Below are 72,089 nucleotides of genomic sequence, written 5' to 3' on the forward strand. Positions count from 1 at the left end.
CTCCAGCACTGTTTTCTCATTGCTTCATTTTGATTGTGTTGTGTTAGGTTTCATTGGATTTTAATGACTTGTGAGTCACCTTTGAGCTTCCTTGGTGGCAAGAGTGGGATATAAATGTATTAAAATAAACTAAATGTAAATGGCTGCCATACATTCCCCTCCCTCTCCCCAAGCAGACTTTTTCATTCTCACAGGAGGTAAAAGGCCTGGGATGTTTTCTGCTGCCATTCAGGTGACAATGGTGAAGTTTGTTTCTAATTTGATTGCTACCCTGGAAATATATTTATATAATGCCCATCATTAGTGAATTAAATCAACAAGACTCCTTGGTGCTGGAAGGTTCCTTGGCTGTCCCATTCCTGCCCAATGCAAGGAGACATCTGGCTATATATCAGTGATACTGTATTTCTGAACCAGCGCAAATTTCGTTCAGGTTCTTGCTTTCTCTGCCTGTGGAACTTGCACAACTTCTGCCTGAATTTGCCATGAACCCAGAAGTACAGAAGATCTGGCAGCATTTTGCCTTTTCCATTGACCACAATTGGAATTAAATTTGGACAGAACGAAGCCTCTCCAGTTGCCAGCCAGAATAGCAGACACAAGACTTTGTGGGTAGCACGAATGATCCCCTCTCCTCAGCTACACTTATTGCTTGGGCTATGGAAAGGATTCTCTCCCCACCCCATCCCCACCCCTTGCCTCCTAGAGCTGAGCTGTGCCAGCAGCTCATGCCACACACAGTTATAACTTACAATATTTCAGCTCAGTACCATGCCTTGGCTGCTATTGGCGTTTCAAACTTGGAAGAGAAGGGAGGGGATAGATGTACTCTCCTAATAGAAAACATAGGACGACATAGGCCTGGAGGTCTGTACAGGAAAACTACAGAATGAAGAGATCAATTCAGAATATTAGCACACACTAGACATGTGGTTCTTCTCACTGTAGGTACAGAGACCCATTTACTTATATTGCCTGATGGATTTCAAGACGTGTTGGTTTTAGGAACCAATTGTGGCTGAAAAGTGGGGTATAAATAGAACAAAGAAATAAAGTGACATTTGTGTAAAAATACTCAAGCAGGCATTAGACTTTGTTCAGCTCAGAGAGTTGAACTAACAGGGTAGTTCCAGGCACTTTAAAGCAGCAGAGTTCTTATCCTATCGATCCATCCAGAGTACGAAAAATTAGCCTAATACATATCACTAAGCACTTCCTGGTACCAACAATGTCCTTAGAATCTTACTGACTCTGTTCTCACAAGCGCTGTCCCTATTGCCCTCAGTGTCACAAAGCACAAGTTGGCAGCATCCCCCAACTTGTTGGGAGGGGAGCATCTTAGAGAGAAAATGTCCCCTCCCAAAAGGACCTTTGAAGCTATCATAGAGGTGGGGAAAAAATAATTGATTTTGAAACATTAGGATTTCAGCTCTGCTACAGAAGTCCTTGCATCTGTTTCACTTGCTATAATGAAATGGAATCCTATTTACCAGATCCATTTCTTAGTCACTCCATTTCAAGTGTCCAATCACTCATTGTTTTCTTAGATACATTTTACTCAACATCCTGCTATGTTCAATGGGGTTTACTCCTAGAAAAGCAAGCAGAGGAACGCAACCTTAATTGCTAATATCATCCCAATCCCAGGTCTTCACAAACTAGTGTCACTCATTACTGACCCCTTCCTAGAATGGACAAAAACATAGCCCAAGTTCACACAGATGCATGGCTGTAGCTCAATCCTTAATGCACAGAATGATTTAAAACATTTTAAAAAGCAGCAAGTGGAACTTTATTCAAAAGAGACATCATCCCGAGAATGTCCTTTTTAACCCTCACATATGTGAATGAAGCATCATCAGAGAAATGGGATAAACAGGAATACCCACCTTAATTTGAAATAAATGTATACACCCTTACTTTCATTGCAGTTGTTCTTTATTAAAAGTGCAGTGGAGCATAAACTCTTTTTTTGCAACAATGCCACCATAGTACATCTGTGCATAAACAGTTCAGTCTAACTGTATCATTATCCAAAAAACAGACTGACTTGTGCATAGTTCCCACGGTTATTTGTGCAGTGCTTAACTAGAGTTACAAAGAGAATCTTCCAGAACTCACTTTAAATACAATCAGTTTCTTCGTCCCAAACTGGATCAATAATCCACCTTATCAAGCTCTTTAGCTCAGATCACCCACCTACAGCATTTAACGAGTTCTGTTTACGCCCCATAACAAAAAATCACAAATGTTCCAAAAGTGTCGGTCCCCCCCCCCCAAACTCACTATTGCTTTGGCTGAATGACAAAGAGCTCATTTTGAAACAGTTCCTGCTGTGACGCTTTCCACGTAACAGGCAGAAATCTGTCAAGTTCACTGGACCACAAGCCAGGTAAGGGCTCCCCCTTATTGCTCACAACTAATAAGGCATATTTTTCCAAAGGTGCCAATCTATTCTTGGGTAGTTCTAGGAGAAAGTCTCTTCCCTGGATAGCAGACTGTTTGATCTCTTGGCTCATAACACCAAAACATTCTTATTTGCACACAGAGGGGCAAGATATGCTATACTGTGCTGTTAACATGATGAGACCACGCAGTTCTCCACTTGTTTATTGTGGAAGACAACATTATTCAAAAATAATCAGTTTGTGAATGCAAGAATTCGATCCTGTTACAAAGTGAATATATATGTTTAAATTATGTGTGCGTGTTTTAAGTATAAAAACAGGAGAAAGGCCCCAGCCTTGAAGAGGTCACAACAGCACAATATTTTCACAGAATGGCTGCACTCTATTAAACTTTGTCCTCACCCTGCTGGGTACTCCATCTTATTTAACTGGATGTGTTCAAAGTCCTTAACAGTTGAAAAATCATCCATGCAATATCAGAATGATCAGCACTTTTGAAATTCAATTTTAAAGAGATCTTTAGAAAGCTCAATATACAAACATACAAAGCCCTATATACAAACATTAACATCCCAGCACAGACAGAACTCTGGTGGGGCACTTGCAGCTGCCCTTCCCCTTCTGCATGCGAGACAGAGGCGGGAAAATACAGGCAGGCAATTGGCTGCTTGCTGGAGTGAGGGGGCGTGGTGTGGCTGGTGCTGGGGCTCTCAGGCTGCCCAGCTTCAGTTTGCGCCGAGTTGGCAAGCAGGACAGTTGCTCTGCTTGCTTTCTCCTAGCCTAGTTGCCGGCCCTTTAAGGGCAGCTTGTCAGCTGTGAGTCGGGTTCTTTTAGTCATCTTTACATCTTTAGTCTCCTGCAAATGGAGCCTCAAACTGTCCAGAAAGTAGGGGACCCTCTTAAGGACCAAGAGACTGTCCGTAAACGGAAAGCAGACCGCAACTGGTCCAACTGGTTATGCGGCTATTGCATCTATATGGCAGTGGTCATGCAGATCCACCCTAAGAAATCAGAAGCTTTGGTCAAGTACCTTGACCTGATCCATAGGGCATCCAGGGACTACTCTGGTCACGCTTGGATGGCCTATGATGACCATTTCCACCTTAGGGCAGCCCACGACCCAGCGTTGGATCGGAGGATTCCTCAGTGGGAACTGTGGAATCAGATTGTGACTCATTCCAAGCCAGTGATGGGCCGCAAGGCCGACAGTGGGCATATCATTATTAGGAACCCACCTAGTCATGGTAAGGGGGGTGCAGGTGCGACTTGGGTTCAACCCCCCCGCATCTGCTATGAATTTAATGCTGCCGGAAGATGTAGCAGACAGGGCTGTACATACCCACATAGCTGTGCGCTCTACGGAGCACGGCATGCACTGTCTGCCTGTCCCCGAATGGTGGGGGGCAGACAGGGTGCCAGAGGGCAGTTCGGAGCTAGGAAGAAGGGTGGCTGGTCCCAGCCTCCAACTTCTTAAGGAAAGGGCTCCCACACTGATTAAACTCCCTCCCCTTTTGGATTTGTTGAAAGGATATCCTAATAGCAAGGCAGCAACTTACCTTGCTGAGGGTTTTAGAATTCCCTCGCCAGCTCCTCTGGGCCCTTCATGGGCGAATAATCTTCACTCAGTGAGGGGTATGGAGGAGGTGGTTCGACGAAAATTGGCTAAGGAAATTGGGGCAGGTAGGGTTGCTGGACCCTTCCCTTCCCTCCCTCTGCCCAATCTTTGCATTTCACCCCTTGGTATTGTGCCCAAGAAGGTGCCTGGTGAATTTCATTTGATTCACCATCTGTCCTTCCCCAAAGGGTCCTTGGTTAACGATGGCATCCCAGCACACTTGTGTTCCGTCCGTTACACCTCTCTTGATTTGGCTGTTGCCATTTTGCGCACCTGTGGGAAGGGAGCACTGTTGGCCAAGGCAGACATCGAATCAGCCTTCAGGCTCCTCCCAGTGCATCCGGATGATTTTTGTCTGCTGGGATTCCAGTTCGAGGGTTCCTTCTATTTTGACCGTGCTCTCCCAGTGAGGTGTTCGACTTCATGTTCTGCCTTTGAAGCATTCAGCACTTTTTTGGAATGGGCGGTCAGGGTGTGGTCTGGCTTGGCCACCACAGCCCATTACCTCGATGATTTTCTTTTTATGGGTAGAGCAGGTACAGGGGATTGCAGGTTTCTCCTCAAAGTGTTCACGGCCATCTGCAAGGAGTTGGGGGTTCCATTGGCTCATGCTAAGACAGAGGATCCCTCTTCGACCCTTACCTTTTTGGGCATAGAGCTTGACACAGTTGCAGCCTGTAGCAGACTGCCACAGGACAAGCTAGATATACTGGCCGGCCTGCTACAGGAGGCCAGTACAGCATCTAAGCTGACCCTGCGTGAGCTTCAGGTGATCACTGGTCCCCTGAACTTGCTTGCAGGGTCGTTGCCCCGGGTCATGCCTTTTTGAGGCCCTTGTGTGATGCCTTGAAAGGGCTGGAATGCCCTCATCACAGGGTTCGGGTTTCTGACGGCATGCGAGAGGATTTACGCATGTGGTCGGAATTCTTAATCAATTTTAATGGGGTTTCATTTTGGAGAGAGGAACTGCTACTCGAAGCGGAGCTCCAGGTGCACTCTCACGCAGCTGGTAGCTCAGGCTTTGGCGTCTACTTCAGTGGTGATGGCATGCCGCACGCTGGCCCGTTGAATGGATAGCAGCAGCTATTACAGTGGATTTGACGTTTTTGGGGCTCTTCCCACTCTTGGTGGCTGTGTACATTTGGGGTGAGAAGTTCTCCAATTCAATGGTCCTTTTTTGGTGTGACAAACAAGGAGTGGTCTTTGTTGTCAACCAGCAGATGTCCAAGAGGGTTATGCGCCTTGTGAGGGCCTTCGCCCTGAGGTGCTTGCAGATTAATGCCCTGTTTGTGGCCAGGCATGTCCCTGGCCTGCAGAACGGAATCGCCGACGCTCTTTCTCGTTTTCAGGAAGAGCGTTTTCGGGAGTTGGCACCTTTAGCTCACCTGGAGGAGGATCCTATGCCGATGTGGCTTTGGGTGCTCGGCTTGCCAGAGCTACGGATGCCATCTGGGCGTCACTAGCCCCCAGGACAAGGGCCAGCTTCAGTAAGGTTAGGGAATTTTGCCTGGTTTCGACAGGCTGGTGCCTTGCCAGAAATCTGGCCCATTCCTCCTGAGCACCTGATGTGCTTTTGATTGCACCTCAGGGACTCCAGTTATGCAGTTAGATCAATTAGCATTTACCTTGCTGCTTTGGTTTTCTGTTCCAAGGCAGCTGGGTTGTCTGATTTTACAGCAGATTTTCGGATTCGTAAAATGATGGAAGGTTTTCGGCAGGCTTCCCCAAGCCTGCCGGATTCCTGCCGCCCCATTTCCCCTGTTATCTTCTATGGTCTAGGTATTTCATTTGGCACTCTTTGCTCCTCAACTTTCAAGACCCTTCCGGGTTGGCCATGATAGGATAACTCAATCCTCGACTGAGTGATGCCTTGAGTCAGGATGTGACGCCCGACTGGGGTCAGGGGAAGGTAGATGGCCACCGCCATTTCCCCCAAGCAATTAGATGCTAGCACGCTGGGGGATTTTAGTTAAAATTTTCCCTGCTGCAGGTTTGTTGTTTACAATAAAATTTAATCATTCCAAGCCTAAGTCTCGCATGCTTCTTTTGGGGGTGCCAGTGTAAAAAAAGGGTCTTATAGATAAGTTAAGCTGATTACTTTTAAAGGCAACAATACTCAATATCACCTAGCCTTTTTGTTTTTAGAAGTAACATTTCAGTTTTTACCTAAACCACTCTAATACTCACCAGCATCACTAACTATGAGAAGGCTGAAAAAAATGGATTAAAATATATAAAATTCAACATCTGCAGTGCAATTAATGTTAGGAAAATTTGCTTGAGAACATATTTCTCCAAATGTACATTAGCTTTACTACACTACATCATGAATGTTACCACAAGGGTATGGTGAACTGATATGTGGCAGGTTCTGGATAAGCAAAGGAGAAACTGTTTGGAGTGGCGGTAGAAGGGTAGACGTGCAAGTGGTTTCATCATGATGCACGCATAGCCCAGCACAGGAGTCCTTACTGTCTTCTTTAGAGAGGCAGGTCTGTAATCCTTTAAAAATATATCTTGAATGATGAAAGATTATTTCTAGAAAAAAGGTGGCAGATTGGAAGGGTAAGACATACTCTAATGATATTGTGGCTTTCGACACCATTTAATTACCAACAAATACTGATTGTGCAGGTTATTTAGCTTTGCTAACACTCAACACCATTTTAGCTGAAAGTCTCGCTGCACAGTCAGATCCACCTTTTCATTATTTCATAGCAATTTTTCTCAATTTGCCATTTTCCAAGGACACTACTGAGTATCATTTCTTGCATTAAGCAACATGTGCCCCAATTCACCTAAGAAGCGGTCAGGCAGCTCCTAGTTGCAGCACTTTCAGCAGTGGTATTAAAACTGTTGCTCAGGATTCTTAAAACTGACACCCTCGGTTTGTCCCCAGCTGAATTCCGGGTTCTGGATCAGACTACTCTTAACCCCTAGATTGTAGGTGAAAATCTGCTGGTCAGCGGAGATTGATGGTGAAAGAGATCCACAGTTGAGTGCAGTGCGGACAGCAGTTGTGTACAGCCTTGCCCACAGAGTACTTAATGTGCTCAGCAAAGCAACCCTCCAGCAACACTCACAAGCTTTTAGACTCCTTAGCAAGGTGGGGCCTTGGGCCCATTGCTACATGAGTAAAAGGGAGCTAAATGAGAGGATCCAAAACAACATCATATAGGTTGGACAAGTCAGCTAAACAGCTGTCAATCTAATAAGAAGATGGTGGGCCAGTCAACCTATTCTTCACAGTTGTTGATGGCTGGAACCTTGAGGCCTAGTGCATGGTGGTGATTCCTTTGAAGCTGTCATGCAGAGGATGACATGTGGATGATTCCTTGGCTAAGAAACTTTAGATCCGTCCTGGTCTCGTTGATAGTCTCCTCTTTGTCCTCCTTTCTTGCTGAGCAGTTTCACTTCTCCAATGACCATGTCACGAGTGACTGCTTTGCACATGTCATACACTGTCAAGGCAGCTACACTTGCAGCTGTCAAGGCTTCCATCTCCACACCCGTTTTCCCATGGGTACAGCACAGAGCTTGGATGATCACTGCATGCGTCCTCTCATCCAAACTCAGCACAATCTCAACCAGACTCAGTGGGATATTATGGCACAGGGGGATCAGATAACTGGTCTGCTTGGCTCCCTGAATCCCTGCAATCTGGGCAACTGACAGCACGTCACCTTTTTTCATTTTGTTCTGCTGCACCAACTTAAATGCTTTCTCACCCAAATAGACTATGGCACTGGCTACAGCAGTTCTTTCTGAATCTGGCTTCCTACCCACATCCACCATGGAAGCATGGCCCTCTTGGTCAACATGGCTTAGACAATCTGGGACATGAAGTAATTTGGCAGTGGAGAAAAATCTCAGACCCTTCTTTTCCGGCTGGTTTGTCATCACCCTAAGGCACTGTGTGTCCAAACTGGAGCTCAAGTTTTTTTGGAGAATGCAATTGCTACTTAGTTGAACTTGCGGAATTCCTACTGCAGGCTGTCGTGCTGAGTGAGATCCTGGCAGGGCACGATGTCCTGTAAACACATTTTTCTTCAATGTTTTCCCCATCTGTTTGGATAAACTTGCTCTCAAAGTCAGCCAGTGGCCAAGCCTGTGGCCCCAATCTTTTAAACTCACTCGGTCCTGTAGTGCATCCTGAAGCAGTGGGAATGACCTCGATGTCGATTCTGAGGGGAAAAAACAAAATAGTTTTTAGGCTTACAGAAATGCAACATGCGAGTGGTTTTATGCAGAGTTCTAGGAAACCCTACAGAGCATGGAAAAAACCCAAAATAAACCCATAAGCCTCTCTGATAGTCAATGTCTCCAAATTTGCAGGCCGTTATCAGTTCTTGGGAAACAGCTGTGGAGGTCTATGGACCCGACAATCTAGAGAACGACACCATCACCACTACTGCCTGGCAGGACTTCAGATTTGTTTCTTGAGCAACGTGACAAACTGTGTGTACAAGATAGTGGGCACTTAGGAAGCAGCTTGTGACATGGTATGGGAATTGGCTGTTCGGTGGCTGGAGCAGAGGAGAGGAGACAAGATCAGCATTGGGTTCATGCAGGTGTAGTAGCATACCTGAAATAGCTGCTTGGTTCGTGGCCCAAATCACCAAACTCCAGCAATCCAGAAAACCACATTTTAGAACCGATCACGGAATACAGTAACACACGTTATGGCACCCATCAATTTAACCGTGTACACAAAAGTCCACTCTAAGGGTAGCGGTTCATTTGCCATTCCCAAACTAGCTCTGAGCTTAAGTTGCAGGAGGTGCTCATGATCAAACTCCTTTCTTTCTTTGGAAGCATGTCAATAAATTAAACCAGAAAGAAGTAAAACCACTTCACAGTGCCACACTCCTGACTTTTGCATACTGCTTTGGCTGCCACATCAGATGGGGGATGAATTTTCTCTGTGGCTCCTTTTTATGTTCAAGCTCCTGGAGGAGGAACGGGCAACGATAAGTATGAGAGGGGAACTCCTTGCTCTTGCGGTGTTAACAGGCACGTCAGGCTTGGAGCTTTTGTGGCTGCAAGCTCAGATTCCCTCATTGACATGCATTACCTTTGGCCTGGCAGGAAGCTGTGCCAGCTTCAGCTCCAAGTCTGCTGAGAACTGGCGCTCTCTGCCCTTGTCATTAATTCCCTTGGCTGTGGCAACTCTGCAAGCCAGTGCCAAGGACTGAGGAGCCCAACACAGCAGAGGCAATTCTCTTTATGAGCAAGGGAGGGAAATTGGAGGAAGACATAAACAGTAGCCAAATCACTCTTTAATGATGTGCACCTTTAAGCAGCTTTGGCCCAGGTCTGATAGAAATGTGCTCAGGAGGAAGCCACGGCTTCTTGCTATGAGAATGAGCCTTGGAGAATTATTTAGTTATTTGATTTTGTCTGTAAACTGCTTTGTGAACTGTTGTTAAAAAGTGGGATATGAATACTCTTAATAATAATAAAAAATAATGCTTTCCTCCTTCTCCTTTGCATGCAAGAGGGTAGAATGAATGCTTGTTAGTAGCTGGAGGGGGAAAATAAAATATTAGTACTTGCATGGCATTAAGGAACAGAGAACATCCATACTATTATGGGTGGGCAAAGTGCCCCAATGCTATTAGCTTGTTTGCTTGAATGGAGGCCAGAGAAAAAGCATAGCAGGCAGATTAGAGCAATATGAGGCTTTGGAATAAGAGCCAGAAGAAGGCCCCCATGTTTTGTAATCTAGCACGGCCGACACACAGCAAAGTTGGCATTGCCTTCTGTACACGGTGGCGGTGCCTCCTGTTGAATTCTTAACAGCACCCTGTTTTGGAACTTTCAAAAACTTCCCACAGTGGAAGCGAATGAATGTGAAAAGAACAGCAACTGAAAGATGCCTCTGAAGGGAAACTCTGAGACTGGACTCTATTTAAGAAAGACCTTGCTAAAGCAATAAAAGGAAGAGTGTTTAAATGTGGAGACAGCAGCAGCAGAGTAGGATCAATTCTTTTCATAGCCTTCAATTTGTATGCAGCCAGGCTACATTCCCCCAGGGTGTTCCCCACCCACTTCCCCCCCTCCCCCCACGCTCTAGCTGGCTTCATTGGAACTATGCAATAAGCTTCAAGTCCAATTAGGGAGCTCCTGTAGCTGCTCTCTGTACATTTGCACTAGCCTGTGTGTCAAGATAAAGCTGGCTCCTGGCTCAACTATGGTCAAAGATGCTGCAAGGAGGATGCCAGTGGGTAGTTTTCCCCAAGCTGTCAGACTCAATTCTGTTCTTCCCTATGTCACAGGATGTAGGCAGCTAGTCAGCCGATCCAAAATCGGTTGGATCTCATGTAACAATTCCCTCCACTCACAAAAGTGTCCTGCTTAATTAAAAGCAAACCCCCAAATGAGTTTCAACAGAGTGCCAGTGGGATGGGGAGTGTTTTAACAAATAGTTCTCGCATGCTGCAGAAGTGGTAGTAGTTAAATTGGTCCCATTTCCCAACTTATTCACAGCCCAACTATGCAGTTCTGGCAACACATTCAATTTTGAAGGGCTGACAAGAGTGGAGACAGGGGGGCTTGTTCATTTTAAGCTGCTCCCCTACAGATGATGACAGTGGAAGAAAACGAAACTCTCAGATTTACAAGACTCTGGAATGCAAGTTGTACATACAGCAGAAGGGTGATGTGAATGTCCTAAATTATGAGACTTGTCAAATTTATGTATACGTACTTTCATTTTTAAGATTTCAGAAATTCAAATACCCATACGCTGCAAATCTAACCAAGTCTGCTCAGAAGTCAGTTCCAGGAGACGTAATCCCAGGTAAGCATGTACAGGATTGCAGGCTCTTGTCAAAGGAATAAGACCAGTTATACCTGGCTTAGATTCAATGCTTTCCCAAGAGACAAATGTAATTATAGCATTATATGGCATGGCTTATTACGTACTGATGGGTCACCCACCGATGAGGATCATGGGTCTGTTCTTCATCTGGGAAATGTTGAACATGCCTGGAATAGAATGAAGAACAGTTACTAATTATGGGGCTTGCTGATTTTTAGACTTCAGCGTATTCTACTGTAAATGGAAACAACATTCCAGGCACTGTTATAGATACCAACATTAAAAATAGCTAGATAGTCAATCGTGAATCCAGCAACATACAGAAAGTCCTCATTGTGAGAAAGATATACTTTGAGTCACTCCAAATATAACGCAAAACAAAAATCAAGCTATGTTGACATTGCAAAAAGCACAGGAAATGCAAAAAACAACCTCCTGTATTATCTTGGTAAGGAATGGGGAAGATTAGCAATCTGCCTTTGGAGACCATCAAGAGCAACATTGGGAGTGGTCTTGGACCCCTACTCTAAATTCTTTTCCTATGGTGCTCTTGAGAGCCACTAAAAAGCCTGAGGGTTTATAAGGGTAGTTTTAACATTCTTGTTTCATTGCAATGATAAGGCACATTTTTGGCAAGTTATAAAGCTATATAAAAATATAGAAATGTTATGAACTAGGGCAGGGGTGCCCAAACCCCAGCCCTGGGGCCACTTGTGGCCCTCAAGGCCTCTCAATGCGGCCCTCAGGGAGCCCCCAGTCTCCAATGAGCCTCTGGCCCTCTGGAGATTTGTTGGAGCCCACACTGGCCCGACACAGCTGCTCTCAGCATGAGGACGACTGTTTGTCCTCTCACGTGAGCTGTGGGATGAGGGCTCCCTCCACTGCTTGTTGTTTCATGTCTGTGATGCACTAGCAGCAGCAAAGGAAAGGCCAGCCTTGCTTTGTGCAAGGCCTTTTATAGGCCTTGAGCTATTGCAAGACTTTCATTCATTCAAATAAGTTCATCTTTAATATATTCATTTATGTAAACTTATGTAAATTTATTCAATTTTTAAGTATAAATTAATTCTTTTTTCCCCGGCCCCTGACACAGTGTCAGAGAGATGATGTGGCCCTCCTGCCAAAAACTTTGGACACCCCTGAACTAGGGCATTACACTGCGCATGCTTAGACTTGCCTGCCATGATGCAAGTGCATCACTGGCTATACGCCATTTCCAAGGCAAAAGGCAGTATGCCCCTGAATACTGGTTGCAAGGGAACAACACTGGTAGGGCATTTATCTCTTGCATATGGGTTACCTAGAGACAACTGATACATCAAAGTGGAAGCAGGAAACTAAATGAGATGGGCCTTAGACCTGATCTAGCAAGGCTTCTCTTATGTTCTGCACAATGCCATCTGTGTTTCTTGGAAGAAAATAAACATACCAGCATGTTGCTTCTTTTTCCTGCCAACAGCAGCACCGATGACTTGAACGAGTTCTTCTTGCGTGGCATTAGATCGCAGGTGATCCCGCAAGGACACTTCAGAGTTTCCAAAAAGGCACACCTGAAAACAAAAGTGGATGTAGGAGAGAACCAAGTTTGCCTGGATGAAGAAGAAACTCAGGTACCACCAAAGAAAAGTGGATAAAAACAGCTTCAACATTTCTTCATTTCCAAGCATGATTTTGGAGCACATGTGCTGGAATCCAGACCCACAAGGACCTGATTCTCAACTACAGTGGCTAGCCACACCTCACATTTGCATGTAATACACTTCTCTTTGCCAGGACTCAGAAGCACCTTTTCCTCATTCTCGTAGCCGAAGACTAGTACCACAAAGAGGATGGTACTTCTTCCATATTGATCAAATATATCAATATTTAAAACCTCCTTGTAACAGGGAATAGTTGCCAGGATGTTGCCAGGAAAGGGGGGGGAGGCAGAGTGCAAGGCAGCCACTTTTTTCCCCTAGAGAAGCACTATCCAACAACTACTTTGATCTGCAGAGCTTGTACAATGGCTATGCTAGCCCAAGGTAGGCAGCCTACTGGGAGTTGCAGCTCATTTGCTTATACACAATTTGTCTTCATGCACTGAATGTCACTCCTATGTTGGCTGTACTTATTCTACAACAGTGTTTGCCGAATTTCTGGTGGTAAGCCTCAGGAGATTTGAAGGAGGGATGAGCACCAACCAAGATCTCTACGGCACTTCAGTTTTAAATATTTTCATAGAATAGTGTTTCTCAAATGCACACACAGTCATTACGAAAGTCTTTAAGTGCATGCCTTCTCACAATTCATGCAGTTTTAATCTGCACAAATGCCAACAGAACATACACACCTGAGGTTCAACTTTAAGAACTTTAATATTTGTAAGCGGGTCAGGCTATTCCACGCAATTTAGGCCCAAGTACGCTCATACAGTAAAACAAAAGAAACGGAAGCATCAGCAGCATGTTCCTAAGCTGAGTAAATCTGCTTACACATGATAGATAACATTGTGAATCTGTATCATGACGCCTTATTTGCAAGAAACAGCTCCTAGGAAGAGCAACAGGTTTCCTTGGCATGGCTAACAACTGGATTCAAATGAATTCTTAATTATTCACTCATACAGAAATCTCATTATCTGGGAGTTCTCTTCACACTGGGTGTTGCTGTTAAGGGATGAAAAGCACTCTTTTGGTGAGTCACCATGTAATGAAAGCTTCAAGCGATTCAGCTACCATATGATAACTACTAACTTCTGAATCCACTCCAAGTCGCGCAGTCATCCAGTGGGACACAAAGCATTGGCTTGAACATTCTAGGGATGCCAAGAGTCAGCTCTGTAAGTCACTTAGGCTGTGAAAACTCACTCTGGCTTGGTGTCAGCAGATGCTAGTGTGACAGCTGCTGTCACCACTGGGTCGCAAGTGCCAACATTTAACTAATTTTAAATACACAGCAGTTGAAACGTGGCAGGAAACACCGATTATCTTTCCTTGCTCCTCCCATCTTGTTCAGTCTGTGCAACACATGTCGAATTTGACAGATCACACAGCTCTGCAATGAGACTCTACTAATGGGAGGGGGGGAGAGAAGAAAGCCCAATCTTTCCACAGAACCCCCACCCCCTGCAGCTATGTTATTAGGAGTAGCTTGCCTGTTGTCAATTTAAGAGGATTTAACATAAAAAGTCAAACCATCTGTTTATCTTTGCAGCTTCTCACTAATTAGCTTCACAGTTCAAGCATGCTGCATTAGGAAACCAGAGGCTGAGAATGTTCCTGAAACAGCAAGAGCTGAGCAAAGAGGGACAGTCATTCCTTTAAGCAGTAAATCAAAAACCTTGAGAAGGACACAGCAGGTATGGGCACTTGGTTTACCCCTTGTCCCTAGGCAGCATCCAGACAATGAGTTCTGGATACATTTTGGACTGGATGTCAACTTCACCCTGCATACACTTAGTGGAACTTATATAATCAACTATCTGCAGGCATTCATAAAGCAGAATCGATTAAATGGGTGAACAATATGACACTACTACCTTCAAGTTTCCATCAGCTGTGATTCTTAATCGATTGCAGGATCCGCAGAAGTGCTCAGACATGGAGGTGATGAAGCTGACTTGTCCCTGAAAATGTGGCACCTTATATGCCTGCCATGACCCAAGGCATGGAGCCAGAAAGAGAAAGGAGAGGCAGAAGCTGAAGCACATCATGTTTAACCAAACTAACATAGCTGATCAGCAAGACAAGACTTTCTAGTAATCCAAGGAGTTGGCAGACTAGACTGCTATCAACTCCACACCTCTAAACCGAATCTTTACAACTAAGTATATAACAAGGAAACATCATCACGGCATGAAGACAAAAAAATACGAATGTATATTTATAATACGGTGAAACAAATACTGATAACTCTGTCCACTGTCCAAGGGCACGTTTTTATAAGAAGTGGTGCCCACAACTTCAGGGATTCTTCTTCTCATGCTCACCCTAAGAAGTATGCAACTGGAGGATCTCATGGTAGCTCTTCTGGTGGTAATTAAGTAGAAATGTGCTCCAAAGCAAGTCTCTGTCAAACTTCCTACGTGGAAAATGCTTCTGTGGAGAAAACAGCATGCACCCCATGTGTACATCATGGGTAGCAGCTGTACTTGTCTATATTTAGCCATTTGTACAAATTCCAGAAAAGCCACAATTGGACTTGGATGTATGGAGTCTGTAGAGCACATGTACAGGCAACAAAATGCATGCATGTAAACTCCTTATGCATAAGAGAAATCAGGACAGGTTATCATGTTACATGAACAGCATATACAGATGTCTGTGTAGAATCCCTTCATGGAAACCTTTTGAGGCCCACGACTTATGAATTGCAGGCTGTGAAGCACAATTGCTATTATCAGCCATACTAAGTTTTCTATTACCTTGGCCCCTTCTCTTAAAATATGTTTTACATACATACCACTGACATTTAATATTGATTTTGCTATGTTTAAGTAGTTGCTAAGTTTAAGCACTTATGTAAAGTAATGTAAAAGTACAGCATTAAAAACATAACATTAAAATATTTATCTCATGCACGTATAATTCCCATGCACAGTAATCTAAACATGGCTTGCAAGTTATTTCCAAAATGGAATTGTGCCTACGGAAAATTATAATCACACACAAAGCAACCTATGGGTTGTTTCACACATAACCTTTTCCAATCAAATGTCACATATGGCAAAACAGCTCATGTAATTTCCTGCTCACACCATGCACATTATGTGAACGTGGGTGTACACATAGGCATATGGTAGCTTGCATTTATTTCTCCAAATTTCATATAACAGCAGGAACAATACCATGTCTGAAGTAGCCCTAATCTTCATGGTTGGCGAGGACACAACAACAAGTGGTGCCGAAAGCCTTAAATATCTAAGGGAAAAAGGAACTACTCTCTTCATTCTACTGAAAGACTGGGAATTTGTTTCAGCTTTGCTGGTTTGCAAACAAAGTTTCCTTTGAACTTGCCACTATTTAAATTCATAACTTCAGGTGCAAACTTGCTCTTCTTTCACACCCTCCAATTCCAGTGTCATCTAGGCTAGTATGACTGACTCTTCCCTTTTAGCACAGTCTTTTAGTTCCAACCATCATAACTACCAGAAGCAAGCAGCCAGGGGTTTACCAGGATAGTTGCGACCATTTCACCTTTTTTGAGAGCCAATTTCACAGGCACCGTTTTATAAAGCATGTAGTCTCCTTATCATGCTACTCAGTACCTTGGCAGTGCTAGAGAATTCTTCACAGGGCAGCTTTTCCAGGTCTGGCCACCTCTGCTTGATTGTGTCCAGCATCTCTTTATAGCTTACCATTTTCTTGAAGTTCCACTTGTTGCCTAGAATGAGGGAGATCTTCAGGGAAGTTGTATAATGCATGTATTCTGTGATCAAGTTAGGTAAATAAAGCAACATTTATACTTTAGAAACCTGGTTAAATTTTTTAAGTAGGAACAATGAAGGGCAGAGAAGAACAGTTAGAAGCCAGTGTGAGCCAACATGTTAAAATGGTAGCATGGAATCTAATGCAAGACCCATGAAGGTGAATGGGAACCGTACAAGAAGAAAGCTTTCATGGTTCCTTTACTTTCAATACAGCTTATGCATTAGGGTAGTGTTTCTCAACCAGTGGTACAGATATCACCAGTGGTACTTGAGGTGGTTTTTGGTGGTACTCATGGGACCCCTCATGAAACCCACCATCCAGCAGTGAGGCCAGGAATGTGACGCAAAAGCAATAGGAAGTTCCAAAGCATGCTTTTCCATGCTCTTAAGCTTATGTGCCACTGCCACCTTCTAGGAAGAAAACAAGGGAAGTCTCCACTTCAGTAGTGACAAATGTTTAAAACAAAAAATTAGAGAAGCCCTGCTGGATCAGGCCATCAGCTACCTTTGGGTAGCCCACAAGGAGGAGAGGAAGACATACTTTTTTCCTGCCATTGCATAAGAACCCAGAAATAGAACATAGATGTTGGACTAGCAGCCCACAGTAGACCCGTGCTTCAGAAATTCATTTTCCCAAGCAAGCATAGCAGAACTAGGGCTGAAGCACTCACCATCAAAGGGCATGTACTCTATGAAGCGCACATCCAGGGGCTGCTTCTCCGTAAGAGCAACAAAATCCACCAGTTCATCTTCATTAAGACCTCTCATAACTACACAGTTCACCTGGGAGGTAGAAAAGGGCAACTGACTTAACCCATTTTTGCCTACAGGCCTACAGGTGTACACATTTGGTCCCTGTTATATATGCAACGTTGGGCAGAAATGGCTTTAAATCAACATGGATGACAGCATCACCTGCCACCCAAATACAGACTGAAGATCACTGCTGAAAAGGGCAGTTCTTGTCTTTTTGGAAGGCTAATCAAAACCCAGGTTATTGGGAATTTATTCCAGATCTTGATGGAGGCTCTACACTTTTGCGTTCCATTTTAGATTTAGGAATAGGGATCTAGGCCAAAAAATGGACACCAAGCATATTTTTTTTTAACATACTGTACATACCTAAGTATGAGACAGGAGAATGAAAATTCATAAGGTCTAACATAAGGATTCCAAATTTACTATGTCAGGAGGGGGAGCCGGGTTAGGGTCCAATCCTATCCAACTTCCCAGCACCGGTGCAGCCACAATGCAGCCCCGAGGTAAGGGAATGTTCCCATACCTTGAAAAGGCCTCTATGACTGCTTCCCCACCACAGGATGCAGTGCATGCCCCACTGGCATGCCCCATTGGTACTGGAAAACTGGATAGGATTGGGCCCTTAGTCTGTTGCAGCAAACACAAAGAGCCTTGTGGCACCTTAAAGACTGACCAATTTATTTCAATATGCACTTTCATGAACTGCTGTCCACTTCATCAGATGTAAATCTATAATGGTATCAAATCCAAATAAATTAAACATAAAAATTAAGAATGATATACATTTGGCTTATCAAAACAAATAATCACAACTGGAGTATATTTAAATGCTGCTTGACCCAACAGGAAGTGAATAGTAAATTAAGACAATGTTTGATCTGAGAGCAAAAGCATTCGGGTGCAACAGATAGTTGCACAGAGCTATATTATTCGCAAGCTACTGACAAGTCAAGAATGCTACCCTAAGACAGCCTCTCCAATGTAGACACTGACAAATTGGCAATGGAAAATAGAAGACAAAAAGCTCACTCCATATTCTAAAAGAAGTCAGCATACAAAAGGGAATCCGTGGTGTCTACCCAACCAGCAGTGGCTCTTCAAGACTTCAAGGAGAGGCAATTCCCAGTCATACTATTAGAGACCCTTTTAACTGGAGATACCAGGTAAACCTGCCCTCATCAGTTTCTAAAGCATGCAGCCCTTGCTGCTGAAAAGGAACAGACCACATTTGGCCTGTTGTATGGGCTAGTTCAGGATGTGACTCCAGGACCTCTCACACTCAAAGTTAGAATCGTGCCCAATTCACCCAGTATTGACTTCAAGATTCTAATCGCTGACAAGGAAAATGGATTTTGATCATACATTATTCCCATTCCAAAAACAATGCCTACTTCCAAACAAAACAGGGGGGGGGGGGGAATAAAATGCAATATGCAAACTCTCACCTTCACAGGATCATATCCAAGTTCAAGGGCTTTGTGGATCCCTTCCATTACCTTGTGGAAACCTAAAATATAATCAGGAATCAACTGTAAAAATAACCTCATGTAGAAGGGAAAGACTTCTAATAAGCTATTGACAAGAACTAAACATTGTAAAGCTCAAGTTTGTAGTCTTCAAAGATAAATTCATGACTGCCTGTCAAATATTTTGTGCTAAAGTTTGCTTTTTTATGTAAAATAAAAAGAACTATGGGTGAATGTGGGACTTCTGATGTCACACGCAACTGCCTTCTCCCCAATTTGTCTCTAGATAGCCTTTCAAATTATCTCTAAAGCCCTAAATCAGTGGTTCTCTAACTGGGGCATCTGTCCCCTTAAGGGGAAGGGGGAGGCAGGATTGCGATGCTTTGGAGGGGCACAGGGGCTTGGCTGCACTTACCACAGCCTGCTGCAGCCTCCCGGGGGTGTGGGGAGCCCACGCTAGCCACTGCAGGGCCCCCCAACATGCAGAGACAGTAAAAATAACAATAATAATGATCGCGATCCACTTCCGGTTTGTGATCATGAAACCGGAAGTGGGTCACGATAGTTATTTTGCCTATCTCCACAAGTTGGGGAGCACTGAGGAGGCTGGCATGGGGCTCCCTGCATCTCCAGGAGGCTGCTGAAGGCTGTGATGAGTCCAGCCAAGCCCCTACACCCCTCCAAAGCGACCCAATCCTGGTGATCGTGTCACTGCCTCCCCACTCCCCTGCAAGGACTTACAGTGGGACTCAAGCTCCCTGGGAGCTGGAGAACCACTGCCCTAAATAATTTAGAACTCTGAAAAATCACCTCCCCCAAATACACAACAGCTTATTCCTCAAGATCATTTGGCCTTCTTGCATGTCCTGCCATTGGAGGTTCAGATAGTGAGGATGGGAGAGGGCCTTTTCTGTGGTGGCACCTATAATGTGGAATTCCCTGCCCCGGGATATTAGGGTAGCTCCTTCTTGTTTTTGCTCTGGTACATATTGACTGCTTTTCTTTTCTGGCAAGCTTTTGAAGTATAGTTTTTCACTGTTGATTTGGTCCATGTTAACATGGACCATGTGAAATTTTAACAGATGAGTGAGGAGAATAAAAAGCAGAGACTCCCAAGATTCTTGCCAACAAGTTGTTTTCATCCAGTGCCAATTCAGTGACAGTGTCACTGCTGTTCCTAAAGAGAAGAGTAACAGCAGGGCGAAGATAGAAAAGGGCCAGACAAAAGGTTCAAGGTTCAAATAATGTGTAATGCCACAGCCCGACTTGAAGTCAAAACTTATTTGTCAGTCTTCTATGCTTCAGAGAAACCTACTATAACAATTGCCAGGTTTACTCTGGTAAAATAAGCTTCCAGACTAAACATGACTGCTGGAGGAAGCACACTGTGATAAACAACCCAGAATTACAATCAGGAATAAGACGCTCAGAAAAAGACTTGAAAGCAGGTCAGAAAGAAGAGGTGCTTGTACTGCTTCAGGCAAGTTCAGGTGCAAAAACAGTCAGCAAAAGAGAAGCATCAGCTTAGAACACAGAAGTGTCCAGGCACAGTGTTTATCAACTGAATGGGAGCATTTTCTTAAGAGTAGATGAAGTAAGCAGCAAAAAGATCTTTCTTTTTGGGCATCAGCTTTGCATATCAGTCACTTCAGGCAAAAGGCAGTTGAGACCATTCAAGTCAATAGCCACAGCTCACCATTTCTTACTCCAGGTGAAACTCATGCGAGATGCCCAGTTTGGATTATTTCCTTCATTCCCCACTGCATCCATCCCATCACGGTGATGCTGCTGCTGCAGGCCTGTCTTACTACAAGAGTCAATGGGGTTCTTGCCTCCCTAACTTAAGAACACTAATGCACATGGTGCTTTACTATGTGCATGGTAAAAATGGCATAAACAGGCCCCTGCCCCAAAGAACTTAAACACTAAAATTTAAGGGGGTGGGGATGCCAGAGAAATTGAGGAGGATGACACCAGAGTTACAGGGAATGAGTAAGTGCAAATACATATATCGAGGCTTAGCTTCAGTAGGGGAGGAGGACTATTGGCAAGTTTAGAAAAGGCTTCACAGCAGAAGCAAGTGTTGTGGAGAGACCCGAGGAGAGATACCATGCTCTGCTCCATGCACACACGACTGCAAAAAACAAGGGAAGAGGAAAGCTTTGGATAGTCGAGGGTGATATAAATAGAGAAGCAAAGGTCAAAGTCAGAGATATGCAAGAAAACAAGAAATGGGCGGCAAGGAACAAGACCATGGAGGGCTTTGCAGGAAAGGACACAAGGAAAACTGAGTAGTCAGAAGTTAGTGCTGGGATTAAGAAAGAGCATGACATGCTACACAAGAGAGCAAGAGAGCTACGCAGTCTTGCCAGCAGAATTCTGGCTGCACACAAAGGTACTGAGATGCTACAACAAAAGACCAACCATGGTTGCAACAGTTGAGGCCAGAGAGGTTGAACAATGCATCAAGAATCCTATCAGCCAGCTGACAGCTTCCCACAGCTCAGCACTTGCTGAAGGAGTCGCTTAACATTGCTTTATTAATTTAAAAAACCAACCAACCCAAGATTAGAGCCCTGCCTATTTAATGCCACAGAGTGTTCACAGACTGGTCCAATCTAGTCACTTGAGCAAACTAGTATCAAATGTCCAAGATGCTGAGATGCCATTAGCTTTCCTGAGCATTACACAGAATTGGTCGTATTGCAGCAGGGTTGTAGAACATAATGTTCATTTATCCAACCTATATCTGAAAGCAATGTGTTTTCTGAAATGCAATACTCGATCAAATGAAGGCACTGATCAAGAGGACAGGTCTGCTTGGCTCACTCCCTTTCTCAAGATTTCCCAACAAAGCACAACTCCTATTTAGAAACAACTAAATATAACACAGCGGAAATGTGGAAACATCTTGAACTCATTAAGTGACTTATTGGCCATTTTAAAAACCTGTGTTTAACTGGGACTGCACCACCATCTAGTGGTTACAGACAGGAATTACCCCTAGAACAGCAAGTTACAGACATTCAACACCGAGACTCATTTGCTCAATAGTTTCATTTCTAGCAGTAGTGTTTATTCGACCAATTTTTTGGAATTGATGATCATCTGTTAGCATGCTGTCCATCACCATCCTAATGCTGCACGATCATCACTTGCCTTTAGGTAACAAATAGCAATGTATGGAGTCATGCCTTCTCTACTCATATCAGTTAAACATGGTTTAAAACATGTTTGTTTGCAGGCAGCCAATCTACAGAGTTTTTCCAGGTGGTTGGGGCCTGCAGCATTTGGACCCACGGAAAGAGGATGTGGGTGCTACAGTGTCCCATTGTGACTAGTCTGCAAGGCTTTCCACAGTTAAATCACTTGCTTCTACCACAACTTAGGCATAACAAGTTTCTTATTCCTAGTGGTACCAACAATACCAGTGCTTCTGGTCAACCCTGGCATCCTTCTGGATCTCCTGGTCAAATCAGGGCTGAAGGCACAGTTTTGTGGCGATTCCAATCCTTTGGCAGATTGGCCATCCAACCTGGATGGCAGATTCCAGAAGATGATGCTGGGAGGCTCTTTGCATTATGGCTTGGCACTATCGCTGTTGCTCTGTGGTGTCCCTCAGGGTTCTATCTTGTCCCCCATTCAATTTATCATCTACAGAAAAACCTTTGGGGAAGGTCATCTGGGGATTTGGATCTGGATATCATCCAATATGCAGGCAATACCCAGCATTCTCTCTCATTTCTTTCATTGGTCAATGAGACTGGAAGTTCCAAATTGAAGTTAGTGAGGGACTAGATGGAGGCAAACAAACTGAAATTAAATCTGGATAAAATTTGACTTTTCTCTGTGAACTGCTTTGTGAACTTTTAGTTGAAAAGCGGTATATAAATACTGTTAATAATAATAATACAGTACAATTCTTAGGTTGACAGTAAACTTGTTCTGAAGGGGACTGCAGGTTTGGGGTGATCTTGGACCTGGTCTTGAACCTAAACATATAGGCTATACCCATGGTCAGGAGTGCTTTTAACCAGTATGCCCATTCTTGGATTGGACTGACCAGGCTTTGGTTACCCCTGCACTGGTAACATCCAGATCAGACTACTGAAACATGCTCTACTTGTGGTCTGCTTTGAAGACTGTTCAGAAATTGCAGCTGGTACAGAATGTATTGGTATTGGAGACTCTGTCACACTCATTATCTACATTGATTGAATTGTTCTCAGAAACATACAGACAAAGAGCTGGCGATGACCTATGAAGTCCTTAACGATTTGGCACCTAGGTAACTGAAGAACTGTTGCCCTCATACAAGTCCAACTATCCTACAAGAACTGTTCCCATGAAGCCGTGTGGCTATGCAGCTCCAACCCAACCTCTACACCACATGGAGCTTAGCAATTCTGGATGCTTGGTGATGACAAATGACATCATACCTGAACATCCAGAGACGGCATTAAAATACAGTCATGACATCATGCAGCAAAAGAAGGGATTCAGACATCAGTGAGGACCCCTTACTGGCAATATTGGCACCTGTAATCACTACTGAGCTTACAGGTGGTCCTTGTGCAGGAGACAACAGACACATAGCTGACAGGACTCTTTCTGTTGTTATGCCTGGCAAGCATCCTGGCTTTATGACAATAATAAGGCTCTAATTCTGTGGTGCTGTGAAAATTGCTTAGCTAGTTTGGGAAACTTTTCAGACGTCATCATATTAGGCATAAATTCTAATATATGCAAAGTAATTTTCCTGGGACCTAAAATTTCCAAGCATACATGGCAAAATAAAATGGTTCAAATAAAACTAAACACAAAAATTCAAAATTTGAGAATTCTGGTGTTTGGACAGGGCAGTTGGAAGAATCTAGTTTGACTGAGAATGAAAGAATCAGATTATCAAAATTTTGGAGAACTTAAGGGGTTAAACACAAATTAGCTATTTCAAAAACTTTACAAGAAAAATTATACCTGCAGTTCTGGTACAGTATTAAACTGTAGGGTATTTGTGCTTCATGTGATCTGCAGTCATCCAAGAATAAAGTTTAAAAATCATTTTAGGTATTTCTTTGATATTTCTTCTTATTAAGAATTGAAATAGGACCACTTTAAATGGCAATGAGAATATATAGATATTTATTTTCTTGCTGAAAGTCATTCATGTGTCAGAATATAGGACTTCTGAGGCTGCGCTTTCAAGATCAACAAAGAAATTCTCTCCAAACGACTCACTTGGGCACAGAAAATAGTAGAACAGATTCAAACTTAAGGTTTTTCCACACTTTTTTCCCCCCCAGAGTCTAGGATATCCATTGCTAAATTAGCATTTTAAACCATGAGACAGATCTTTATTCAGAATGATTTAGCCTTAATGGCCAATAATAAAAGCTGCACCTTGGTAGTTAAATGATAAAATTTCACCAAGGCCTGAACAATGTTTGATTTATCTAGGTATGAGTTAAGAACAGTTTTCACACTGCTGAGATTTCAGCAAAGTGCCTTCTACAGGGTTATATATTATCATAATGTACCTTCTAACACAACACTATATCTGTGGTGAGAAAGTTATTCCACACTTTATTACTGCTTCATTTAGGAAAGTGTACAGAATAGGCTCTCTTTATCCTGTATTCAAAGAGATGTAGTCATTGGCCACAATAACCAAAGTGGAATTTCTGATTGCTCACAACAAAATCAACAGAAGTGCAGCTACTGTTGCTCTAGCACGATGCCAACAAAAATACTTTGCCATGAATGGAGCAGACTGCAAGTTGGGTATTTGACATGTTAATTGACAGTAAGCGCTGGGACTAAATCCAAGCATGATAATTAATTGCATATTCTTCTTCAGTCTTTCCCTGCATCAACTTTCCTCTTGGTTCTCATGTCATTCTGCAAGTCTCTGGGACAATAATTTATATGGGGCTTCCCCCCCCCCTTCGTGGACAGGACACTGAAGACACTATTACTATTATTTGCATGTCATTAAATCTATTTTTTATAACTGACACCCCTCACAACGGGGCACCCAAACCATTAACAGTATAAATATAAACTTAACAAATTAATAACCGTAAAAAATAAAAAACAATGTTCTGGTCAGCAGTTTCTGCTGCGTTTTAAAATCATATTTCTAAATTGATTTTGATACGAGAGTTTTGTAATTATATTTTTATTCTTGTGATCTGTGCATGAAATGAGCAGTCTTATCTGTTCTCCTACCCTAGCTGAAAATTTCTCTCCTCTCTATTATGAGGCCCACATCACGTCTTGCCTTCCATCTCTGTGTGAGACGCTTTGACTTTCCATATCAATTTAATCTTCTAGTTCTTACTATTTAGAAGTGTCTACCTTGCAGTCTGCATTTATCCCTTCATGTTATTCTTCTTGCCCTTTCATTACTGCATGAGTTAATCTATTATGGCAGGGGTGTCCAAACTTTATGGCAGGAGGGCCACATCATCTCTCTGACACTGTGTCAGGGGGCCGGAGGAAAAAGAATTCATTTACATTTCAAATTTGAATAAATTTACATAAATGAATATATTAGAGAAGGAACTTATATGAATGAATGAAGGTCTTGCAATAGGTCAAGGCCTATAAAAGGCCTTGCACAAAGCAAGGGCAGCCTTTCCTTTGGTGCCACTGCTGTATCATAGATGTGAAACAGCAAGCAGTGTAGGGAGCCCTCCTCCCACAGTTCATGAAAGAGGTCGAACAGTTGGCTGAGAGCTGAGAGCAGTTGCATCAGGCCAGCATGGGCTCCAGCAAGACTATGGAGGGCCAGAGGTTCCTTGGAGGCTGGGGGCTCCCTGAGGGCCACAATGAGAGTCCTCAAGGGCTGCATGTGGCCCCAGGGCCGGGGTTTGGGCACCCCTGTATTATGGGATCCTTAAGAACATAAGAACTGCCCCGCTGGATCAGGCCATAGGCCCATCTAAGTCCAGCTTCCTATATCTCACAGTGACCCACCAAATGCCCCAGGGAGCACACCAGATAACAAGAGACCTGCATCCTGGTGCCCTCCCTTGCATCTGACACAGCCCATCCTTGTAGCTCTTCCTTACCATTGTAGCCCCCATGCTGCTTCTTGGATGCAACCTCCTCTTGCTCTCTCTTTGTCAAATGGCTTCCTTTAAATCCACCTAAAACTTGTCTTTTTCCAGCAAAACATTTCCTAAACCATCCAAGCATTCTGCACCATGCCTGTCAAATAACCCTCTGTGAACCCTTTTTCTGAACGATTCCTTTGTAAAGCTCTTTCCCCTGTTTCCACATCTATCCTGTCTGTTTAACAGACTGTAAGTCCTCCCAGCAGAGCTTGTGTATTACCCCTGCTAATTGGGTAAGAGGCACTTTTTCAAGTGGGTGCTCCTTTTTTTAGCAGGGGGAGAGTAACTGGCCCATCTCACCCCAGCACTGTCTGTTCTAGTGGCTGTCTGCTAGTATTCATTTGCATCTTTTTAGATTGTGAGCCCTTTTGGGACAGGGAGCCATTTAGTTATTTGATTTTTCTCTGTAAACCACTTTGTGAACTTTTAGTTGAAAAGCGGTACATAAATACTGTTAATTAATTAATTAATTAATTAATTAATTAATTGTGTATTATGATATACCAGGACTAGCAAGTTGTTTGGTTTATCCCCCCCCCCCAAAGAGAACAATTACAGTTACACAAATAGTTTTAGCAGTGAATGTGCATTCATGTACACTGGGCTGCAATGAAAATGGATCCCTGCATGTTAAAAGAAAGATTCCAATAGAAACTCTGGATCAAGACTACTTCACTCTAAATTAACCCCAATTCCCCATTTCCACCTCATCTACCGACACAATGCAGGGTAAAAAGATGAAAATGCATAACTGCAAAGCGCCTACTCTACCTTTCCGACGAACAATGAACTCAAATTTGGCAGGAACCAATGTGTCCAAGCTGATGTTAATGGCATCTAGGCCGGCCTTCTGCAGTCGGGGTAGCAGCCTGGCCAAGTTGATTCCATTGGTTGTGACAGCGATGGTTCGCAGCCCTTCTAGTTTGCGCATTTGAGCTGGCAAAACACAGTAGTGAAAAGGAAAGCATTAATTCCACAGGCAGATGAATCAACAAACACAAGTTCTAGGTCAGACAAAGCAACCAGCACAGGCAGGAGGGCAAAGAGACGAGACAAGCTCAAATCATACACTTCCAACCTGGTACTTGCATAAATCATACTAGACTTTCAGACATCAGAGCCTACTGTAGGTCTGACTCTTACATGAGTTTCTTTGGAGTTTGTTTCTGTAGCCTAGTCTTGCTAGAAAGACAGTAACCATTTTCCTTCTTCCTCCCTGCATACTGCCCACAAACTCACATGAAAACATACACCAGTTGGCAAGGACCACGTTATGAGACATTTTTCCCCAGAGTCATTACCTCTGTGTAGGAAAAAAGCATGCAGAACATTAGACATAAAGGCTAGTGTAGTGTTTCATTGGTTGCAGCAACAGAGGCTGGACAGCTACAGCACTGTGGAAAATGAATTGCACATCATGCTTGACTGCATACACACAATCTCTAGCACAGTGAGTATGTCTATGGAGAAAAATGTGACAGAGAAAGTAGAACCATCAAAAGGTACAATGTAGAGTGTGTACAAGCTCTTACAGTACATGGTTTTATTGGGGAGCAAGCCTTGTAAGAGATCTATCCTCATAAATTCAAGTACACAAAATTCAGTCACATTATGCCTAGAATGCATAAGTTTGCATACAAATCTTTTAAGGTGTCTTGAAAAAAGGAACCCATGGAAAGAATAAAATCAGATGAAAGGAAACTACACCGCACATGAAGATGATAACTGCTTTGTCTGCTACATTGTGCAGACATATACTATGGTATGGCAGTTACATTGTGCATAAAAGCACATCAACAGATTTGTTCAACTGCTCAAAATACCATGGAAGGTGTTTTTCCACAACAAGGCACACAGCTCTAAATTTACACGCTGGAAGAGCTTTCAAATAACAAAAAATATATATACCTATGATGTCAACCACATCAGGCCGGATGAGAGGCTCTCCCCCAGTCAGTCGAATCTTGTCCACACCTTCCTTTACAAAGAGGCTAGCGAGAGTGATTATCTCCTGAGTAGTCAGTAGCTCAGACTTGGGAGTTAGCTGAACTCCCTCCTCGGGCATACAGTATTGACCTGAATCACACAAACAGAAATAAAACACCACTTCAATTGTCCACAGATTTATGCAACTTTTTTTGGTAGACAAAATTTAAATGCATAATCTACTCAATAAAAATCGTCGTCACTTAAATTAATATCAATACCATGTTTGGGTCTATCTTATTTTTGTTTCCATCTTTTAAGCAGTAACAATAAATCATTTTGATCCTCTCTGGCACAGATATCCCAGTGCTTCCCAAACGTACCCAGCCAGTGATACCCTTCCCCAGCCCTTGGAACCTATAATTGAACAGCAATGGCATGTTTTGGGTCACACGATGACATTGCTGCCATTCACTTACAGCAGTGGTTCTCGAACCTTTCCGGCTCGCGCCTCCCCTGATCCTTGTAGCCATTGGCCATGGCTCCTCATTAAAACACCTCACCTCCGTTACCCCCAAAATGGGGATGAAGGTGTTATAATTATACACTAGAAACCAAAAAACAGCTGCCAGCACTCTGAGGCTGCAATCCTAACCACACTTACCTGAGAGTAAGCCCCATTGAACAAAATAGGACTTACTTCTGAGTAGACCTGGTTAGGATTGTGCCCTGAGTTTGTTAGCAGCACACCTGGAGGGTTTTGGAAAGGGAGGGGGAAGAAGTGATGAATTTGCTGGGGGAGGGGAAGACTTTGTTTTGTGTGCATCTGCTAATTGCAAACTGATGCAAACTGAGACCTAGAGACTGTTTGGCTGGAATCCTAACCCCACTTTCCTTGGAGTAAGTCCCACTGAACACAATAGAACTTACTTCTGAGCAGACCTAGCTAGGATTGTGTCTTTTGTCTTACAATAGCAGCCAACAGTGTACCCCCCTCCCCAAAAGGAGGCAGGAGGAAAAAGGAGATAGCTGAAAAGAAATGGGGATTTTTAATCAATTTTTGGAGACAAAGCCATCAAGAGCGGCTTTTTTCTCTTTTTGGAGGGGGAGGAAAACGAGAAAGGTGAAGATCCTGGGTTAAGCTGACACAGAACCCATGCCTATGTAGGTCTACTCAGAAGTAAGCCCCATTTGAGTCAATGGGGCTTATTCCCAGGAAAGTGTGGAAAGGATTGCAGCCACATACAGCAAGATTACAACTCACCCCAAAGCAGATGGGGGCTGCTCACACACATACACCCAGCATGCAGATGCCACCCCTGTTCCCCCAGGCAAGACGGAGGGATGCAGGTTGGGGCATTTGGACACCCCCCACTAAGAGCAGCCTGGCTCCCTCCTTTGCTGAGCTGCTTGTGTTGCTGGATCCCTCCTTCACTGAGCTGCAAACTCTACCCTCCCAGTTTGAAGCCTCTTCTCCGCTCCTCCAGCCTTGACCAATCCCAGGATGCCCAGGGCGAAGGGCACACTGGGAAATGTAGTCCTTGGGGCGAGGTTGCACATGGAGAGAGCTCCATGAGATGCGGCACCTCTGCCTGCCCAGCCAGCCTTCTCTCCCACCTCCTCCCAGCATGTTTCACAGCCCTCCCAGCCTCACGCTGCCCCACCCACCTTGTTCACAGCTGCAGAAAAGCAGCAAGTTAGCAGACAGCACGTGCAGCAGAGCCCAGCCTCTCTTCTCGAGATGCCTAGTGATGCCCCTGGAGTCTAGCCCGCCTCACCAAGGAGGCGGGGCGCACAGATTGAATACCTCAGACTTACAGGTTCAGACGCCCCACAAATGTTGGTAAGTGGCTCTGAGTTGGGAGGGCTTTTCTAAGCAAGGGAAAACAGCACATGGGAGCTGTGCCTGCCTGCCTGCCTACAGCCTGCCACCGATTGCTGGGTCACATCACAGTCACGTCAGTCTCTTTGCTAGGCATCCCACAACACCCCAGTGAGTGCCTTACGATGCCCTGGGGTGTCACAACACACAGTTTGGGAATCTCTGTAGTAACTCCCTCAAGAGGATGTAGCTGTTCTCTGAGGAGGACAGATATACTACAGAAAGCAGGTCAGAAGCAGACATAATCTTGTTCTTTCAATTTGTGTGTTACTATAGTGATCTGGTTACCACCAAAAGAACTGCTTCCACTTCATAGCAGTAACACCTGCCAGCAACAACTACATGAGCCATCTGGAAGATTACAGAAACCAGGGTTTTCTGCTTGCTATCATACCATCTACAGAAGTCATGACCCAGCAGTCTCTAGAAGAGCATGCCATTGGCATGGAACCTTCCCATGGGACCCAGCTACTAGAAAGCTTTTCCCTGGCATTTAATTCTGCTCACTTAATCTGTGGGGTAGGGGAGGGGAAGGAAATCACAACAATGAGCTCTGTCCCCAACTTGTAGACATTCATGAAAAATCTTCAGATGACTCCCCTTAGAAAGGCATTGATTCGTGATTTGTATTATATTGTTTTATTAATGTCATCATTGTAAACCACCTTGAACACATCCACAGAAAGGCAAGATATAGAATCAGTAATAAGAATGCAGTTGCACACATGAGAACTCTCTCCATGCTCTGGAGAAGGATGTCTTTGCAATTTGTATGCATGGGAGCTTTCTACAGAAGTTGCAATGAACATGTAGTGGGGGGGGGGGGCTGAACATTGTACCCTTCCTGTTTCATTGTACCCTTATAGGGAAAGGTTAGTGCAGTTGCCAAGTGTGCAGGGGCTGCAGCAATACAGAGCCAACCATTCAAAAGCAGCTCTTTGTGGCAGCCCTGTTGTGATAATACAGTACCAGTGTGAATTGGGCCTCAGAAGAGTTGCAATATGTTGAGGTTGTATCGAGCAATAGGTTTCAACTTCAAACACTTTTTAAAATTGGCATTAAAGAGAGACTTACAACGGAGGTTACATTTCTCAGTCAAGGAGATCCTCAAGTAGGTATGCTGGCGGCCAAAGCTGTCAGTCAAGAAAGCAGAAAAAGGGGCAGCGTGTTCAGATAGGAATCCTGTTCTTTGTGTACCTCTTATCTCCTGTGTTAAAGATAAAAATATTTGATAAAAATATTTCACCTTTAGCATTTAAAAGAAAGTGTAAGAAAAAAAACTTTTCAAGTTTTGCTGGAACCAGAATCTTGAAGAAAAAATACATGCAGACATGAGATAATTTGCAGCCCAGACTGCCCAGAGCATTTGTTTGCCTCACTAAACTTTAAGAGCCAGGACATTTCTGTGTCCTGAAGCCTACGTGCAAGGCGCAATGGAACAGAATGACACAATGGAGTTAACAGTTAAAGACTGCTAGCACAAATTAGTTCTGTTGAAAGGAAAGATACATACTCTCACCCTTTTTTCAGAATGATGGTGCTTAAACCTACAGTAGTCCTGAAAAAGGAAGGGTTAATTGACAGCGTATACTGCAGAATGCCCGGATGGTTAACGAACGTTTTTGCTGGAAAAAGATAAGGTAATAACACAAATGACAAGGTTTTAGCCTAAGCTTTGTGATAGATCTCCAGCAGCTCATGGATCGTTTTAGCAAGGCCTGCCATGATTTTGGACTGACAATCAGCCTGAAGAAAACACAGGTCATGGTTCAGGATGTGGACTCACCTCCCTGCATTACAATCTCTGAGCATGAACTGGAGGTTGTCCATGACTTTGTGTACCTTGGCTCAACGATCTCCGACACTCTTTCTCTCAATACCGAGCTAAACAAACGCATCGGTAAAGCAGCTACCACGTTTTCCAGACTCACAAAGAGAGTCTGGTCCAACAAGAAGCTGATGGAACGTACCAAGATCCAGGTCTACAGAGCTTGCGTCCTGAGTACACTTCTGTACTGCAGCGAGTCATGGACTCTTCACTCACAACAGGAGACGAAACTGAACGCTTTCCACATGCACTGCCTCTGACACATTCTCGGCATCACCTGGCAGGACAATGTTCCAAACAACACAGTCCTGGAACATGCTGGAATCCCTAGCATGTACGCCCTACTGAAACAGAGACGCCTGCGTTGGCTCGGTCATGTTGTGAGAATGGATGATGGCCGGATCCCAAAGGATCTCCTCTATGGAGAACTCGTGCAAGGAAAGTGCCCTACAGGAAGACCACAGCTGCGATACAAGGACATCTGCAAGAGGGATCTGAAGGCCTTAGGAGTGGACCTCAACAAGTGGGAAACCCTGGCCTCTGAGCGGCCTGCTTGGAGGCAGGCTGTGCAGCATGGCCTTTCCCAGTTTGAAGAGATACTTGGCCAACAGTCTGAGGCTAAGAGGGAAAGAAGGAAGGCCCATAGCCAGGGAGACAGACCAGGGACAGACTGCACTTGCTCCCAGTGTGGAAGGGATTGTCACTCCTGAATTGGCCTTTTCAGCCACACTAGACGCTGTTCCAGAACCACCTTTCAGAGCGCAATACCATAGTCTTTCGAGACTGAAGGTTGCCAACTAGGCAACTAGCCTAAGCTTTGAGGAAACAATCACTATAAATGCTATGAAGACTTTATTTGAGCTTGCGACATAATTAGGGAGGAACAAGGAATTGTTTAGCAGTAAACATGGATTGCACCAACATTCCATAGCAACGATTGTGGGACACATCATGAGAACAAACAACTCATATGGACACAGTCCTAGCTTTCCTTGTGAAAGATGCCCCAAGGAATTTTACACATAACTATGAGTGTGTGCATGTGCATCTTTGGCTTCACAGCTCTCCTCTCCCTGAATGCCTGTGTGGTGCTAATGGTGCCTCTGCAGCAGCCCTCCACCTTCTCTCCTGGTGGCAGCAGCATTTGTGCACAGAGCAAGCTGTGCAACGGGACTCACACTAATACACTTTGCTTATGATGAGGGGGAAGGAGGGGGCTGGTGGTGGCAGCGATGACTCCTTGCACCTGTCACCACTCTGAGACCCTCCCCATCCTTTGCTTTGACAGTTTATTCACCTCGCAGGCTAGCTGGTTCACTCAGAGTCTTCCTCCCTCCTTCCTCTCTTGGATCACTAATCAAGCACAGAGAGCCAATGGAGGCCACTTGGCTCCATTGGCAATGGCAAATAGTTTATGAGTGGAGGATTTCACAGCGACCCTGGCTGGTTTTGGCTATGCCCCAAAGAGCCACAGCACACAGTTTAGGAACCACTGGTGTACAGCAATAAGAATTAAATACAATACAATTAGTAAGACCATCTAAATCAGTGGTTCCCAAACTTTTTAACACTGGGACCCATTTTTCAAAATGAAATTCTCCGGGAACCCACCTAGCTTTAAAATACTAAAAAAAGTTTCACTTTACCAGCCACTCAAGTTTCTGTTTTTATTTTTTACTATTGGGGGGGGGGCACCTCCTGGAGCACTGTTGACCTCCACATTCACTGGATCTGGACCTTGCATCCCCCTTTGCAGTGGACCAAGGCATGCTTCTCCATATTGGTTTCTATAGAGCTCAATGCATTTTCCTTGTCAGCTAACAGCTTGTCAGTTTCGCAACCCAACAAAAATCAGGTTGGGGCCACTAGCAGGTCCTGACCCACAGTTTAGGAACCACTGATCTAAATAGTGGAAATTTTAGCCCATTTTGTACTGGTTTCTGATTATAAGTTTAGCATGGTAATTATAACCATACAACATGCTAATTTCATCTTTAGAAATATTATAAGGCTAGCAGCTTTACCTGTTCAGACCATCCCAGGTAAAGTAGCTCTGAAGTTATAAGAGTGGCTGTAGGAGACTTTGAAAGGAACAAAGAGAAAGTGCCGATCTGCCTCTAGGTGGCAGCTGGGGTGCCACAAATTGCATTCCTACAGAGTCGTATTCCTACAGAGCTATACCTGTATCCTGAACCTGCACTGTAGAGAAACAAAGTTAAGTGTCGAAGGTCGCAAGGATGTGTTATAAGAAACGATCTCAAAGACTCAAAGCTATAAAGACATAAAGCTATAGTTTTATGTCTTTATAGCTATATCATAGCTTCACCTCTCAAAATGAACAAACTGCCTTTGTGATACCTTCCTGCTAAAGAACCATTCTCCAAAGAGGAGGATCTTTCAAGGGACAGATTTACCACGTTCTATTGCTCCACTATGTGATGCAATCTAATGAATGATTGGAAAAACACCTGGCATTCTTTCACACAGTCCTAAAGGCCTTGCCTTGTGGCTATCCATTTCATTTAGGTCTCTGCTTAGAACTATGAGGTTCTGAAAAATATTGTAAGCTACCCCTTGTTGAAAGACTCCCTACGAAACAGGAGTCAACTGAGGAATTGAAGTAACAGAGTCACTGCGGCCATAGCAACAAGGGAACAGGAGCCTGGGAAAGTTAAGTGCTCAGACTGTATTTCCTTTAAAAGTTGTAGAACTCCAGCCTCTTTGATCCAACTATTACCTATTTATACATGAGATTAAACATTTACAGAAAACAATCCACGCTCTCTTGAAAGCATGTCAGGACTTGAATTGCCAAGAGCAGTGCCTGCCTAACACTTTTAAAAATGTTCCACTGAAACTAATTATCTTTCTGTTGGCAACAAATGGTCCAGTTCAGAATAGCCACTCCTTCACATCTTGGAAGATGGTAAAGATCAAATGATGAAATAAATGCTTTCAAGTCACCAACTGAAGTCTGTTCAGCAACATGTGCCATGTGGAAAAAAAAGTCAGTTACAAGTCCAAGTCGTACAGAGTCAGTGGCTCTCATTAATGCAATGTGTGTGGTTGGCATTTAATAGCATCCTTGCTGGACATTTCTGGAAATGGAGCAAGAATTAGACTATTGCCACATGCTGAGCCAACAATTCCAGCCAGAGCCAAAATCTGCTCCGATGCCAGGGTGCAGGAGAAACACAATGTGGACAGGACTGTCTTTTCCATGCTCCTGCCTCTAACGCACCTCTGGAATGATCACAAGAATTTCCATCTCTTTGGGTATCCATTCTGCAAGACAGCATTATTCCTCTTTGGGATATCTGCACTTATTCCAGGAATTTTCAACGGCAGGTACTGTGCATATCCATTAAGCACTTTTCTCTCAAACAGTTTATTGTTACCAGTTCTAACCACCATGAGGACTGCTCCTTATTTACTACTCAGCACTGAGCTGGCCACTATGGCTCTGGAAAGGGACAGTATATAGGTTCCCATGAAACATACAACCATGTTATAGATTACACAAAAGGGAGTACAGTGCAAAGGTCAAAGTGCATTATTCAGGTACTGATTTACTAGATGTCTTATTAGACTGAAATGAACATTGCACAGGAATAGTAAGCTGACCTGGCCTTCGGAACAAAAGGGCAATCTCAGGGCACCTGGCTGGTTTCAATTCAACTTTGAGGGCAAATCCATCCTCTGTTTTTATTGATTCATGGCCTCTCCTTTCCTTATGCACCACATTAACACTACAGTAGGTTTGTTTTCTCCCAGGCACCCACTGCTGGATACTTTGATCCCTTAGAACAGTGTGTGCCAAACTACAGCCTGGGGTCAGATCTGGCATCCGAAAAATGCCTTCCCTGAACAGGATGGCACTTACCGTTCTGTGCGACAGCCACTTATTTTTTCAGCCAATCACCCCAGACACTTGTGCCAGGCAGTCACTTCTGCTTGGAAATCTGGGCACATAGCCTGTTGGGGCCAATGAGTAGCAGAAGCGGCTGGCACAATTTCAGCTGGCACATTTCTGGGGTGATTGGCTCCAAAGATAAGCAGCTGCAGCATGTATAGTAAGCACCGCGCTGCACGGGGAAGGTGTTTTCCAGACACAGTGGTTCCACAGTTTGGGGACCGCTGCCTTAGAAGAAAAAGAGAAAGGACTGAATATAGGTAGCTCAGATGTTAGGACAGGGAATTTTTTTTTTTAAGGATGTGAGTACTTCTGGAAGTGGGAACTGTCTTCTTACCTTTTTGCTTTGTGAATTTTTTTTGTTGAAAAGTGGTTTACACATATTCTAAATAATTACTCTTCACTTGATTGAGAGCTGTTAGAGAGGACTGAATGCCATTCATGAACTTAGAACTTATTTCACTGCTCCACTGCAAAACCCTCCAGCTATTTGGAAGTGGTGCTCCAGAACTTACTTGGGTGTTACGAACAGGTGATATGAGCAGGAAATACCATGGTTGCTCCACGGGCAACAACTGGGCATCACAGGACACTTAACAAATACTTCAGAACAGCAGTCTTTAAAGTTGCTGGAGCTGCAACCCACTTTGGCAGCCAGCACTGGCACTGTGACCTGCCTCCATGGACCTCAGAAACACCTTGGAATATAACTCGAAGTTGCGTTCTGAAACCAGAAGTGACACAGAAGTCACCTCCAGAGATGTTCTGAGGACTGTGGAAGCATCGGGGAGTTGTCTTATGCCTGGCACATTGCAGGAGTGGCCTCTGGAGGCGAGTCATGCCCCAGAAGTGGTTGCTGGTTGTATCTGTTTGGCTCCAATTTGGCCTCGTGCCCACAGTATGAGAAGTACTGCTTGAGAGCATATGATCACACCACAAGTTTGTTGTACTTTGATTGGTCACATTGCTTGAAAAAGACTGAGCTCAGGCTCTTTTCCTGGGAAACTGTGATTCCATTAACAGTTGTCTTCCCTTCCACTTCCTTTGCTCTCCCTGCAGAATAGCCTGACAGGCAGCTAGAAGCCTGAGACACAAATAAATGGAATTTTTTTAAATAACACCCACACCTAATAAAACACCTTGCTTTGAGGGTTTACTACCCAGGCAATCTTGATACAAAGAATACAAACAGAGTGCAAGATTTTCTTCCCTGCTGCTCCCTCCCACTGACCACCAGTACTTCCTAAAATTTGCAGGCATTGCTGGTAAAAGCTAAGTATATACATAGCAACCTTGAAGATCTAGCTTCAAAACCTTTGGGCAAGACTGCAGAAGAGAAGTAAACAAGCCACTCTAAAAGAAGATTATGTAGAGGGTCTGAAGCTTCCCATGGGTATACAATTTCAGCTTTGGTACTCTGAGGTTCTTTACTTTAACAGCACAACAGCTGCCAGCTTGCCCAATTCAGTTAACTTAGCAAATCTTATTAACTTAAGAGCTGAAAGGCTCAAACTACATTCTTGACTTCACACTGTAAATAATCACTACATTATTTTGCAGGCATCCATCCAAAATTGTTGCAGAAACACCTTGGCAGAACCTCAGGGTGCCACGGTAAGAGAGGAGGGAAAGAAAAATTAAAATCAATAAGGTATGCAGTTCAAATTATAACAAGCACTGTGGGGTTGTATTGCAGAAGATAGATGTGAACGTTAAGGCAAAACTTGACTAGCCGCTTTGGTAGGAAAGGCTAGTCAGACAGCTGTTAGCAACCCTTCAAGTATATGGTCTCTCACCTTTGGGCAGATGGTTACATTAGATTACTTCTGGGCCCAAAGTATATCCATCCCCATTAAAGAAATGCTTTGGCTTAATTTGGGTCTGTTAGGTTTATTGTCAGAGGCAAGACAGTCAATTCAACATAGTTACAACCTTTAAAACATTCAGGGCACCCTCAATAGTTGTCAAGACTTCCTAGGAAGAGAAGAAATGGGCAAGGAAATCACAGCAGAACCCATTGGGGTTAGAAAGAACCCATAAGCAAATTTTTATAGACGAGAGTCTGGACAGCAACATCAGAATACAAGCGTACAATTTCATTCTCTATAACCTGCCCCACCCAAACATTCAAATGCAAGGAAATTTGGTTTTACAAATATTTTGTTTTGTGTGGTTATGTCCCTCCCCCATGAAACTGTTGCTATTCAAACTGCCTTCATCAGAGAGGTGAACAAATTAGAACACATGAGAGAATAAGAGACTCCTCCCTGATTGGTCCTCCTCATGGTACAAGAGACAGCTGCCACAACATTATCTCAGTGAGCCTTCTCCTTCAAAGGAACATATGAAGATGAATCAGGCCAAAAGACCATCTTGTTCTGCTTCTTGTATCCTGTACAGTGGCCCACCAGATGCCCCAGGGAGTGCACAAGACAACAAGAGACCTGCATCCTGGTGCCACTTCCTTGCATCTGACATTCTGAGGTAGACTACTTCTAAAACCAGGAGGTTGTGCATACCCATCACGGCTTGTAACCTATGATGAACTTTTCCTCCATCAGTATGTTCAATCCCGTTTTAAAGGCACCTAGGTCAGACACCATCGTCGCATCCTGTGGCAAGGAGTACCAAAGGTTAGTCACCTTTGGCTTGTATGCAGCTTGGAGCACAAAAGGATGTGGATGGCAAAATATCTCCTATGCTCTCTGGGTCTGGTTACAGAGAAACACTCCCCATGGCAGGAAGGAAAGGGTGAGAGAGAGCTCTCAAGCTCACCTTTGACCCCTTTCCTGTAGGTTCACAGTGTTACTGTCTGCCTAAACTTTCCCACAGAGAATCACCATAATGTCCTGGATGACTCTGCTCCAGAGTATCTCCCTTCTAACTCCTACCATTACTAAGGGCCACAATGCCATTTCCAACTGCCACAGCAACCTGGGTTTGAGGATATCAACTCACAGATGAAATAAGGAAATTAACAAAAATATAGAAAACCCTCAATTTAAGATATTTTGTTATGGAGAAATTTGTTAATGCTGCAAATATTTGCAGAAGACCAACCATAGAAAAATCTAGTTGACTCAAACACTAGAATCAAAATCTAGTTTGAGTCTTTTTAGCTTGTTGAAGATGCATCATGTGACAAGATGCAATCAATAAGTCATGTGTCAGCACCGCTTATTCTGAACTTCAAATTTAAGTTACAGAAAGTTACAGCTACATAAAAAGTTGATTCTGTTCTCCGGTTTAGCCTCTGAAGAGGGTGGAAATCAATTTCAAGACACTTTACGGTTACAGTCAGTTGCTCAACCACTCTTAACAAGTAAATTTAATGACTGAGAAGCCATTGTCAGCACTTGGGCCATCATAATTCAGTCATCAATTGGACAATGTGAAAAACCATCACATTTACATTGTGCATGCACACAAGTAACGTTCAGTGTGCATAAAACAAGGAAAAAGCTTGCAGTGCAACAGGAGACTCACTAGCAAAAAAATATTTTTATGATGTATCAAAACCATTAGATAAGCTGCTTAAGTTCTTTACATTGTACACCTAAAAGTGTGAATACAACAAGCAAGCGTTAGACACACATATCATGCAAAGTGGAAGACTGATGCAAACTGGTTTATCGCTGAGTGAGGCATGAAATGATCTCCCAAATAAACTACAAGAAATGGCAAAAGCAAATTGTCATAAAAGGAGAGATGAAACCGACCACACAAGTGACTGTTTTACCTCAGAATTCTAATCTTTTGCCAGTGATGGGCAGTACAAATTAATTTTTCTACAGTAGAATAGTAATCACAGCTACTTTATGAGAAATGATTTAGGTAACACAGTTAAACTACTTTTACTGGTAGTTACCCTAGTGTTTAATCAGTTCTCTTTGCTGTACTTTCTTTAAAAAAAGTCATATATACATATATTGCATTAAGAACTCTTGCTTTCTCTGTAAATACACTTCTCTGTGTACTTCTGTGACTACACAGAACTGATCTTTTGCGCCTCCTACACTCTTGCAACCTTCCCCCTCATAACTACTTTTCAAACATGATTTTGCTGTTTTCAAATGTCAGCAGCTTTCAAAAAGACTTAAGGGGCACACTCCCTGTTTATAATTCTGTGTTACTCAACACAAGATTAAGAACACTGGGCTGTGCTCTAAGAATGTTAAACTTGACTAAGCATAATTGAAATTGGGAGACGATTTGATTTCCATAGTTCTACACTTATGCTCAAAGTACTGGCAATTAACAAGATGTCCAAACGTAGAGGGGGTGGGAAATAAGTCTGATATTAGACTCTAATACTTTGTGAGTGTGTGTATACATGGGAACATCATACAGCAAGTCATGTCACACTTGGACAAGTATCACAGATTATGCATGCCATATAATATTTTGTGTTACTTGTTCAAAAGTGATACAACTTACCATCACCAAACCTTACTTACTCTTTTTTGTATCTATGTAATAATTTTAAATAATGCATTTCAAGATGCATCTTTTTCTGACAACTATGATAGCATAGCAGAAATGAGTATGTAATGCAACATCTCCAGTCCAAACAACTTCATGCATGGAATCACATGGGTTTGGGACAGACACAACGTTGCCTAACTCAGGAACCAGGAGAGCCCCCTGGACTATACTTCTATTTCTTTCCTCTCTGTTACAGAGCTAACTACCGTTACATTTGCACCAGTGTTTTCACTAACTGTAGTTAGAAGCTGATTTGCAAATTGTAGTTTGGGTTATCAAGTGGTACGGATGTTAACTAACTTAATGATACATATCATGGCCGATATCAGATTCTAAGCCCAACTCTGAGCTCTTTGCACAGGTCCACTGCCAGTGTTGAGTATCGCAAACATGCCATAAGGCACGTCTGCAGCCCTCAGCGCCGGTCCAGTGCCAGTGCTAGCTCAGTGCTGGCCAGCGCTGAGCTAGTGCTGGTGAACTGCTGCTGCTCTGCTGCTCCGTGGTCGCTTGAATCACTAGCAGCAGAGAGGTAGGTGGGGACGTGGGGGAAAAGTGGGGAGATTATGTTCTGGGCCAGGGGGAGCACGCTGGGGGAGGGAGGTGGGACTGAAGGAGCTTTGCTCCTCCCCATCTAGAGCCTCTGTGCTGGGCCGTGGCCCTGACATGGAGGCTCTTGATTCTACAGCAGCTCAAGGGTTGCCACAGAATCAAGTAGCCCTATCAAGGGGCTACTTACCTTACCTGGGGGAAGGGGACAAAAGTCCACTTCCCCTTAGGAGCTGCTGGCGGCTGTCCTGTTGCGTGCAGGATGCCATGGCAGCCAATTTGGTGCTGCGGCAGTCCTGGCGCAATGAGCAGCTCAGGATTGGACTGTTACTCAGGATAGAATGGCGCAGCAGACTCCTGGAAGAAATCAAGCAATCAGGTCCACTCCATTACCTCCACACCACTGGACACAAGAATACTTTTCTTGGAACTGTTTCCAAGTTCTATCACTCCAAGGCACCACATTCCACACAATCTTCTGCAAGTTCTGTCAGCGACTACTGGTCTCCTATCCAAGGCTGATCCTGCTTACCATCTTCAGGCAGGGCAACAGCTCAACCTCCAGACCACACCTCCTACCTAATCAGATACCCTCAACTATCTGAGGGTCAGCTATTCATTAAGCTGAGGGTAGAAGAGGCATCTCACTTTGAAGAAGTAATGCTCTCTCACCTTCGGAGTGCTTTTAAAGGCCAACATGATGGGCCAACACCTGCCCCTCCAACAAGTGTCAGGTTTGGGAGAGAGGTCATCTTTGAGGCAATGGGTGTTCAAATGCTGTGAAAACTCTAGCTGCATAGTTATGTTAGAATGAGCTTAGACAAGCGGAGGAAACTGTTCCTGTCCCCAAGATCTGTGAACACACACATATCTCCAAATAACTGGACAGCTCCTTCTTAACGTTCAGAAAAATGCACATAGATTTGAGAGCAGAGCTTCCTTCCTCAAATGATTTGTGTAGAGTACCCATACAATTTGAATGCCTGAGTTACAATGTGGCAGAACTGGGGCAACTGGCTTGTATGTATTCAGAATAGATGAATAAGACAATTGAATTCATTCTCTCTCATGTTCTATTGAAATTTCTTTTAGTTGGAACTCTCAACACAAGCCCTATTCCTGCAGTACAAGCCGGCATAGTCCATAGGTTGGCATCTAAACAGCAACTCGAGACAGCCTGACTCTTCCAGCAACAAAAGTAGGGACTTGGCATTCTGGGAAGCAAAACCATGGTAACTTTCCAATGTGCTACAAATAGGAATTTCACAACTAACTACATACCTGAAATGTTGTACGTTCCACATCCAAGAACTGCTTCCACGGCAATTCTCAGAAGATTTAAAAGTTGTGCAACAACTTGTCAAAATTATTTATTCAACAGGGCCCAGTGGCTGCAAACGGCTGTTTTGGGACCTTGGAAGAGGTGCTCCTCCTCCAGGGACGCACTTCGCCGGCCTGGCTCCCGTCCCGGGCAAGGGAGCGTGGAGTCCCCCGCAGTGCACTCAGAGGGGAGCCCCGCACCCTCAGTGGCTGCACCCCCAGGGAGCGCGCCAAGGACGAGCCCACTGGGGTCCCTCCTCCGTCTCCCCAGCGGCCCAAGCCCCGAAGTCCACTCCGCGCCTCCTCACCTGCGCCGCGGCGACCAGCTGCTGCCGAGCGGGCACCCCAGAGCGGCAGCCTCTGCCCGGCTGGACTCGGAAGGCCCCTCGCAGGAGCCAACAGCGGCTCCCTCTCCGGGCGCCGCCGACCACCGCAGCGCCCGCCATCGCCCTCCTGCGAGCCCCGCCACCTTCCGCAGGACTCTGCCAGCCGAGCCAGCCGCGCTCGGTACAGGAGAAGAGGGAGGGGAGCCGGCGGCCAATACCAATCCAGGGCCGGTGGGACTCCTCGCAGGGCATGCTGGGACTTGTAGTTTCCGAAGCCTCCCTTTGCAAAGGCGATCAGCTGGCTGGGGAGGTTGATGTGTTTCCAAGAGGACAAACTGACCCCGTGCCTGTTAATTTACACGGGAAATAAATCCCTGTGTTTCTCAAACTGTGGGTCGGGACCCACTAGATGGGTCGTGAGTTAATTCCAGGTGGGTCCCCATTCATTTCCATATTTTGTTTTTAATATCTTAGACTAGGGAAATGGTGCAGTTCTGTGCTTTTAACAGGCTACTATGTTAAAATAGTAGGCTTAAAATAGGCTTTCAACAATGATAGGCAATGGGACTTTCTCCTGGGTAGCAGCCCAATCCTATCCACACTTTCCTGGGAGTAAGCCCCATTGACTCTAATGGGACTTACTTCTGAGTAGACATACATAGGATTGGGCTCTGGGAGAGGATTGTTTAAAATTTTCCTGCTTGATGTCACTTCTCCTCATGACATCACTTCTGGTGGGTCCCAACAAATTCTCATTCTAAAAAGTGGGTGCCAGTGTGAAAAGTTTGAGAACCATGGCTTAGACTCAGTTGCACACAAAAGCCTGGTGCTTCATTGACTCGCATGCAAGTGTGTTGTGCTTTTAAATATCTAAAAACTCAAAATAATTTCAAACAAAATATAATCACACAAAAGAGTCATATCTGCTGCTACCTTTATTTGTTTGTTTATTTATTTGCTTGCTGGGATGGGGAAGACATGGCTGTAGTAATGGCTTGTACACTTCTCCATTGAGAAGGTGTAAGAAGCATCTACAGAAACTGGAAACTAGCCCACTATCATAACTGTCAGTCTAGTTATTACAAGTCTATGTGCAGATAAAAACCCTAAAATTTTCATAAACAGTGGCTCTCTCACATGCTCCTTCTCATCCTGAGGTTTGCCTGTTAAGAAGGTACAATGCATCAATAATGTGCTGAAGAATTATGGCATCTTTCATGGTGGCAGTGGCAGCTTTCTGAAATAAGGGACAACATTCATCAACTAATTTCTATTTTTTTTAAAAAAATACTGCTATTCATCATCTAAAAAGTTTGTTTGTTCAAAGTACAATAATGTTTCTCATTATTTTTCCAATAAAAACCAGTGGTTAAGCTTTCTAACCCTTCTTTGTCCTTCCAACTCCAGCCTCAATGGATGTTTTCCTGGCATTGGGTTGGAAAAAGTGTCATCTCCTCAGTCTTTGCTAGTTTTTGATTTTAATAATTCTGGTATCTGGGAAGGGCTGGTGCCCTCGACAAGAGATGTCAAACTCATTTCCAACAGCATAGCATTCATGGCACCTGCTGAGGGCTGGAAGTGGCATTAAGAACATAAGTACAGCACCACTGGATCACCATAGGGCCATCTAGTACAGCTTCCTGTATCTCACATCAGCCCACCAAATGCCCCAGGGAGCACACCAGATAACCTCATCCTGGTGCCCTCCCTTGCGTCTGGCATTCTGATATAGCCCATTTCTAAAATCAGGAGGTTGCACATATTTATTTATTTAGTTAAATTAATTAATTAATTAATTAATTAATTAATTAATATCCCGCCTTTCTGCCCCATGGGCACACAAGGCGGCCTACAACAATTTAAAATACAAAAATAGCAATTAAAAACAATAATTCAAACATTGCACAAAATTTAAAAAAAAATCTAAAACAAGCCCCGTGGATTCTAATATAAAAGAGAAAAAAAGAAAGAAAGCTAGCCAGCCTGTCAGCAATTAAAAGCTTTTTGAAATAAGAAGGTCTTAAGTCCACGCCAAAATATTAACAAAGAGGGAGCAGTTCTCAATTTTAAGGGAAGGGTATTCCAGATGTGTATGGGTATTCCACATGCACATCATGGCTTGTAACCTGTAATGGATTTTTCCTCCAGAAACTTGCCCAATCCCCTTTTAAAGGCATCCAGGCCAGATGCCATCACCACATCCTGTGGCAAGGAGTTCCACAGACCAGCCACACGCTGAGTAAAGAAATATTTTCTTTTGTCTGTTCTAACTTTCCCAACACTCAATTTTAGTGGATGTCCCCTGGTTCTGGTGTTAAGTGAGTGTGTGAATAGCATCTTTCTATCCACTCTATCCATTAAAAAGCAGATGATGACCAGAAATAAGCACTTTGTTCTCACATAGGAACTCATTAGCTACAAAGCACAAAAGAGAAAATATGCAAATCTTGATTATATGTTCAAGATATGGGAAAGCCCAGTTATCATGTGGGCTGCCCTTTCAGCCACACTGCTTCTGCAGAGACATCAGTTCACAGCTCAGCAATGGAGAAGTGCTCTGCAAAGTAGTATCTTGTTAGAAGTGGTAGCACTGCTGAAAGGGTGCTTATGATAACTGGGTTCTCCCAGTCTCTCTCTCACCCCTCTTGATCTACTCTACTCCTTCTTCAATAGCACTCCTTTTCTTCTGAGGCCTCCTTCCATCTCTCCCTCCCAGAGCCTCAGCAGAAGTAGTGCTGTTGAAAGAGTGATGGTGGAAGAGCCCAATTATCGTGGGCCACATAGCCTCTGAATGCTCACCGGCCTTATGTTTGACACCCTGCCACAGAGAATTTGAGGACAAAGCTGAGCAGACTAAGAGGAGTAGAGTTGATGAAAAGCTTTCTTTCTTTTCCCCCCCAGATATATATCCTACATGCTCCAGCAAGGGTTTGGGGAGTCATTGGTGTGGGCCTGGGCTGCTAGCTGATTGTGCTGGTGGTCCCAGGCCGCAAGCTATCACAGTGAATCCTGTGCCAATAGAGTGTTTGCCTCGGGGGCTCCCAATGACTCAGGCCTTGCACTGATAGAGCATGTCAGCACAAGGCCCAGATAGGATTGGGCTCTAGGGCTACAATCCTATACATACTTTCCTGGGAGAAAGCCCCATTAAATTCCAAGGGGCTTACAGCCCAATCCTATCCACACTTACCTGGGAGTAAACCCCATTGACTCTAATAGGACTTTCTTCTAACGTAGACATGCATAGGATTGGGTCGTTACTTCTGAGCAGATATGCACAGGATTACAGTGTAAATCAGTGGTTCCCAAACTTTTTAGTGCTGGAATCCACTGTTTAAAATGATACTCTATTGGGACCCACCTAGCTTTAGGAGCCTAAAAAGTATTTAACTTTTATCAGCTGCTCCAGCTTCTGTTTCTATTCTTTTTACTACATGCCAGGAACCACCTTCTGGAGTGTTTATTGAGCTCCACATTCATCAGATTGGATCATTCTGGTGGCCTTGCATTTCTCTTCACCTGGCCTTTGATAAGAGCTAAGGATAGAAGGGGCTTCTTTCTTGAGAGTTTGTTGGTGCTTGCATTAATTGGATCGGGACCATTCTGGTGGCATTGCATTACCCTCAGCCTGCCCTTTGATGCAGACCAAGGCAAGGTCGAAGGCTGCTGCAGCCCTAGAGGTTGCTGCCTGATTTATAAATGCCAAGGGGAGTGGTACAGTGGTGACCACTGATTGGGCAGCAATACTCTCCCCCCCCCCCCCAGCAGCTTGTTGAACTTTTGATGCACTGCCCTGTCAGTTTCATGAACCACCAAAAATTGGGTCACAACCTACTGGAGGGTCTAACCCACAGTTTGGGAACCACTGCTATAAATAATTTTAATCCTCTTTCTATTTATGTTTGGCAGAAGAAGAAAAATATTAATCATAAAAAGATTGTTGCTTATTTAGATGTCTTTCCTCTCTTAAAACTTCTGTAGACGATGGCAAGTATAGTATGAAAAGGTATCAAAATGAGTCATTGGCGAGGTGTGAAATACAAATAGGAGAATACAGGTAAGAAATTCTAATCACAAGCAGGAGAGGTTTACACTGGACATTAGGAAAAATGTTGTGAGACCAGCTGGACAAGGCCATTGTAAAGCTGTCCAACAAAGGCTTAAATAAATTGACATAGTGTATTCTTGCAGAGTCTAATCTAATGATTGATCAAATGTGTATAGGAATGCTGCCTAGGTGGACTGTGTTAGCAGGCACACTTTGGCCTCATAATTTTGATTGTACAGCGCAGAATGTTTTGTAGCCCAGAACACTTGAGAAGACTCAGAAAAGTCTGAAAGCTACCAAAGAAGGTTTCAAGGACAGGGTACAGCTGCAGCCAGATTCTAACCACAGTTAGGAACAACACAGTCCTATTCCAAGCTGGGCTGACGGGGCGGGGTGGGGGTGGGGAGGAGAGGCTTTCACTGTTGTAAAATGGGCACAGCGTTCTGTTGGCAGCTATTTTGGGGTCAGTGGCGGAGGTGGAGAGGGGGCAAAACTGTATGGGAGGAGAGAGGAATAGGGACATGGAGGCTGCAGGAGGGGGTGGATCTGGTGGTGATGTTGCACACCAGATCCTATCCCTGCTGTCAACAGCTTCCCTGCCCCATTTTCTTCTTAGATTTTTGAGACTTAGACTTTTCTTAGACTTTAGAGCTGCCACAGGTCTGAGGAGACCCATTGTGAAGTAGGGGGCTTATAGGGAGCAGCTGTGCCAACTCTAAGAGCCCAATTCTATCCTTCCCCCCACCCCTCGCCCGCTGGTGCAACTATGCTGAAAATAGGTAACCTGTATGGGGGGGGGGAAGAGATTGGAATACAAGATAGGAGAAAGGGAAATTTAAGCCCCTTGCTCTGCAATGGGTGTCCTTGGACCTGTGCCATTTGTGTAGCTGCCACAGGTCAGAGGTGACAAAGAGGGCAGGGAGGCATGCAAAAGTGGAGATAGGATCTGGCTTGTGCCATTGCCACTGAATCCACCCCCCTCACAGTCTTGCCACCCCACCCCCCGCCTAGCCTATGGCCGGTTTCACTTCCTCCCCTCTCTACCCCTTGCTCCTACCTTACCTTCTCTGGTGGGCATAGTGTAGTCTTTCAGCAGTGAGGAATTGCTACTATCGCCTGCAACAATGCTCAAAATGCACCAGCACAGCTGGTGAAGCGCTGTGCACTCTGTTGGCAGCCATTTTACGACAGTGGAACGGTTCCACTGTGGTACATGCCTCCACGTGACAGATAGGATTGGGCTGTAACTCATTTCAGGGCACTTCCAACTAAGGATGCTTAAGATTTTGATCTTAAATGCTTAAATTTCTTCCACTAAAAGTTCGACACTGGCAGGCCTGAGGAGAGGGAGGGCAGGTGGGGCAAAATTGCCAGGGCCCATGCTTTCAGGGGCCTGAGCCATGACAACAAACTATACAGTACAAAACAAATTACAAAATAAATTTGGGTACCTCCATCCCATTCTATCCAGAGATGCTTTTCTACTACAGCAGCCATTTTCAACCACTGTGCCAGGTCACACTGGTGTGCCGCAAGTGGGTCACAGGTGTGTCACAGGAATTTGGGGGAAGATCGTTTATTAGGAAGGCCAGTGGGGTTGTGAGCCCCCCACTGGTAGCATGGTGTCAATTGGCAAAAAACCTGATGGTGTGCCTTGACAGTATGCCATTAGATGAAAAAGGTTGAAAATCGCTACACTACAGCTTTCAATGCACTTCTACTACTCCAATGTGTTTAGGAAAGGGGTTCAACCAGGCATCTTGCCCCAGGCTCAATGCCAGCTCTCAGCAGCCCTGAACACTGGATGCCTGTTTTTGAAATGTTAAATTCTGTTAATAAAAAACAAAACAAAAACGAACAACAGCATGAAGTTTCCTTTCCATGAGAAATTACTGGTATCTGATAGCTTGACTCTTAAAACAGATTCATACATTTTGTTTTAGTGTTCCTATCTTGTTAAAATATTTAAGCCATTGGTAGCTTTGTAAACAATACATTTCAAGAGTATTATGGGGTATGTCATCTAACTTTGTTGACTGGTGCGCCTAATTTAAACAATTTTTAGTCTACCTAGAATATTTTGACCAGGCTTGACACATCCTTACATCTTCACAGGAGGAGTTGCATCGCTCATGCTGTGCAAAGTTTAAGAAAGGGAAAGTGAGAAACTGTAAAAATAAAATATCTCCTTGTCCCTATTCAGTACTCGAGGCAAGAGAATGAGACACTGCAGTGCTCAGAATCAAGTAAGTAAAAGATCCAAAAGTAGCCCAACATAATGGGGGAGAAGGAAGGAACCGTTCATAGCAAGAGAAAGGCAACCCTACCAGACATTCTCCCAGTGTCCACCAGTCACAGGCAGTTGGGAAAATCCCAGTGAAGCACTGATTCAGACACACACACACCATGGAAGATATTTTTATACTACCCTTCCTCCAAGGAGCTCAGGGTGGTGTACATAGCGTTTTGCCAAATTCCCAGTCCAAGCTTCACCTAGAGAAGCTATAGCCACTTCAAGTTAATTAGCACTTTGCCCCCCAATGGTCCAAGTGCTGCACTACAGCACTGCTGGACACCCCCCCTCCCGGGAGCTCACTTGTTCAGCCTGCAGAGGTCCTCCTTACTTCCTCTCCTGCCAGCAGCTTCTTCGGCCACAGCAGCAAACACCTTGGTTCCCAAAAGTCCCTGGGCATGGTAGCCACACACCAGTCTCTGTTCTAGTAGTCTCCATTCATTTAGTCCATCTATCTAGACCTGCTGACTGTCACTACCCTAATAATAATAATAATAATAATACAGGCATTTCTATACCAACTTTCTTGGTCCTCAGATTTCTCCTGGACTTTATTCAAGGCAGTTTACATAGGCAGGCAAATTTAAATCCCCATAGGGATTTTTACAATTTGAAAGGTTCTATCTTTCAAGAAACCCTAGGTACTGCTTTTATCCCTCTAATGACCTGTAGCTGTGGAGCACACCCATTGCTAATTAGAGTCCTGGGGTTAATCCTATGCTTGCCTGCCAGAGCAAGGGGCCACTCATCCAATTAACCCCTGCTAATTGGGTAAGAGGCACTTTTTCAAGTGAGTGCTCCTTTTTTTTGCTAAGAAAAAAGCAAAAAAGAGAGTAACTGGCCCACCTCACCCCAGCACTGTCTGTTCTAGTGGCTGCCTGCTGGTATTCATTTGCATCTTTTTAGATTGTGAGCCCTTTTGGGACAGGGAGCCATTTAGTTATTTGATTTTTCTCTGTAAACCGCTTTGTGAACTTTTAGTTGAAAAGCGGTATATAAATACTGTTAATAATAATAACAACAACAATCTCTTTGATGAATCTTGTGCATATCCATTATATATAGTTTCTTCCTCCTTTTAACCTCATAGCAACCCTGTGAGGTGGGCGAGGTTGAAAGACTGGGTTCAATGTTACCCAGGAAGCTTCATGTGCAAGAGGACATTTGAACCTGGATCTTCCAGATCTAAGCCCTCAACCACTACACCATCCTGGCTCTCACATAGACACAAACACAGGATAGACATAAACACAGAGTTTGTGAAAAGATGAACAAACAACAAGAAGCCACTACAATGCTGCCTCCAGCAGGAGACAGACAGAGAAAAATACAGGGTCTGTGAGATGCTGTTAGCAGAGATATTATTTCCCACCCCACCCCAGTAGTGAGCCAATGAGGTATAGTTGATGGGGCAACAACCTCTTTGCAGCAGCTGGGAGATGTGCAGGCACAACAAGGAGTAACTGAGGTGCTGTGGCTTAAGGTGGTGGTGGGGAATTGACAGATATATATTGAGGAAGTGAACATCTCAGATAGGATGACACACACCCCAAACAATGGACCAATGCAAACAAGGTGTCAATGATACACCATTGCTGAGGACAAAGACAGACAAAAGCATACCTCCCTACTAGTGATCAGGAAACAGGTGGACCACAAATAAGGAACCAATGAGGTGCTGCCACTTGGGAGACACCCTCTCAATGGCAGCCAGGAGATAGACACAAATAAGGAGGTGATGAGGTGCTGCTACCATGACATGACACTGCCAGGGAGACACTCCCATAGCAGTGGCTGGGAAACAGACAGACACAAACACAGAGTCACTGAGGTGCTGCCATTGGGAAGACACTTTTCCTCCTCTATGGTGACCAGGAGATGCTCAACTTCAAACACAGAACCAATGATGTGCTGCCACCAGGGGATTTGACCCCTGTGGCAGCCTTTAGACCCCCACTCCATGTGGGAAAGACAAGCATAGAGCTACTGAGTGTCACTGCCGGGGAAACACCCCCCCCACCCCCCTGCAGCAACTAGGAGACAGAACACTAGCAGGAGAGTTAGAACAGACAAAAGAGAATATTTCTTTACCCAGTGCATAATGAATCTGTGGAACTCCCTGCCTCAGAATGTTGTGGTGGCACCTGGCCTAGATGCCAATCCAAAAAGGGATTAGAGAGATTTACTGAGGAAACATCCATCACCATTTACAAGCTATAATGACTGTATGCAATATCTGGGTTTTAGAGGTAGCCTATCTCCAAATGTCAGATGCAAGAGAGTAGCAACAGGACACAGGTTTCTTGTTATCTTGTGCTCCCAGAGGCATCTGGTGGGGACTGAGAGATAAAGGAAGCTGGACTAGATGGGCCGTTGCCCTGATCCAGCAGGGCTCTTCTTATGACATAAGAACTAGCTTAGGCAGTGGCTAGGAGACAAATGCAAACAAGGAGGCACTGAGGTGCCTCCTCCGCAATGTGACCCTGCCAGAGAGATGCCCTCCTGGTGACAGCCAGAAAATGAACAGACACAAAGAGTTTGCTTTTGTATTGCCAACTTTTTTGTATTTTTGTACTGCTGCTTTTATTGTTGCCATTTTTGTTTTGTTTGGCTGCTGTTTTACCATGTGTGTTGTTGATTCTTGTTTTGCTGCTGTTAGGCACTGCTTCTAGGCACTGTTTTACAGAACTTTGTTGTATTTTAATGTTGTTAGCCATCTTGGAATCCCATTTTATGGAAGGAAAGGTGGGACACAAATACTGTATTTTAAATAAGCTAATTAACAAATAAGGAGGCCAGGAGTCATTGCCACTTTGCAAAACCAGAAGTGGTCACTTTCACGGAAAAGCAACAACTGGTTAACAGCAAAAGTATAGGCCTCTGCCTGAAGCCATGTTGAAGGCTTGGAACTATGCTGGCCAGATACAGCTGTGAGAGGGTTGCTCATTAGAGCATTCCACAGGAGCTAGCTTCTCAGAAGGATGTGGGAGCGGCCGGCCCTCATCTTTAAGAGATAGCTGTTCCCAGAGTGGATTGATTGGCCAAGGACACCTTGATTGGGAATTTGTCCCAGCTGCAGGTTTCAGGGGGCGATCCACCATAAGTGAGTAGCTTGAGTGCATGTTTGCCTCTAGAAAGTTCAGCTGGTTCCAATTTCTGATTGGCTGCTGAGCTCAAGCCAGTATAAGAGTCACCTGTTAGGAGCATCCTTTGTTTTAGTTCTTCTCTGGCCTGTGGGGCCTGAGCTTTGACCACTTTGTTCCAAGGTGGCCAGACCCTGATCTTGGCAGGACTGACTGGTGGACTGCGATTGACTGATGTGAGACTTTGGTGAGTGATAGTCTTAGTGTTAGGAGTTTTTATTATTTTAATTCTTGGTGTATATTATATTCTCTCTCTCTCTCTCTCTCTCTCTCTCTCTCTCTCTCTCTCTCAGGGCACAATCCTAACCAGATGTACTCAGAAGTAAGTCCTTTTTTGTTCAATAGGACTTACTCTCAGGAAAGTGTGGTTAGGATTGCAGCCTAAATTCTGGAACTTATGTCTAAGCAAGTGCATGTCTGATGTTCTTTTCATCCTTTAACAAATCCTATCTATTTACCGCTGTGTGGATTATTGGAACCATAGAAGGGGGACACTGGTGGTAAATGGGACTGTCTTCCAGTGACATGGCCTTATGCTCCCCTGATACCCAGAAATTGTGCCTGGCACCCTGTTGCAAGCCAACTGGGTCCTCTGGGCGGGAACCCAAGGTGTTGAAAGTCAAAGTGACCTGTTGTAAGGGGTTCAGGCTCCTCAGGTTGAGAGAGCAAAGTAACAGGGAGCAGAAGCTGGTTAGATTATTAGATGATTGCCTGTGAATTGCCTGACTTGTGAAAGGCTTCTGCCTGCCTGATTGTCACAGTCACAGATTGCCTTCTGGAGGAGTCTGGGCAGCATGGGGAGCCCTGCTGAGGCTGGCACCAGGCTCCCCCAACCCTCAGGAGGCTGCTGCAGGTGGCGATGAGTGGCAGCGTGCCCCTGTGCCCCAATCAGAGGCATGATGCTGGGCATCATGTCTCTGCCTTCCTGCCTCCCCAACCCTTAAGGAGGCAGGGCCCAGGGCTCTCAGGCTGGAGCGTTGAGACATTCCAGTTTGAGAACTACTGCCCTGGGCAATGAGGAGAACCTAGACCTACCTAGAAGAGAAAAGGGTCTGGGGGAAGAAGAGCCCTGCTGCATCAGGCTGAATGGCTCCTCTAGCCCAGCATCCCTTTTCTCTCAATGACTAGGAGCTGTTGATAGACTTAGGGTGCAATCCTAACCCACTTTCCAGCACCAACAGAAGGGGAATACAGCTTCGAGGTAAGGGAACAAACATTCCCTTACCTTGAAGATGCCTCTGTGAGTACCACCCAACTGCAAGATGCAGCACCTGTCCCATTGGCACAGCTATGCCAGCGCTGGAAAATTGGTTAGGATTTGGGCCTTAGGCTACAATCCTGTTCACACTTTCCTGAGAGTCAGTCTTGTTGAACAGGAGACTTACTTCTGAGTAGACATGCCATGTCTAGAATTGTGCTGTTAGGCTGCAATCCTGTTCCTGAGAGTAAAGCCCCACTGAATTCAATGAGGATTACATTTGAATAGACAGGCATAGGGTTGTGCTGCTAAACTCACCCAGGCTAATGACGATCACATCTTTTTGTGGCAGGGAATGTCCTAGATTAACTGTGCACTGTATCAAGTTGTCCAGCCTCAATTTCCGGTCAATCAGTTTTATTCAAGGACTCTTGATTCTGCAGTTATGAGAGAGGAGGGAAAAATCTCCTCTCTTCACTCTCTCATCATGTACAATTGTGTAAGCTTCAATCATGTTCCCCCTTAATCAGTTTTTTCCCCTAAATTAAAGATCCCCAAGTGCTGTAGTTACTTCTTATAAGGAAGGTACTCCAGCTCCCTAATCACTTTGGGGATTTTTTAAAATTAAAAAGTCACAGTTGCACCTTTATAGGAACAGTCCATGCAAAATTTTAAGCAAGCTGGCAAGTTCTCACCACAATTCTTCATCAGATTAAGCAAAGCAAAAAAGGCGGTGGGGAGCTGAGAGCATGATGTGACAGCCCCATGATTTGTCATTTAGAACAATCCTAAAACAGAATGCAAGAGGAATTCAGTAGACTCATTGTAGATGAGCCTTACTACATAGTATTTTTTTTATCTTAACTTAAGGTGATACACTAAAAAGTCATTAAATCCAAAGTGGTAGTTTTACCTGGTGGTGGAAAAATTTTTGCCTCCAAGGAATAAAGTCTCATCTTCAAGTGGTAGATAGTTGTACAGTATCCTGATCAAAATACCAAAAGACTGCTTAAAAAGTAAGTGTTGATGTTTAGAGTGCTGTGATTTTGACATCTAGTTCAAATGTTGGATTTATGTTGAAATGGAATTTAAATGTTTGTCGGTTTCCAGCTGCGAAAGGGATGCTGCCTTTCCTTTATTTTTCAGCCAACAGAAAGAACGTTATCTGCAATGTAAGCACAGACTCTCCTGCTCTGGAGGCGACTCTAGATTTCTGGCAGCCTGTCACCTAAATTTTCTTTTAATCATGTCTTTCACCTCCAAGTACAGCACCGAGTGTTCCAGATGTGGAATGAAAATCTCAGCAGCGTGCCCCTGATACATGCTGGCAGGAAGGAGGGAGCAAGGGGAGAAGACCACACGCTGGAATGGAATGCATCAGTTCTGCTTTGGGGGTCAGCCATCAGTTTGAGAGCCACACAGCACACTCGTGAACACAACTCAGATCTGAGCAGTTCTTGACAGGAATTGGTTGGCTTCTACTTACCTTTCATCCACAGAGCACACTTCACCATAAATGCTTTGTGTATGGTGTTGTATTTCATCCACTCATCCCTGCAGTGGAACATTTTCTTTTATTTATAATATTTATATACTGCCTTTCAGAAAAAGTTCTCAAAGAGTTTCTGTAGTAAACATTGGATAAGAAAACTTCTTAGTTCTAAGGGTTTTTGTTGTTTAAATTACCACAGTTTTAGCTTTTCCTGTTCCTTGAGGAGGCTGTTTCTTTAGTCTTCTAGGCCTCATCAGGCAGGTGGTGTCAGTGGCGCTTGAAAGACAGGACAAGGAAGAGAATCCTAAACAGGACACAACGCAAAATGGTGCAAGCAGGAAGGGGAAAAAGATGGAGAAGAAAAAATGTAGGGAAATGTTATGGTTTACCCAAAGGGAACTGGAGTTGGAGAACAGAACTTTTAGGGTGTTGAGGAAGAAAAGGGGAAAGGAGAAAAACTGGGGGTGCAGAAGAAAAGAAGTGAGAAAGGCTCCTATGCTTCAAGCCACAGCAAAAGGCTGTGGCTCCATAGTGGTTTTCTGATGGTTTATTCTCTGATGATCCTAAATTGGTCCTTCCATTGTTCTTGTAGCTTGTTGAAGGTGCAGTAACTAGCTCCAGAAGCCAGCTGCTCTATTAGCATGGATTCTTGAGTTTGGGCATGGAGTTGGTAAGTGTTGTAAACAAAGGGGGGTTTGGGTGCTTAGAGTTCTCGGTTTTCAAACCCTAAAGCCCACAAAGCCCCTTGCTCAGTAGTACTGCCACCACCCTGTATGTGCTAGTGCCTCAGTCCAGGGACAGTGAGACCCTCTAGGCTTAATCCTATCCCTTGCAGGCACGGAGCTCTTTCTCCACTTAAAGCCTCAGTTCTCAAGTTACTAGACCTCAACAAGCACTTGTTAGCTTGCGGAACGGCTAGGCAGGATTCTGAAACTTTGTTTCCAACAGACAATGAAACAACTTAGTGAAAGGTATTTTAGTTTATTAAGTACATAAGGTTACACACTCTGCAATAAGGCAGCAAATGCTAGAGCATAAACATCTAGGAAACATATTAGCAATAAAATAATAAAGCTAGCTGGCTATCTCTATTAATACCTATCTCTCACCTGGGTCATTTACTCTTGTAGATCTCTTAGCTCCAGGGCTACCTATGGGGCCAGGTGCCCATGATGGACAATGGAGCTCATACGCGTGCAGGATATTGCACCCAAAACTCTGTCCAAGAAGGAACCCCACACACCCCCTGGGCACTCATTATTATACTTCTTATGCTAATAGTACAGAGGTGACCTCATACTTATTCGACTGTCTAATCAGAACCCTTGAGGAACAGAACCTTCTTGAAGTTGGCCTGGTTGCTAGCCCCCCATAGTTCTTACCCCTCCCAACTGGAGATCCACAGCTGCACTCAATCACCCTTGATAAGGTGCCTCTCTGTCTGCTAAGGTGCTAAACATTCCAATTGGTTGTAATTCTTGTTATCTGTCCTTCCTGGCCAGTAAAGGAGAGACAACAAATCCTTTTGTTTATTTACTCACATTCCTGCAGCTGGGAACTGCTAGCAACTTCTCAGTTACACTGTCTTAGTTTGGTTCAGGCTTCACATGCCAACCTAGGCCTAACATGTACTTATTCATGACAGTAAGGATAGCTACAATTGGGAATCCTTCTTTTGTATTGCTAACCCGTTTTTCCCAAGTCCGGAAGCTCCTAGGAGGTGACACTTGTTCACAGGATCAAATCTGCTGTATGTGTGATCAACCATGGTATTACCCCAAGGAGCAGACAAAGGTCCATCTAAATCAGAGTGATAAGTGGTGGTGGTGGGTGACTAATCAGAGCAATTAAACATGTGACCTTTTTCTTGGCCTGTGGATCTGCAGTCTTTTATCATCAGTCCTGCTTCTGAACAATGTTATTGGCCTGGATAAATAATGTTGGCTGGCACCTAGAACCCCACATGCATGAATACACACATGTTCCTTTGCATGCATCAGGTGGTTGTTGGGCAACAAGCAGCATCTCACTTGCGCAAATGGTACATAGGAAGGTGATTTATACTGAGTGTTTTGTCCTCCAATTTGGTCTTATTCACAATGATTAGCAACAGCCCTGAAGGACTGTTGACTTCTGATGAGTGGACTTCCTTCAGATGAGGAGGCTGGTTAGAAGGCTGGTTAGAAAGGGAAGGTAAAAAGAGTCCAATCTCTCCAGAGTGCATGGAAGTTGTTTAAAACAACATTAATAGAGGCCCAGCAGAAGTGTATACTGCAATGGAAGAAGAAGTCCAGGAGGGTGCCCGCATGGCTAATGAACCAAGTTAGGGTGGCTGTAAAGGGCAAGGAAGCTTCCTTCCGTAAATGGAAGTCTTGCCCTAATGAGGAGAATAAAAAGGAACATAAACAGTGGCAAAAGAAATGTAAGAACGTGATACGGGAGACCAAGAGAGACTATGAGGAACACATGGCCAGCAGCATTAAGGGGAATAATAAAAGCTTCTTCAAATATGTTAGAAGCAGGAAACCCGCCAGAGAAGTGATTGGCCCTCTGGATGGTGAAGGAGGGAAAGGGAAGATAGAGACTTAGAGATGGCAGAGAAATTAAATGAGTTCTTTGCATCTGTCTTCACGGCAGAAGATCTCGGGCAGATACCACTGCCCGAATGGCCCCTCCTGACCAAAGAATTAGGTCAGATAGAGGTGAAATGTTTCAGACCCAACTGACAAACTAAAGATCAATAAGTCACCAGGCCCAGATGGCATCTACCCAAGAGTTAAGGAATTGAAAAATGACGTTGCTGATCTCTTGACTAAAATATGCAACTTGTTTCTTCAAATGGCCACAGTGCCAGAGGATTGGAGGATAGCAAATGTCACACTGATCTTTAAAAAGAGAATGAGAGGGGATCCGGGAAACTATAGGCCGGTCAGCCTAGCATCTTTTCCAGGTAAGATGGTGGAATGCCTCATCAAAGATAAAATCTTAAAACACATAGACGAACAAGCCTTGCTGAAGGAGAATCAGCATGGCTTCTGTAAGGGTAAGTCTTGCCTCACAAAACTTTTAGAATTCTTTGAAAAGGTCAGCAGGCATGTGGATGCTGGAGATTCTGTGGATATTATATATCTGGACTTTCAGAAGGCGTTTGACACGGTCGCTCACCAAAGGCTGCTGAGAAAACTCCACAGCAAGGGAATTCGAGGGCAGGTCCTCTCCTGGATTGAGAACTGGTTGAGGTCCAGGAAGCAGAGAGTGGGTGTCAATGGGCAATTTTCACAATGGAGAGAGCTGAAAAGTGGTGTGCCCCAGGGATCTGTCCTGGGACCAGTGCTTTTCAATGTGTTCATAAATGAAAGAGTTGAGAAGCAATGTGGCTAAGTTTGCAAATGACACCAAACTTTTCCCAGTGGTGAAGACCAGAAGTGATTGTGAGGAGCTCCAGAAGGATCTCTCCAAACTGGCAGAATGGGCAGCAAAATGGCAGATGCGTTTCAATGTAAGTAAGTGTAGAGTCATGCACATTGGGGCAAAAAATCAAAACTTCACATATAGGCTAATGGGTTCTGAGCTGTCTGTGACAGATCAGATCTTGGGGTGGTGGTGGACAGCTCAATGAAAGTGTCGACCCAATGTGCAGCGGCAGTGAAGAAGGCCAATTCTGTGCTTGGCATCATTAAAAAATGTATTGAGAATGAAATGGCTAATATTATAATGTCGTTGTACAGATCAATGTTAAGGCCACACCTGGAGTACTGCGTCCAGTTCTGGTTGCCACATCTCAAAAAGGACTTCGTGGAAATGGAAAAGGTGCAAAAGAGAGCGACTAAGATGGTTGCTCGGCTGGGGCACCTTCCTTATGAGGAAAGGCTACAGCATTTGGGCCTTTTTAGCCTAGAAAAGAGGCGCCTGAGGGGGGACATGACACATACAAAATTATGCATGGGAAGGATAAAGTGAATAGAGACATGCTCTTTACACTCTCACATTAGGCAGAACCAGGGGACATCCACTAAAATTGAGTGTTGGGAGAGTTAGGACAGACAGAAGAAAATATTTCTTTACTCAGCATGTGGTTGGTCTGTGGAACTCCTTGCCACAAGATGTGATGATAGCTTCTGGCCTGGATGCCTTTAAAAGGGGATTGGACAAATTTCTAGAGGAAAAAACCATTATGGGTTACAAGCCATGATGTGTATGTGCAAGCTCCTGATTTTAGAAATGGGCTATGTCAGAATGCCAGATGCAAGGGAGGGCACCAGGATGCAGGTCTCTTGTTATCTGGTGTGCTCCCTGGGGCGTTTGGTGTGCCACTGTGAGAGACAGGAAGCTGGACTAGATGGGCCTATGGCCTGATCCAGCGGGGCTGTTCTTATGTTAAGGACTTCAGGACAGACTCTTTCCAAACCCTACTGGAAGATGCCAAGGATTGAACCTGAGACCTCTGCATGCAAAGCATGTACTCTGACACTGAGCTACAGCCCTTACTCCAGTAGCAATGGCTTTTGGTGCTTGGGAATCTCATAGACTGCGATCCTATACACACTTTCCTGGGTGTAAGCCCCATTGAATACAATGGAACTTACTTCTGAATAAGCTTGCATAGTATTATACTGATAGTTTTTTTTAGCAGCAAATGCTTTGAAGAAGAAGTATGCAAAATGCTACCACATTCAACAAATAATCATGTATATGTTAGAAGGATATTGTCTGGAAAATCCATTGTAGTTGTACTTAATTTCCAAGAAGGAAATTTCTCACATGTCAGAAGATGAGTTTCCAAAAATCCGAAAGAACCAGGATAGTCAAGTACATTAAAAGAAAACCCTGGAAATTATTTATTTCTAGAGAAAGATCAAAGAAAACTTATTTCTCATTTTTAAAAAAATGCCTTAAGTTTGTCATGTACTGTATTCTGTTGTTTCACATAAAATCCCCTGAGTACCACATAATTGTAGCGGAAGATCAAAGAAAAAGTATTTTTCATATTTTTAAGAACTGGTTGACATTTGTTTTATCTTATTGTCATCTACTGCATTGTATGGCTTGAAATAAAATGCCCTGCCAGATGGGTAAGAATAATAAGTTTACTTACAGAAAGCAAGAGAATATAGAGATTGTTAGCATACTGCTGCTCTTGCAAAATTGCTTCTCTGAGGATTGTACTGAAAACCTGTATAGTATTTAAAGCGGTTGTAACTGATCACTGTGACAATAGCTATCCACTGTAACAACCCGATTACATACCCAACGGACATCTTGAAGTTTAGTATGAAAAACAATATAGTCCAAAACATTTGTAATGAACCCTGGAGAGAAGTTGGGGCAATCAGTATCCATTTACATAGCTGTCTTACACAGATTTTCAAAGCAATCTTCAAGATTTGGTTTCTTACCTTGATCAGCTCTCTAAGGCACTTGAGCAAAGCTGCCTCAAGACAGTGACTGTTAATATTAGCTCGAATCAGTCTGGCCTTGGCCTGTGTCACTTTCTTGTTTTGCAAGATGTACCTTGCAATCAAATTACTAATGAGGGGCTCAGATGGGAGGCTCTACCCTTCTGTACCGCATGGAGAAAAACCACTATTTACAGATCAGGTGCTGAAATGGAGATATGTCACATCTTGGCTAAGGAGCAGTCTAATGGAGCAGAAAGTGTAGCCATAGAAAGTGTAGCCACAGCCAGACTGTGTCAGGTACTAATGGAGCCAGTAAAGCAGGGTAGAGAGGATGGGACTGGGCAAGTCTGCTTTGCTTCATTGACAAGTTGCTCAAAATTCAGGGTTGGCCTAAAAGCAAAGGCTTCATCGCACCCAGGGGACTGTTGATCAGGAATTAGGATGGAAGGTGGAAGTTAAGACCAAGGAGTCAAATGGGAACTGTGAAGCAAGATAGTAGTAGGAAGTACATACTTTATGTTAAACTAACTTTGACAGCTGGTCCCGCCCCTTTTTACCAGAAATCCCACCCCCTAAGGGCGTTCAAGTGACCCCTCATACAAATTCCCCCACTGCCCCCTCCACTGGGGAGGGTTTTTGGGGCACCCCGACATTTGGTTTGGCAAGAAAAGGAGCCCGCCAATGAAGTGTGGGAAAGGGGGTTCATGTGACCCCTCAAACAACTGCCCCGTTCCCCTCGACCAATAGGGAAGAGTTTTGTAGCACCCCAACATTTGGTTTGGTGGGAAAAGGAGCCCCCCAATAAAAAGGGGGGAAAGGGGTTCATGTGACCACTCAAACAACTCGCCCCATCGCCGCCGACCAAAAAGCACAGGTTTCATAGCTCTTGGACTACCGTGTGGAGCCAATGGGGAAAAAAGGGGGGAGTGGGAACAGGTCTGGACATGTCCTTGTTTTTAAGGCCCAGGGCCTTTGGGGGAGGGAGAAACCCGTTCAGCCTTTGCAGTTGCTCTGTTTCTGCCATGGCCTCCCCTCTGAAAAGCTCACCCGCCTCGCCTTCTGAGATGGAGGCTCCCCAGTTGGAGTGCGAATCCCCTTCCGGGGAGGAGAGTGAAAATCACACTATGGTGGTGGTCAAGATGGAGAGCCCCGGAGAAGGAGAACGTGCTGCCTTCTGAGGGGGGGGGGAGACCCTGGTCAGACCCGTGGATTCTCAAAACTACGTTCGTAAACTGCTCAAGATGGAGAGCCCCAAGGAGAAGGAGAACGTGCTGCCTTCTGAGGGGGGGAGGGAGACCCCAGACAGACCCACTGATTCTCAAAGCCTACCGCAGGCACCTATGAAGAAGAAGCAAAAATGTAGGCGTTATGAGGAGGAGGAGGAGGATGACATGTTACCGTTTCCATCTTTGAACCTGGTTTACCAAATTGCAATGGAAGAACCACCTGTACCTAGAGAAATTGAAGCAGAGGTAAATCATTGTGCTTGAGTGCATACGTGAGTGTGTTGCCTGAGATGTAAAATTCATAAATACTTATTTGTGTTTTTTTTTCTGTAGGCTATTCCAAAGAAGGATGTGAAGCAAGACGCTTTCAAAACGTTACGAAACATTTTAGGGGTTCTCCCGCTGGACAGACAGAACAAAAATCTGACATCACAAACACGACAAAGAATCACGAAAAGTTTGCTGAGGGCAAGTTTGTTCACCATTGTGAAGTATTGTGTATCAAAATTTCTCGAGGTGTCCTGTGAGGGATGTCGAACGAAGGCCCCAAACCAGGATGCCCACGTTTGCTTGGACTGGACTCAGGAGTTTATTCGAGACGTGCTATGCAGGGTTATGAAGAAATTGGACATTGGAAGTCTGTTGCACACGTGTATCTGTATTGCATTTTCATTAGGTTGTCTTGAGATCAAGCAGGAATTTCCTGAATACGTTATGTCATTATTGGATCATGTATATAAATTTGAATCTGAACCCCATAAAATAGCCGCTAAACTGCTTCAACCGCAAGACCGTGTCTTTCTTTTTTCTGTTGAAAGAGTGGTCAAAGCCAAATCTTTTTGGTTTTATCTGAGATGAGCGGGTGGGGCTGATTTATTAATATCTGATTGTATGAAATAAAATACAGGTCTTGCATGCTAGGGAAAATGAACATAATGTAGAAAACATGTGGGTGAGGGAGGGGTTGCTTATTATTGTTCTATGTGTATGTATGTATGGAAATAAAAAAATAATTACAGGGCTTGCATGGAAGCATGCTAGGGAAAATGAACATAATGTAGAAGACATGTGGGTGAGGGAGGCGTTGCTTATTATTGTTCTATGTGTATGGAAATAAAAAATATATTCTTTATATGAACTTTTGACTGTTCTGTTGCTTACAGGGGGGTTTATTTCAATTGAATTTTAGAAGACATGGGCTTGGGGGGCATGGGAGAATAGAACCTGCTCACATAGGGGTTACACCAAAAAAAAAAAAAAGGACTGAAAAAACCAGACACAGGTCAAAAACTGGGGTTAATCCAGGATTATTGCATTCCAATAACTTGGAAATTTTTCAAACTTTTTGACATGGGAAGCAGAAATTGGGGTCTGTTTTTTATGTGTATAACATCCAACACCCGTGACTTCTTTTAAGATTTATGCTGTGAAAATAAAAACATACTAACTTACCAACATTTTTGTTTATTGTATGGGCCTGGGAAGAAAAAACTAATTGGAATGTCCAGATGTGAGGGGTACAGAGATTTTTCCTATAAAAGGGGACACCTTATTGTGTGTGTCAGAACATCTTCCAAAAGAACTGCAGCCTTCTTTCTTTTGGTAAGCATATTGCTCTCTCTCTTTCCTTTGCTTTGGAATTTGTATGTGTGGGCGTGTATGTGTTCTGTGTGACTATGAATCTGATAGAATTAAATATTGCTTCTCTCTATCTGTATGTCAGAATCTTAATAGACTGCTTTTATTCAAGGTTTGTATTTTCCACTCTGCATGTGCTCTGGAGCATTCTTGGTCTGAGAAAATCTTACACCTATATCACTTGCTGCACAATTTTGTATGATTGTACCATTTTCAGTACTGCAGGTGCTGTGTGACTGTTAGATTTGAATTTTGCTGCATTTATTCAGGGACAGAGTGGCTCATGCTCCACAGTGTTCTTGGCCTGAACTGGTTTTCTTGTACTATGCCAGTCAGCATGTCTGTGTGTGATTCTGTGAAACTTGTGTGTGTGTGTGTGTGTGTGTGTGTGTGTGTGTGTGTGTGTGTGTGTGTGTATGATCCTATTAGGAAGCATGTCTTGAAATTTTGTCCATTAGGACAAAATGTCTGGATTTTTTGTGGGGTCTGATGTCTTTTTTTTTATTCTGTGCATGCTCAGGGATTATGTATTGACAGGAGTTTTTAAAAAAAAATCCTAGCTCTCTCTCTTTTTCTGGTCTTTTCATGGGATTTGACTGCCCCCTTGTGTCAATCTGTTGAGGGGTTTATTCAAGGGTTGAGGGGGCTGTCTTGAATTTTGACCATAGGGCAAAAAAATGTCTGTCTTTTTTTTTCAGGTGTACAGTGCAAAAAAAAAAAATTGTTTGATTGATCAGTGGTGGAATGTCAGAAGAAGATGAGCAAATTATTTCACAGGAATCTGATGGTGCTTTGAATAAAAAAAAATAGCAGTTTCCTAATAAATTTTTAAAAGTACAAGATACATTTACATGTCTTCTTCTGTTTCAAATTTAGTGCTGTTTCTGGGGGCACTGCAGGAATCAACTGCTAAACCAAGTATATGCACAGTTGAATTTTTATTTTCCTTTCTAAGATAAAAACTGAGCAAGCAAAAAAATATATGGTTCTTTTATGTTTTTTCAGATCTCCTTAGGCAGTCAGGTGACAATTCAGACTGTAAGAAAAAGCCTTTCATATTTCGAAAAGGTAAAACTGTGCATATTTTTTAATTAAGTTTTCTGAGTCTCTTTAAAAAAAAATAAGTAAAGTGACCCTCCTTATTTTTCTTTTTTTTAAAACTGTAGGACTTCCTTCAAGTACCAGATTAACTCCCCCCCCCCCCAGTTCTGATGGGTTATACTCAGCGAGCAGTTCTGGTTTGTGTTACTTTACCTCATATTTTATTTAAAAATCAAGAAACTGGGTATCCTACATAATCCATATTGGATCCATAATCCGTTGGATCCGTCGGATCCATAATCCATAATCCGTCAGATCCATAATCCGTTGGCTTTGCGGTCAGAAATACCCTGCTGAAATCCATCATCCCACCTACTGTGGGAAGTGAAAGAATTTTGTCCCTGCAGCTCCAGTCATCAGCAGGACCTATCACTCTCATCAGTGCTTATGCACCGACTCTGTCGTCTCCAGCAGAAGCCAAAGACAAATTCTATGATGACCTGGCCACCACTGTCAAGAAAATCCCTGTAAAAGAGCCATTGTTCATCCTCGGCGATTTCAATGCTAGAGTTGGTGCTGATAACAGTTCATGGCCCACTTGCTTAGGTCAGTTTGGCACTGGGAGGATGAACGAAAATGGCCAACGCCTGCTAGAGTTTTGCTGTCATCACGGTCTCTGTGTCAGCAACACGTTCTTCAACACAAAGCCCCAACATAGAGTCTCTTGGAGACATCCAAGATCAAAGCACTGGCACCAGCTCGACCTGATCCTCACCAGACGCTCCAGCCTTCCCAGCATCAAGATCACACGCAGTTATCATGGTGCTGCCTGCGACACTGACCACTCCCTGGTGTGCAGCAGAGTGAAACTGCAAACAAAGCGACTGTATCACACGAAAAAGGAAGGAAGACCTCGCATTGATACCAGCAAGACCCAGGATCAGAGAAAAGTGGAGGAATTTGCACAAGCGCTTGAGGAATCTCTTCTAGGCCCGGCCGACGCAAACGCATCCAACAGATGGGAACATTTCAAGAATACCGTTTACAACACCGCCTTGTCCATATTCGGCAAGAAGACCAACAAGGCGGCAGACTGGTTTGAAGCCCACTCTGAGGAGTTGACACCAGTCATTGAGGAAAAGAGGAGAGCTCAAGCAGCATACAAGGCCTGTCCCAGTGAGCGCAACCTGCAGGTCCTCCGAACTGCTCGCAGCAAAGTCCAACAGACTGCCAGGAGATGTGCTAACGACTACTGGCTCCAGCTCTGTTCCGAGATACAGATAGCAGCTGACACGGGCAACATCAAGGGGATGTATGATGGTATCAAGCAGGCCCTAGGTCCAACACAGAAGAAAATTGCCCCTCTGAAGTCTGCCACAGGCGAGGTCATCCAGGATCGGGCGCAGCAGATGGAACGCTGGGTGCAGCACTACTCTGAGCTATATTCCAGAGAAAATGTAGTCACCGAAGAAGCACTGAACAACATTGAGTGCCTGCCTGTGCTGGAAGAGCTTGACAGTGAACCAACCCTAGAAGAACTTCACGTGGCCCTGGACTCCCTTGCCTTTGGCAAGGCACCTGGAAAAGACAGCATCCCTGCTGAAGTCCTAAAATGCTGCAAAGAGATCATCATCACTGAGCTGCATGAAATCCTCTGTCTCTGCTGGAGAGAAGGTGGAGTACCTCAAGACATGAGGGATGCAAATATCATCACGCTGTACAAGAACAAAGGTGACAGGGGTGACTGCAACAACTACCGCGGCATCTCTCTCCTTAGCGTTGTAGGAAAGCTGTTTGCCCGAGTTGTACTAAAGAGGCTCCAGGTACTTGCAGAGAGCGTCTATCCAGAATCGCAGTGTGGATTCCGAGCCAACAGGTCCACCACTGATATGGTATTCTCCCTTAGACAACTGCAGGAGAAATGCAGGGAACAACGACAGCCACTCTTTATAGCCTTCATAGATCTCACAAAGGCTTTCGACCTGGTCAGCAGAGACGGCCTCTTCAAGATTCTCCCCAAGATTGGATGTCCACCCAGGCTCCTCAGCATCATCAGATCTTTCCACAAGGACATGAAGGGCACTGTTGTCTTCGATGGCTCCACATCAGACCCTTTTGACATCCGAAGCGGAGTGAAGCAGGGCTGTGTTCTTGCACCAACCTTGTTTGGGATTTTCTTCGCTGTCCTGCTGAAGCAGGCCTTTGGAACTGCAACAGAAGGCATCTATCTCCAGACCAGATCAGACGGAAAGCTCTTCAACCTCTCCAGACTGACAGCAAAATCCAAAGTCCAGCTGAAATGTCTGCGTGACTTCCTCTTTGCCGACGATGCAGCTGTCACTACCCACTCTGCCAAAGATCTCCAGCAGCTCATGGATCGTTTTAGCAAGGCCTGCCAAGATTTTGGACTGACAATCAGCCTGAAGAAAACACAGGTCATGGTTCAGGATGTGGACTCACCTCCCTGCATTACAATCTCTGAGCATGAACTGGAGGTTGTCCATGACTTTGTATACCTTGGCTCAACGATCTCCGACACTCATTCTCTCGATACCGAGCTAAACAAGCGCATCGGTAAAGCAGCTACCACGTTTTCCAGACTCACAAAGAGAGTCTGGTCCAACAAGAAGCTGACGGAACATACCAAGATCCAGGTCTACAGAGCTTGCGTCCTGAGTACACTTCTGTACTGCAGCGAGTCATGGACTCTTCGCTCACAACAGGAGAGGAAACTGAACGCATTCCACATGCGCTGCCTCCGACGCATCCTCGGCATCACCTGGCAGGACAAAGTTCCAAACAACACAGTCCTGGAACGTGCTGGAATCCCTAGCATGTATTCACTGCTGAAACAGAGACGCCTGCGTTGGCTTGGTCATGTCGTGAGAATGGATGATGGCCGGATCCCAAAGGATCTCCTCTATGGAGAACTCGTGCAAGGAAAGCGCCCTACAGGTAGACCACAGCTGCGATACAAGGACATCTGCAAGAGGGATCTGAAGGCCTTAGGGATGGACCTCAACAAGTGGGAAACCCTGGCCTCTGAGCGGCCCGCTTGGAGGCAGGCTGTGCAGCATGGCCTTTCCCAGTTTGAAGAGACACTTTGCCAACAGTCTGAGGCTAAGAGGCAAAGAAGGAAGGCCCATAGCCAGGGAGACAGACCAGGGACAGACTGCACTTGCTCCCGGTGTGGAAGGGATTGTCACTCCCGGATTGGCCTTTTCAGCCACACTAGACGCTGTGCCAGAACCACCTTTCAGAGCGCGATACCATAGTCTTTCGAGACTGAAGGTTGCCAATACAAAAAAAATTTTTACTGTTTTATTTCTTTTTTGAAGGAGAATCATCTCCAGCCCTATTCAAAAGAGGTAAAAATTCTGTTTTTGCTCCCCTTTTTTTATTGCACATCTATAATCAGACATTATAAAAAAATAAAATTGGTTATTTCAGTTGTAGGAAACCATGCTGTTGCAGCTAAATTTAGTTTCAGCCAATTGCAATGGTTGCACAAACCATTTAAAGAGAGGTAATTTAAATTTTAAATTAAATTGATTTTAAAATTTTGGTTTTTCCCACAATAGGAAATGTTGAACCTGTGCAAAATCATGCAGGTGTTAATGGACCCTGAGGAGCATCTCCATTGAGTCCAAAGCCTAGCACGTCCAAACCACCTGCTCTGGACAGTCACAAAAAAGGTAACCACTGATCCATGATCAGCTTGAATAAATTACATAATAGGAATATTTTTAATGGGAAATCCTATGCCACTATTTTCTAGCACTTTTAAATGTTGGTTTTTCTCACACTCAGGAAATACTGGACCTGTGCAAAATATTCTTCAAAGAAAAGCTGCAGGGGTGCCTTCCACTTTTAATACAGCTAGCAACCAGAAAGGTAACTACCTGTATAAATTACATAATAGGAATATTTTTAATGGGAAATCCTATGCCACTATTTTCTAGCGCTTTTAAATGTTGGTTTTTCTCACACTCAGGAAATACTGGACCTGTGCAAAATATTCTTCAAAGAAAAGCTGCAGGGGTGCCTTCCACTTTTAATGTAGCAACTACTGCCAACCAGAAAGGTAACCACTTGTATAAATTTATCCACTAAATTTGAAAAAAAAAATTTCTTTACTCCTTGGGACAGGATGCCTTTAAGAGGGGATTGGAGGAAAAAAAAATCCATTGTGGGTTACAAGCCAGGATTTTAGAAGTGGACTATGCAAGGGAGTCTCTTTTTTACCTGGTGTGAGATACAGGTCGCAGGACTAGGTGGGGGCCTATGGTCTGTTCTTATGATAATAAATTGCCTATTCCAGTTATGTAGTCTCTCCATTCAGTAAAAAATGTTTATATCTTTCTAGGAACTGTCACTCCCACGGGCAGACCACTCCCTGACCAGAAGCGTCCTGCTGCTGCCTTGTCTGAAAGTGAATCTGAAGATTTTGCTCCGAAGAAAAAACAGAAGAAAACCAGAAACCTTGACCCAGATGAATGTTTTGAATTGGGTGGATTGTTGAACCAGTGTATGAATTCTGTTATTGAGAAGGAGAGAAAATTCTCAGCTCAGCTTAGCTACTGGAATTCAGAGTTAAAAAAACACTGGTGCTCGTTGTTTCATGGCAAGGGGCTTGATAAAGAGATGCTTGTTTCTTTTCAAGAAAATATTAAAAACTTCCACATCTATCCTGATAGTCTGCAGGGGGACCTGAGCCAGACACCACACAAGTCTCTACCTGTTGCAGGGGTGAATCAGGTTGGGGCAGGCTTCCCACACTCCCCACAGGACTCCTCTGATTCAGAGGATGATGATGATGATGATGATATAGGGCTTTCTCCCATCCCCCAGGGGCCACCTGTTCCTGCACCAGATGCAGGTGTTGATACGGTTGAAGACCATTCTGATAGTGGCTATTTCTCCAATCCAAACCCTGTGTCTGATAGCGGTTATTCCACCATGAACACTACAGGGGGGGAGGAGGAAGAGGAGCCTGAACCAAGAGTATACCTGGAAAGGGTGGGTCGCTGGGAATGGCATGCTCCGAGACTACCTGTCTCCCGATACACTTTTTCCTTCCGTTTTGTAAACTTGGAGTGCTTAAGTCACGCTTTGTTGGTGGAACAAGCCATAATCAGTAGCATACAGGATTTATTGGGTGAATTACGTAGCGAAATAGATCCGGGGGAGGATTTAGTAGAACTGCATCTTGAAGGAGGGGGGGTTAAATAACCCCTCTTCTCCTTGAGGAGACACATCAATGCTCTGGATGCTGCATCATTTTTTGCTAACATAGGGAATCTCATTCAGAGCAATGCAGAAGTTCATCTCCATGGTCTGTTGCGTCTCATTGTTTCTGTTATCAGAAACAGGGGTGGGAGGCGCCAAAGACTCCTAAGCACTGTCATTTATAGCAAGATCATAGAAAAGAAAAGACAACACCTTGTTGACCTGAATAATGAGGACAGCAACCTTTGCTTTGGGGGGAGTCTCTTAGCAATCATAAATGGCCAAGGGTATACTGATTTTCATTTATTACAGATGGCAAGACAGCTGTATGCAGCAGTTGGGATTGCCCCTGATAAAAAAAAATACTACTATCAGACCTGAGGAGATTTGAAAGGTATTTACAAGTGAATATAGGGGTTGTCCTACATGGTGATAAAGGCTGGGAAATCTTCAGATCAGGCCCACTTATACATGATAAGTCCTACTTTCTACTGCTACACGATGAGCATTATTATGGTATTCTAAACATGAAAGGATTCTTTGGTGCTAGAAATTACTGTGCCATCTGTCTAACTCCTTATGCTCATACACACACTTGTAGGTTTCGCTGTCGTTTTTGTATACGGAGACAGTGTACCAGGGAGGTGGAGGTGCAGTGTGAAAGCTGCAGACTGATATGCCCTTCTCGGACCTGTTTAAATATCCATAAAAAATTAGCGGCCAAAGAGGAGATTGACTGTTTCTCTAAACGGCTGTGTGAAGAATGTGGAGGTTATGTTGCTAAAAGACACAAATGCAAGCCACGAAAGTGCTTGGAGTGTCTCAGTATTCCTTTACCTGACCATCTCTGTTACATTCCCCCTCTTAGGGAACCTGAACTTTCAGACAAGTATATCTTTTTTGACTTTGAGTGTACTCAGGGGACAGGAATTCACCTTCCGAATTATATATATGCGATGGGGACAAAGGAAGGGAAAACTTGGGAGTTTAAGGGCGAAGGCTGTCTTTCAGACTTCATTTCAACTTTTATCTCCCCAAAGTTCAAAGGATTCACCTTTCTGGCACACAATACAAAGGGGTATGATAGCTACTTTATCTTAAACCAGCTGGTGAAGGAAAGGATGGAAGTGAAACTTATTGTACAGGGAGGTAAACTTATGTGTGTGACGGTGAAAAAATTGAAATTAAAATTTATCGACAGCTTAAACTTCCTCCCCATGAAGCTTGGGAAACTTCCCAAGGCTTTGGGGTTTGAGGGCTGTAAAGGATATTTTCCCCACTTTTTTAACACTGCTGAAAACTGGGATTACCAAGGCCCTCTCCCCCACCTGAAATTTTACAGGTATGACACCATGATGCCTGATGAGAAAAAAGATTTTCTCACGTGGTATGAGGAAAATAAGAACAGCATTTTTAATCTCCAGAAAGAGCTAGCGCATTACTGCCAACAGGATGTAAAAATATTGAGGAAGGCCTGTATGTTGTTCAGGGATGAGATCCTACGGATGACTAAATCGGAAGGGAGGGACGGGCTGGATCCGTTTCAATACTTAACCATAGCTAGCGTCGCAATGGCCATGTTTAGATACATGTTTTTAGAAAGCAATGCCATCGCTATTCTACCATGGGACAACTACGACTTGATAAAAAAGCGATTTTCCTCTGCGGCTATATAATGGCTGATGTATCTGGAGCATAAAAAATCCATCGAGATCAGACACGCTCTGAAAGGGGGAGAATTTCGGGCAGGAGAATATTATCTGGATGGCTATGCAGTGATTGGGGGCAAACCGACAGCTTTTGAATTTTACGGGTGTTTTTATCACGGCTGTCCCATTTGTTACAAGGATACAGAAATAAACCCCCTCAAGAACACAACCTACCATATGCTTTATTATGAGACCAAGCGTAGGGAGTATGAGATCAAAGATATGGGGTTTGAGATCATTACCATTTGGGAACACGAATGGAGGGCAATGTTAGCTGATGATGCAGCGCTTAAAGCGTTTCTATCTGAAATAAACCCTCCGCAACCTCTGCAACCTAGAGATGCTCTGTTTGGTGGGAGAGCAAACACCATTACCCTCTATTACAAGCCCAAAGAGGGGGAGGAAATATGTTATTATGACTTCACGAGACTGTACCCTTATGTAAACAAAACAAAGAAATATCCTTTGGGGCATCCTGAAATTATCACCAAGAACTTTAAGCCCCTGTCTTGCTATTTTGGTGTCGTGAAAATGAAAGTGCTCCCCCCGAGAGGACTCTTTTTCCCTGTATTACCGGTTAGGGTGAGGGGGAAGCTCATTTTCCCTTTGTGAAGGAAATGTGCGGAAACGAGCCAGCAGGAACCCTGCCGTCACTCTGATGAGGAACGCGCCTTCATAGGCACATGGTGCACTTTTGAGGTGATGAAAGCCCTGGAAAAGGGGTACAGGGTCTTGGCAATTTCAGAGATATGGGATTTTCCTGGCGAATCTGACGAGTTGTTTTCTGGTTACATTAAAATGCATCTACGTCAGAAACAAGAAGCCATGGACTATCCCTCGTGGTGCATGGATGAGGCGAAGAAGAAACAATATATCTCTGATTATCATGAAAAAGAGGGCATTGAATTACGCCCCCAAAAGATCGCGGTGAACCCCGCAAAGCGCCAGATAGCAAAGTTGTTTTTAAATTCTTTGTGGGGAAAATTTGCTCAGCGCTCTAACTTGCTGAACAGCAGCATTGTGAGGGACCCTACTCAGCTTCTGGAGTATGCCTTCTCACCTGCCTATGAGATTTCAGGGTTTGAAATTCTTGACGACGAGGCGGTCACTTTGTCTTGGAGAAATTCAAGAGACAGGTACACGCGGTCCGGGAGAACAAATGTACTAATAGGGGCTTTTACAACCGCATACACGCAATTAGAACTTTACAACTTGCTAGAACAGTTGGGTGACAGGTGCTTGTACCATGACACAGATTCTGTGATCTTTGTACAACGTGAGGGGGACTGGCGTCCCCCCTAGGAGACTACTTAGGGGATCTGACAAATGAGATTCCCCCAAATGAGCGCATCACAGAGTTTGTGTCAGCTGGTCCAAAGACCTACGGCCTGAGACTGTCCTCTGCGAGGTCTTACATGAGAATGAAGGGCATTACGCTCCACGCTCAGAATTCTGAAAGGGTCCATTTCGATAGTCTGAAACAGATGGTTCTGGACTATGGAACGGGGTCTAAAGAAATTGTTCTGCAGCAGAGGGGCATTCTGAGAAATAAAAAGATGTGGCGTATCGAAACAGGCGGTCTGAAGAAGACGCTAAGGGTCGTATATGATAAGAGGGTCCTTCTGAAAGACTTCAGAACTCTACCTTACGGGTATTAAGATAGATGTGTGGTGGAAACACCTTTTTCGGCCATTTTAGCAGGGCCTTATCCGGCAGTCAGATTTCTCAACTGAGAAAAAATCGCTCACTCATCAGAAAACTGAGTAATAAACAGCTATCATTAAGAAAAAAGAAGCAGCTGGTAAATCAATCTGGAGGGTTTCTAGCTCCCTTGTTAAGCATAGCTCTCAC

General features: G+C 44.2%; 1 protein-coding gene across 2 annotated transcripts; it reads right to left on the reverse strand.

The window, feature by feature from the left end:
- Positions 1 to 1,920: 1,920 nt before the first annotated feature.
- Positions 1,921 to 41,963, reverse strand: MOCS1 (molybdenum cofactor synthesis 1). 2 transcript variants are annotated; one of them, XM_066618649.1, is made up of 11 exons: positions 41,805 to 41,963; positions 30,479 to 30,611; positions 27,505 to 27,672; positions 26,368 to 26,532; positions 18,458 to 18,519; positions 16,925 to 17,036; positions 16,092 to 16,207; positions 14,364 to 14,474; positions 12,276 to 12,396; positions 10,966 to 11,013; positions 1,921 to 8,207 (listed from the first exon to the last, which is right to left on the reverse strand). In XM_066618649.1, the coding sequence occupies exons 1-11, from the start codon at positions 41,940 to 41,942 to the stop codon at positions 7,363 to 7,365; spliced, it is 2,019 nt and encodes a 672-aa protein (XP_066474746.1). In that variant the 5' UTR covers positions 41,943 to 41,963; the 3' UTR covers positions 1,921 to 7,362. The 2 variants fall into 2 exon arrangements, with proteins under 2 accessions (XP_066474746.1, XP_066474747.1); XM_066618650.1 differs by having other exon boundaries at positions 8,117 to 8,207; positions 10,951 to 11,013.
- Positions 41,964 to 72,089: the final 30,126 nt, after the last annotated feature.

The sequence above is a fragment of the Tiliqua scincoides genome, chromosome 1 (assembly GCF_035046505.1).
Source record: "Tiliqua scincoides isolate rTilSci1 chromosome 1, rTilSci1.hap2, whole genome shotgun sequence".
Lineage (NCBI taxonomy): Eukaryota > Metazoa > Chordata > Lepidosauria > Squamata > Scincidae > Tiliqua > Tiliqua scincoides.

Bases quoted from the DNA above. Each gene is read 5' to 3' on its own strand.
- MOCS1 (XM_066618649.1), bottom strand. From the start codon at position 41,942: ATGGCGGGCGCTGCGGTGGTCGGCGGCGCCCGGAGAGGGAGCCGCTGT. The intron at 17,037-18,457 runs GTGAGAGTTTGC...TCTACCTCCCAG, and splicing joins TTGGATATGATCCTGTGAAG to GTGAACTGTGTAGTTATGAG. The intron at 16,208-16,924 runs GTGAGTGCTTCA...CCCTCATTCTAG, and splicing joins AGAGTACATGCCCTTTGATG to GCAACAAGTGGAACTTCAAG.